The 72089-nt window shown below is 38.9% G+C and overlaps 4 protein-coding genes across 5 annotated transcripts in view; 2 read left to right on the top strand and 2 right to left on the bottom strand.

Annotated features, from left to right (window-relative positions):
- The first annotated feature begins 27020 nt into the window (after nt 1-27020).
- On the top strand, nt 27021-32337 carry grifin (galectin-related inter-fiber protein). Its single transcript, XM_017454091.3, has 4 exons — nt 27021-27073; nt 28679-28758; nt 30486-30648; nt 30762-32337. The coding sequence occupies exons 1-4, from the start codon at nt 27062-27064 to the stop codon at nt 30924-30926; spliced, it is 420 nt and encodes a 139-aa protein (XP_017309580.1). The 5' UTR covers nt 27021-27061; the 3' UTR covers nt 30927-32337.
- A 1470-nt stretch (nt 32338-33807) lies between these two features.
- Nucleotides 33808-37081, top strand: LOC108256865 (neuropeptide FF receptor 2). The gene is made up of 2 exons (XM_017454088.3): nt 33808-34160; nt 34479-37081. Exon 2 carries the CDS (start codon nt 34678-34680, stop codon nt 35983-35985), a length of 1308 nt encoding a protein of 435 aa, XP_017309577.1. The 5' UTR covers nt 33808-34160; nt 34479-34677; the 3' UTR covers nt 35986-37081.
- A 22100-nt stretch (nt 37082-59181) lies between these two features.
- Nucleotides 59182-68879, bottom strand: chst12a (carbohydrate (chondroitin 4) sulfotransferase 12a). 2 transcript variants are annotated; one of them, XM_017455104.3, is made up of 2 exons: nt 65706-68879; nt 59182-63866 (listed from the first exon to the last, which is right to left on the bottom strand). In XM_017455104.3, exon 2 carries the CDS (start codon nt 63832-63834, stop codon nt 62524-62526), a length of 1311 nt encoding a protein of 436 aa, XP_017310593.1. In that variant the 5' UTR covers nt 63835-63866; nt 65706-68879; the 3' UTR covers nt 59182-62523. The 2 variants fall into 2 exon arrangements, with proteins under 2 accessions (XP_017310593.1, XP_017310592.1); XM_017455103.3 differs by having other exon boundaries at nt 68619-68878.
- A 3148-nt stretch (nt 68880-72027) lies between these two features.
- Nucleotides 72028-72089, bottom strand: part of eif3ba (eukaryotic translation initiation factor 3, subunit Ba) — a 13010-nt gene continuing 12948 nt past the window's right edge. Inside the window, exon 19 of the mRNA XM_017454812.3 lies at nt 72028-72089. This exon is cut by the window's right edge and continues 370 nt beyond it. The gene's annotated coding sequence lies outside the window, so the exon portion shown is untranslated.

Raw genomic sequence — 72089 nt, 5'->3', positions numbered from 1 at the left:
AGGGATCTTATCTATATTATTGTCAAGCCACTGTGCTTAGGGAAGGCTTTTCCATCCAGCCAATAACTCTCTGTTTAGCAGAGCAAGGATGTCCAGTACACTCATCCTGTCCATTCAGAGACATGCAGCAAAACAATACCTCCAGGTCATGTCATCCACAGGAAGCTCCTCCGGGTGTGTTTGTTATCAACCTGTCTAAATACTTCTCCTCTGACCTGCTAGCCTCCGGAAGACTCTTGATTACAGCAATACCCAGTGGTCAAATTCAGCTCCACCTTTTTCATTTCCTCAGACCAAACCTGGGACATGGATGCGCCACGATCATGGCTGTACACAATATCAACTGATACGACAAAAGCGCTCAGTAAAGCTCTAAGCGGTTTAGAAGCTTTTCCTTATTTGTTTGGATTCAGTCATCTGTTTCCCACCATTGTCTGTGGATTCATGGTTTCTAGACAGGATTACGAGTGTTATTTTTTTATATCACTGCTGCTTCTTGGCCTACAACATGGAACTGTTGAACACATCCATTTGGAAAAGAAACCCTGTTTGGCACAAACGTACAAAAAGCGTCCTTGAGGAGCCATTTTACGGCTGTGTAGTAATCATTATATGACTGAATCGTCCAGCTTTCTAAATTTGCCTAAGGGCACTGGACTGCAAGTTCTAGTCGGGATTCTCCAGTGCTTTTAAAGCACTACAACAACAAATGACAACAGTACTGCAAGATCATTATATGCATTATACAGCCTGGATTTACCAAGCAACTACCTCCAGGGTTGGGGATTCAAATCCTGCCTCCACCCTGTGTGCATGGAGTTTGCATGTTCTCCCTGTGGGTTTCCCCTGGGTATGCCAGTTTCCTCCCCCGGTCCAAAAACATACGTTGTAGGCTGATTGGCATTTCCAAAATTGTCCGTAGTGTGTGAATGTGAGATTGTGCCCTGTGATGGGTTGGCACCAGAGTTGGATGTAACCATTACTGTAATCTAATGACTTTTTCTGATAATGCAGTAATGTAACGCAACATATTTTAAACACACACACACACACAAACACACACACACACACAAACACACACACACACAGACACCTATGATAAATTTTGAATAGTCACTCCCAAGTAGACAAAAAGGCATATTTTTGGGAGGTGAGAAGAAACCAGAGAACCAAGGGGAAACCCCTAATGGACAAGGAAAGAACATGCAAAACTGTATAGTGTATACATACAGTAACCTGAGCTGAGAAAGAAAGTTTCTTCTCAGGAAAAAACTGAAGACTCTGAAGCTGTGAGTCAGAAACTCTACCCACTCCATCACTGCACTACCTACTGTTTGTACCATCATGCCACCCATGTCTTAAGTACATATAATATAAAATGTAGTAAATATGGACTCATGTTTCACTCCTTACCTGTTCACTTACTTAAAAAATGATCTTTGCTAGATGGTGGCCAGAACTGAGCCCTCACTGCTTTGTTATTTTGATGTCTGACATACACAAAGACTGTTGTTCAGTGTTCTCTAACCAAGCAACATGGTGTGACAATTACAAAACTACCTTAGTACTAAAGCCAGTGCTAATTATCCCAATTTGTTGTAATGCATGACACTGCATCATGAATATTCATCCATCCATCCATTTTCCGTACCACTTATCCTACACCGTTCACAGGGAGCTTGGAGTCTATCCGAGGGAGCTCGGGGGACACCCTGTATGGGGTGCCAATCCATCACTGGGTACAATTGCACATTCACACACTACGGACAATTTGGAGATGCTAATTAGCCTACAACACACATCTTTGGACTGTGGGAGGAAACCAGCGTATCCAGAGGAAATCCCTTAAAGCTCCATGCACACAGGGCAAAGGGCAGGATTTGAACGCCAACCTAAAAAAAATACATATATGTAGCATTGTCTCCCCACCACAGCATCAACAGTCGTTTCTCTGCAGGGGACAATCCCATTTGAAATCAAATAAAACACAGTCCTCAGAAGTCCAAATCAGTCATTTACAGTATGTTTGTCTTTGATTGCTAAATCAAAGAATGAAAAATGGCTTACAGTGCTTTCTGGAGAGCTCTAACCTGAGGTTTTGTGGTGTATCTCTGACTGATGAGGGTGAAAGTGATGAGGGTCTGGAGATGTTGACCGCCCTCCTCCACACTTCCTCTTAGGGCCGCCTGGAATCACGCACACTATCTATCACACCACACATTAGCAATGTTCCCCAGTAATGCCAACAATAAACTACTTCCTCTGGGTAGAACCTGCATAAAGTCCTGGTCTGCAGATTCTATCAGTCGTATGTCTGCAGTTTTCAGCTGTTATTTCCGTGGGTTCTGTGCCATGGGAGATATAAATCTGCCTCTTAAGGCGGGAAATGAATAATAGCCCTTCACTTGCTTAAATGCACTGATTAATCAAATCAAAAACACCAGAAATGAGATTGCTTGGAGCTGTGTAAGTGTGCACATATTTTCTGCAGGGGAAAAATAGCTAGGTGAAAAACAACCAGAATGATGGGTTCTTCAATTAACAGTTTGCTGGGTATATTTTCATTTAACCCAGCATGCAGAGACTATGCGACCTCAGTTTTGGATCATATTCAGGTGACATGACCTACTGGAGGTTGAGGTTTTAGAACTCACACCTCGTTCTCTCTATGCTACAACGGCAGTGGTTTTGTTGCAGTGAATTGTTTCTTTCACTGTCCGTGATTAAACTCAATGCATACATTATTGACTACATTTAATGTTTACATTAACGGGATTTCATAAGAATTTCACATTTTATTTTCATTCTTAATATAACCCACTTTTGCTTGTTTTGTGGATTTGATTATCCTTTGCCTGATGCGCAAAAAAAAAAACTCGTTTAAATGCTAAATACTCTTTAATGTGGAATGTTTTGTAGCTGTAATCAATTGAAAGGCTTTTAAAATGCATTTTAATTAATGTTGCTTTAGAAATAATACAATATTGTTATTTAATAAACATATATAAACATATATATATATATATATATATATATATATATATATATATATATATATATATATATATATATATATATATATATATATATTTTAAGTCAGCTACTACTTTTTACAAGCATTATAGGTACCCATGACATTTCCCTTTAGCGTCTGTAGAATGAACTTCATATGTATCTTTATATGTTGAATTGGTCTTACAGTATATCCAGTATTGGTCTTACAGTATAGTACCCCAATAAATTCTAAGCTAATAACCTAAACTTTAAAAAAAAAAAAAAAAAAAAAACATTTAAAGAGACTGCAAAAAGTGCAAATCAATGAACCCAATGTCATTTCTTCTACTAAAAATGGAAGCTTACATGAATATTTTGCACATACATGCAGGAATGTTTCAAATACTTTCGCTGCTCCATGACAACCAGTTATTGTGCATCTAAGAACATCCATCCATCCTTCCATTTTCTGTACCGCTTATCCTACACAGGGTCGCAGGGAGCCTGGAGCTTATGGAGGACAATCACATACACACTACAGACAATTTGGAAATTCCAATCACCCTAAAGGTCATGTCTTTGGACTGGGGGAGGAAACCAGAATACCTGGAGAAAACCCCCGAAACACGGGGACAACACACAAACTCCACACATGCAGGGCAGAGGCAGGATTCCTGCCAATTTACCCAACCCCAGAGGTGCGAAGCAATGGTGCTAACAACTAAGCCACTGTGCTTCCCATATCAAATAACATTAACATAAAATATATGAATATATTTTGTAAAACATAGTAATATTCACAAGATGATTACACATTATACTCACACATTAACATGATTTCTGTAGGAATTTTCGAACATATACAGAATTTTTGTTTTTTTTTTAAATCTTCACTGCTAAGGATAGTCAGGTAGCTAACATGAGTTAACATGAGGATTTTAGGATCCAAGCATGTACAGTATAATGCAGTTATCTAAGCTAATGCTAAATAAGCAAACACGTTATAAAGTAGCTGGTAGTGATGAAGGAGGGGTAGACATCATTCACTCCACTGTCATTGAGACACAGCAGCACTGTGCAAATAACCTAATAAAGTGACCAAATAGGCACAATTCATTGTTTAGGTAGAAAGAATAACCCAGTCTGTGTGCCTATTTGATACACAAATATTTGTCTTCACCAGTTGCTAGTGTATAGTGCTTAATATGGCTATGATGAGACAGTTCACCGTAGTTTATCTCCTTGGAGTTTTACTGCATATTTAACCATCAAACCACCTTTGCTGTTCTTAGTACTTCAGCCATTAACTCTTTAACTGATAGTCTGAATAAAGTAGAAGCAGACACTCATCTGCTGATCCGGCACACAGGAAGTGTGTCCATCAATGCATAGAGGGGAAGTTTGCGCCGTGCTGTTGAACTGAGTGATGTTTATGCTGGGCTTAGCTGAGGGCCAAGGCCAACAGTGGCAGCGGGTTGTGACTTGCCGAGTCACACCATGAGTCACTTTTTCCACTCGATAGCCGCAAAGCAAACAGATCAACACTGCTGGACTCTGGGACGGCCACATTGCACCGGATGTGCTGCTGTGGAACATCTAGTTGATGTTTTTGTTGTTTTTCCATTGGTATGCCTCATGAATCTCCCACAGCTTTCGTGTCTAATCATGCTGATACCAGGCCCTGAATTAAAAGATCATTGAGGTTTGTTTAATCTTCTTTCAAAGAGTTTTTGAGACCAGATCAAGGCCAAAAAAAACAAAATATTTTCTGCTTTCTTTAGGATTTGTTTTGAGCAACTATACGGTAGTTGATTGATTTAGACTGTTATTGCGTATTTTCAGTCCAAACCATATATCCTAATCACTCATTTGAATAAAGTACTCCAGTAGGCCACTATAGGACACTGATTGGAATGTATTTATTTTTATTCCAGAGAATATTCCGGAACAACCCCAATTATTCGTCTTAGTTCTGGTCACAGATGAATGTTGACGAAAAGTCCTCAGGTCATACTGGTCAGGTCATACCTCTGAACAAACAAAGGGGTGTAAATCTTGACTAACGGCTGCCGAGGCATGACCACAAACACATGACCACTAGCTGTACTTCACAAGATACCAGCATGCGTCTGATTCCTCCCTCAGACTCCCGCTGGTGGACTGGGTGCAGGCGCCTGGCCAGGCTCTGATAAGAGTCGGGAGGCTTAGGGATCAGGCTAACTTCCTGCCTGAAAATACCAGCTTGTCAGTTTTACAGCAGATGGCGAATTACAGATTTCCTTCTCTTGTTTATTTCTTTTTTTCCCAGTGTTTTCTAGTGGCACTGAGACTTCCACAAGAAGCCATACAGGCAGCAATCTTGTTGATTATCCTAAAGATATCTTTCTTTCTTTTTTTTCCCCCAGATATCCTTTTTTTTGCCTGTAAGATTATCCTGAGTGGATGCTGTATGTCTTTTGGGTTTAGCTCTGAAATCTTCGATGATGCATGAAAGTAATAACAGCTTTTCCACTTCCCCAGAGATACCATGTCAACATCTAGAGATATGAGAACTACTTCATCCTTCTGTGTGACTGTGATCTCAGAGATTTTTTATCTTCAAAGTAATGCCTGTTTGTTATGACACCGGGAAAGAATGGAGTGCTTCTTATCTCTCTGTAGTCACAATGATAAGCATGTTTATCTTTTTCTTTCGTGGCGGTAATACATGGAGACGAGGGGGTGACATGAACTGCTGGCGGTAGAGGTTTACACCTCACACCTTGTTCTCACTGTGCTGCCGCTGGTTCGATAGAGACGCAGATGATTCCAGACATTCCTGAGCTCCTTTTACACTGTTTACACACAGATCATATCAGAAACCATCAATAGCAATCCATACCAAAATTATAAAGGGTTCAAATCATGCAACACATTTGTGATATCTACAACGGATTTCTTTCCCTTTCCGTAGTGAAACTCAATACATATTGACTACATTCAATGTTTACATGAAAGGGATTTTATTAGAATTTCCTATTTATTTTCATTCTTAATATAACCCACTCTTGCATGTTTGTGGCTTTATTTATCCTTTGCCTGAAAATACTCTTTAATGTGAAATGTTTTATAGCCGTAATCACTTGAAAGGCTTTTAAGAGTCTCTTGAAAACAATACATTAACAAAACATTTTTTGAGACCCTTATTATTACCACTGTTAGTTAATATAAGACTGAAGCTGACATTCTGATTTCCTAATATAAACACTTATTAAACCACACTTTTCATTTGCAATTAAAGTGTTATTTGTTGTTGAAGTAAAGTATGCCGGTTTAATTATAGTGTATAGTGTATACTTATAAATTAATTATCATTTTTGTGAGCACAAACAGCTCTAAAGACTCCAAAGAGAGACAGGCCAGATGAACTGCCTAAGAAACGTTATGGGGACACAAATTTGAGGAAGCGATTTTTATAGATGATACAAAATGCAAAATTATTTATCTTTCTTTGGTCTGGGGAAAATGTGGATAAGCAAAGCTGGAGAGAACGTTTGGGACTCGGGACAGGGCTATCTAAGGTGGTGGTTCTTTAAGCTTTTTTAACACAACAATTTGTTTTGTTTGGGGTTTTTTTTTTTTTTTTTTTTTGCTTTATATTTATGCAATTATATATATTTTAGACCAAATCAATTCAAATTAATGCATGTCTAGAAAAAAAAACAATCTGTAGTGAATAGGTAAATATCCCAGTTATGATCAAAATAGTACTATTGAATTTGATAAAGACTTTTGTGTTACCTTTCAGCAGTGTAGAAGAGCAGGTTAGGAGGTCTCTTTATTATCTCTTTACCCCGCTTTCTTTCTATTCTTTTGTTCTCAGGAATGGGATCGTGGCCTAAGCTATTTCCAGGAGTGCCTGGGTGTGCTTCAACCATTTGATCCTCTGACACAATGTCCTCTTTTGTTTGGCAAACACAGATTGTGGATTAAAGAGCACAAACACAATGTGTAAAAGAATCTGGCATCAGCAAAGGAGATCTGCAGATGCATTCAGGTCCTTTGTAAGTGCGACCCCAATTGAAACTCTTGGTCAAATTCACACAATCCACTGCAGAACAGATAGGGATTGAGCATAAGGCTAATTACTTGTCATGCTAACTTAATTAAGTAAGAAAGGGTCTCGTGGTACTTTCTAACCCATACATTTTGATTTTTCGAGTTATCTTTGCAGGCGTATGTGTGAAACATTAACTTGAACTGTAGCATCTGACCCGACCCTCATTGGGGCACATTTCAGGCAACAGGCAAGGGTCAGCTGCATTCCACATGAGGATTAAAGTGTGTGGGTTGAGCAGAGGGATTTAGGACAGTGTGCATGTTGGGAACGATAAGGGAAGCAAGGGATCAGGCTAGCCAAGGTATGCAACATCTCTCTGTCGTATGTGTATGATCGGATCTGACTTGCAGTCTGGATGCGCCGTCTGAAATAATTGGAGTAATACAAGTGAAGGAGAATTTCCGTATTGAACACGTGAATTCAAGAGTCATTCCAATGAAAAGAAGAGTCATCTAGCTGTATCAGAGTTGCCTCTGTCTTTCGGACAAGACGTAAAGCCGAGGTCCTGACTCGCTGTGGTCATTAAAAATTCCAGGACATTTATCATAAAAGAGTAGGGGTATAACCCCGGTGTCCTGGTCGAAATTCCCCCATTGGCCCTTCTCTACCATGGCCCCTGAATTGGCTACATCATTCACTACTCTTCACTAATAGCTGGTCTGTGGTGGGCATTCTGGCACAGTATGGCTGCCGTTGGATCATCCACGAGGATGCTTTACACTAGTGGAGCTTCAGGAGTCCGTACCCCCCCCCCCCCCCCCCCATACTATGTAAAGCACTTTGAGTATCTAGAAAAGCACTATATAAATGTAACTGTATCCTCTGATCTCGACTCTTTATTGGCCATTTCTAAAGCTTATGACTTATTCACAAATACCCAAAGCAGATCACAATGTTCCGTATTGTTTGGAATAGGGTGTGATTGAGAGATTGAGAGCACTGATTGCTGAGCCTTTCCCAGGGCCTGACTCTCAAGGGAGCAGACTGCATCGCTCTGTGGGTCCCCATACTGTCATTACAGCCAATGAAACATACAATAGGTTAGGGAGATGAGATAACATTTTCTGGAAGTAAACCACAGGTGGGAAGCTCAACAGGGCATTATTAGATCTCTCGATCCCAGGGTATAACATTGCTCCTAACCCCCCAGGGGCTCTGCTTTACCATCTGCTCGTACACTCTCAGCCCTTTTTCCTTCTCTTTCTCTTTCTAGCCATGCTGTTCAGTGCACACCCATTCACCTGCTCCGCCCAGAGATACACAGAATTTTCTGAAAAAACAAAGGCATAGATGAGAGCTGTAATCTAACTGGATGCGGCGTACTCTGAGCGGTCAGTCACAGCATCTTGGATGGACTCTGTATAGTAACTGGTGGTAACTGGTACTGCGGACACACTTTGGAAAGTGTAGTCCATTAAAAAAACATTTTTGTGTAATAGCTTATGGCAGAAACTGATCCAAATGGTTAATTTAGACAGTTTTGGTTTCTCAGGGGTGTCGCTATAATAAATGAGCACAACCATATCAAGTTTATACTGTATGCCGTTCATTTATTTAGAGAAAACCACCTTATGATGGAAGCTTTTCTACCGGATGTAGCTGTCATTGCAATCAATCATCTCATCAGTCTGACTTGTTTTCGTTTCTTCTTTTTTTCTGATTGAGAGTAATATAAGCAATAGCAACTACATTTTAAAAGACATGCATCATTATGTGATTACTGGAAAGTTTAAATTAAAAAAAAAAAGCTGCTGTGGATGTAAATTCAAGGTAAGTGTATTCAATGAGACGAGTAAAAATGCATTCTGTGTGAAAGTCTGGCATCTAATATCTCAAGAATGTTTTAAAAAAATGTATTTTCAAATTTAACAGACACATACAATAACATTGATGAACAAACAGACAAATAAACCCATAGCGTTGAAATGTATGAATATTACATTCAATTTTATATATATATATATATATATATATATATATATATATATATATATATATATATATATATATATATATATAACCCCAATTCCGAAAAAGTTGGGGCGCTGTGTAAAGTGTAAATAAATGTCAATAAAATCACAATGCAGTGATTTGCAAATCTCATCAACCCATATGTTATTCACAATAGAACATAGAAAACATATCACATGTCTTAGCTAAGGAAATGTACCATTTTAAGAAAAAAAAAAGGTTGGTTTTTTTTTTAAGGTAAAAAAACACGTCTCAAAACAGTTGAGACGGGGGCAACAAAAGGCTGGGAAAGTAAGTGTTACTAAAAAAAAAAACAGCTGGAGGTTAATTGGGAACAGGTCAGTAACATGATTTGTATAAAAAGAGGTATAAAAAGAGAATCTTAGAGAGGCAGAGTCTTTCAGAAGTAAAGATGGGCAGAGATTCACCAATCTGAGAAAATCTGCGTCTACAATTTGTGGAACAATTTCAGAATATTGTTCCTCAACGTAAAATTGCAAAGACTCTGAATATCTCTATGAATGTATTTATTTACATTTTACACATCATCCCAACTTTTTTTGGAATTGGGGTTGCACATCTCTTCCTGCATAAATTGTTCAGATACATGATAGAAAAGTGTTCTTGAGACACGCAAAGCAAAGTTAGGCCCATGGAACATTGTCTGTAAATATGCATAATGCACTAGAAATAAAAAGTGAAACAAAAAAAAAAGCATTTAAATGATAGAGATGTTCATAAAGCACATTATTATAGCTTGACCTGTTTTGTGTAGCTCTTTCTTAATAAGAAGCTCACACCTGACTTAAGCTAGATATTATTACAAAAGGATCAACTGAAGCAAAAAAGCCTCTCAATGTGAAAAAAAAAGATCTATAATCTAACAGCAATTTCAGACCGAGCTTTCTGACAGCTAATTATCTCCACTCACCGTCAAACAGAGAATTGTTTAGCTGCAAATGCTCTTCAAACATTACCTACATATATTACCTGCTCCATTTCAAAGCTCCTCACTGTGGTAGAACAATGATCTCGTTCAAAAGTAATTAGTTGGGAAGGTGACAGAGAGGCACATTACACTCCAGCACAAAGGAGACCATTATAGAAAGAAAACAAGAGAGTGTGAAAACTGGAGCGAGAATCCTGCGAAAATTAACACCAGAATGGACAACAGCAATTAGAGTCAGTGAGTACAGAGACCACCTTGGAGCATCCGGGGCGCTCGGTGTCAGCATAAAGACCTCTATATTGCCACGTTAGGTTCAGTCGGCTACCTAATGCAGGGCTTTTGATGAAGGTTGAGGCATAGTTTTGGTATATGGAGTACGTTATCATGCTTTTCACCCAGCGTGATTTACACACCGAGCTGCACTAACCTTTGCTTTGAGAGGTCGCTCCCAAAGCAATATACATATACAGGTATGTGAGACTGATCAGGTTTGACGCTGCCCCTGAATGGATCTGTACACACTGTGCTCAGACTTCTAACCTGGATACATGTTTGATCGGGCAGCAAGGTGTTAAATTGGCGTCTTATGCACACGTGCGGGCCATTGCTCCAGGGTGACACAAAGAGAAATCACAATTTAATCACAAATTAAGGATTGCTGCCATGTGTGGGAATTTCAGAGGAGTCTTCCATCTTCATATTGGCAAGCAGAATGAAACACTTCTAGAGTAATTTTGAGAAAAGCATGAGGCATGTAGTTGGGTAGATTCATAAGAAAATCACGTCAATTTACACCAGGTTGAAGAATTATGGCTTTTGGGTGATGGTGGCTTTTGTATTGATTGTTAGCGATTGTTAAAACTTGGATTATCTGCTTATATAAATGGAGAAAAAACAAACAAACAATACAATACACTATAATGTGTTCTATTTTAAAGCATAAACAGAGGAAATGTCCTCAAACATTTGCTTGCTATTGTACAATATGAAATATTACATTACTTTACAGGTATCTTTTTCTCAAACTCAACCTGCAACCTTTCAAGTTTTAACCTTCGGGAACGTTTTGTTGTGAAGCTTAACAAAAGGCAGCGGGCATCTGCAAAAACGCTCAAAATCATTTAAGAAGTTCACCTCATGCGTGCACATGTGGTGCATTTGTCAGTAACAGAGACCCTAGGCCACAGTGTCTGACCTGTGCCCCCTGCCTAATATGCTCACAGACGCTAATTCCAAACACATAACCCAATCGAACCGTATCACCGTATATCCCATGCCTGTCCTGAGCATCCATCTGTAGCCTCATATATTAACACTCAGAGCAGAGAGTGAAAACTCCTCGGCTGAATATTTATCTTCGGGAGTAATACTGTACTGTTTTGATAAAGGGGGGAGAACAGGGTGCAGATAGGCCTGATTTGCAGCAGGAATGGTAGATGAGCTGGAGCACGTTGCTGGTGTAATGGCTTGAGCAGATGTGTGGGACGACCCGACTCTGACCCACAGCATGGCCACAGAGCCCCTAAAGACCTCTAGCAGGGAGATTTACGCTCACTTTGTAAACAAGAAAGCATGGTGCTCAACATGGTTGAAAGTCATTTATGGCACATTTATCCCAGACAAGACATTTGTTAAAACCTTACTGTATTTTATGGATCAGGAATAGCATTCTAAACTCATACCAGCTGGAACATTCTTTCTGTGAGAACATAGATTTAATTTACTGATATTTATTCATTACTATACCACAGCGCTGTTGAATTCTCGTTTCTGATCGGTCAGAAGATATCGATTACTTTTCTATTAGTAACAGCAGCTTTGACAGCAGTTCCGTCTGCAAGGCAAATTGTATGTCACTGAGTTTATTGTAATACGTTATTATTTCTATAGGAACAACTTACGCAGCAACGCTGCACAAAACTCAACTGACTTAACCTAAGAGCTGTTTCTTTAAGTAAAGTTTCCCTGACACAGGAACGTCTTCAGGATGGACTATTATGTTTCTTTGTAAAACAAGCTGCATGAATTTTTAGTCTTTTTAACGTCAAGAGAGGTAAAAAAAAATTAGAGAGGGATTGAGGGAACAACTGTTTAATGCTGCTATAATGTACGCGATCATGGACAACTTAATTATTAAATGTTACAATAAATAGAAAAAAAATTATATAATACGATGTTTAATAAATAAGAAGTTGTTAGTGATGGGGAATTGCTGTGGCATAAAGGGAATAAAACATTTCAGGATGTGCTGTTAGTGGAGAATAATCAATTGTTGGAGATAGCATAGCCATTATGAGCGGCTGTGGCTCAGGTGCAGATTGTCCATTCATCATAAGGTTGGCGGTTCGAATCCCGGCCCACATGACTCCACATGCCGAAGTGTCTTTGGACACAAGACACTGAACCCTATATTGCTCTCAATGGCAAGCTAGTGCATCGCCTTTGTGTGTGAATGTTTGAATGAGAACCAGTGTAAAGCGCTTTGTCGAACCGCTAAGGTTAAAAAGTGCAGACCATTTACCATTACACCAACTGATTATGCCTTATCGTGTTTTATTCTTTACTTAGCAAAATGTCTTTAAAATGTTACCAGTGGCATGTGTACATAGAAAACGTATATAAAAATAATTGATGTTCTGCATGATCAGCAAAAAATATAACTAATTGTTATATGTGGCTTAGTGGTTAGCATGTTTGCCTCGTACCTCCAGGGTTGGGGGTTCGGATCTCGCCTCCACGCTATGTGTGCGGAACCTGCATCTTCTCTGTGTGCTTCGGAGGTTTCCTCAGGGTACTCCGGTTTCCTTCCCAAGTCTAACGACATGCGTTGTAGGCTGATTGGTATTTCCAAAATTGTCCATAGAGTATGAATGTGTGTGTGAGTGTGCTCTGTGATGGGTTGGAACCCTGTCCACGGTGTCCCCTGCCTTGTGCCCCAAGTCCCCTGGGATAGACTCCAGGCTCCCCGCAGCCATGTGTAGGATGGGCGGTATGGAAGATGGATGGATGGATAATTTACGGTGATTATGAGGGTGAGTGATACAGCAGTAGGGTAGACAGCAGTTGACAGACGCACTGTGTTTTCTGACGTTGTACATTTTAGCCTGTCGGATTAGAGGGTTGTAATCTTATCAGAGGTATAAAAATAGATGACAGAGCAGCATTTGGGTTGCCCCTGGAAGTGTTAACTATCACACATGCAGCATTAGATGCCACCCAGTAAACAAGGGATTTCAGAGCTCTACTCTTGAATTACTCTACAACCCAAGTTCCACTGCCCACTTGTTCAGTTATATTGAAAACACGTACGGTATTTCGTACATTAGTTAGACTACTGGTCATAATCTGTCAAAAATGTCATTCGATTAAAGTAGTAGTTATAATCTATTCTAATCTCATCTAATGTGGAAATAAGGTTTACGTTACAGTCGCTGTCTAGCATTGAGTCTTTGGTTTATGGAAGCACTGTACATACCATTGGTAGATCCAACACTGCCTGAGCCAGGGGGGGTGAAAAAAAACAGTCTGCACAGATCTCCCAACAAACAGAGGAAGAGGGAGGGAGCTCACTCCTGACTTCACTCCATGATGGAACCCCGCTGAGCACCATAAGGACACTGTTTTGCTTGCTGCTATTACCCTCTTGGTGATGGCCATTTAAAAGCTGAGCAAACAGGCCGGATACTTCTCTGAACTAACAACTCAGCCATCTAACACACATGCCATGAACGAGCCAAAAGTATGAGCACACACTGTATGGACACTGTGTAAATTGATCAGCGGAACACTAAGTCAGCAAACGATTGTGAATGTTGTGGAAACTCCAACCCACAGACATGAGCCAAGAGGTACTGTAATGGCTGAAATAGTTTGTGTTGGGAGTGGTGGTAACAGCTCTGGGTTTGGGTCAGGACAGTCATGTGTCTAGACGCTAGCACCATGTACCCAGACGCTAGCATCATGTACCCAGACACAGTTGAGCCATGTCATCTCCTCCAGCCTGTGTCAGCAGTCCAAATTAAACTGCATGAGACAAAGCCAATCCACATTAAGATCTTTTTGACGGATCGGTTTTCCTTGGACACAGTAATACACTCCTGGACCCTTTGGGAACTGCTGCACATGTTTTCTTTTCTTTTTTTTAAGAACGCAAAGATGGACATTCTCCCCTGACACCATGAAAACTCTCTCAGAGCGCCCTTCCCTGCTCCTCTTCACTCTTTTCCCCAGCAAAAGCAGGATGTTTCCTGACAAAAGCGTCTGTAAAGTCTCAGCAGAGCATGACAGAGTTCGTTCAGTTGAGATTTAGAACTCAACAAATGAATCTGCTGCACAGCTTTGCCTTGGCTCATGTCTCTGTTCTCATTGTCTTTCAAACAAAACGGGTACAGATATGAACAATTATTCGAGATCTTTTATCTATAATATTGTGTAAGAGCCTGTAAGCTCACTATTGGCTTTTGCTCTAGATTTCATGCTTTTCCTATGTTGTGAACTTTCACTTTCCCATATATAGAGGGGTTATAAATTATACCATCTGTCTTCAGTCCATTGGTTTCCATTAAAAATGTAACAGATTTGTTACCAAGTGTTGTTTTGTTTTATATGGTTCACTAGTTTTATATAAATCATTTTTCTGGCTAAAATAGGCAGATGCCCGTGCAGTATCGTAATAACAATAGTATGTTAAGACCCCATCATCCTATACTCTACACAAAAAGCTTTCATCTCCTTTCATGTTTTCTAACCAGCCAGTGCCAGTCCTTTATCAGTAGAGACATTGCTGTGTTTACGAGTCCTCATAAAACTCAGCGGATTACTTTGAATGCATGTTAAAGCTTACACCATTTCCCACTGATTTGCCGTTGCTTGATTTTACAAACTTCTCACGCCCACAAACGAGACAATGATTATAGATGTATAAAAGAGTGTATTAAAAGAGCAAGTGGGTCATTCACTCTCAAGTAGTCCAAAGTTGGAATTGGAACAAAAACTGATCTCTAGAGCACATTACAAGGTACGTGTACATATATAAACATTTTGCACATCCGTTTCTTAAAAAAAAAAAAAAAAAATTTAAGCATTTCCACACTTAAACTGAAATTATTAGAAGACATAATGGCATATGGGTCAAAAGATCTGCACTGAAACATTAGTTATGAGGCATTACATTTATTGCATTGAGCATGTAACAAGGACACGAAAATAACAATGAATTTATGAATAAAAATTTGATTAAAAATAGGAAAGCATTTGACAAATCAATAAATAACATCAGCAGATGTTTGAAAATACTCAACAATTCAGACCAATTTCAGGATCTGTTAGCTTGAAAATTTCAAAGAAGGATTCAGAACACTGAAGTCGAGATTTTCTTGGGTACAGAGTGCATCACTAGGAAGTTAAGGTAAGACCATATAATTTTTATGATAATGTAGGTCCATATGTATAAGTATATGTATATATATATGTATATATATATCTTTTAATTGATTGACTTCACTATACCCTGCAAGAAATGTTGTGAGTGTAACATGGTGTAACTTACCTGGACACGAACATCACAGGTCAAAACGCTTGTGATCAGCCATGTCGAATGATTATCGAAGGAGATCCGTAAGTGCTCACAGGTGATACACATCATGCCTGAATGTGGGGTCTGGTGTGACATTTGAAGTGTAAGATACCCAAAACAGGACACTATAGAACTCTAAACCTTAAAATGTTGATTAATTGTAAGTTCTGGTAATTTTCCTTTTTTTTTATTTTTAAATACCATCCATTGTGCTTGACTGACTGACAGAGGAACACTGTTGTTATTAATAGAAACCTTAGTTTTTATTAAGGCAGTTTGAACATAACCCATGCAGACTCCGACAGTTACATTCACAACCACTTTTAAAAGACCTCGCTCACAAAACGTTCTGAACAACCATTCCCATGGATAACTATTAGGTAGACTCTGTACTAAAATACAAAGACTTTTGTTACAGGAAAGGGTGGGAATTAAAGCAAAAAGGAATGACTTTATTAGATAAGGTGAGAACCGTCACTATTCCCGACACTAATCAGTGGGGAGAGTTTAGAGGACATTGTGTTTTTAGAGCAGTTAGGAACATTGAAATGATCTTATGTAAATCTCAAGGTGTAATATCTTACATTAATCATGCTAACAATATTCAGAATCATTTTACGTCAGAGTCAATTCAGAATCATTTTACGTCATAGTCATTCAGAATCACTTTATGTCAGAGTCAATTCAGAATCATTTTATATCAGATTCAATTCAGAATCAATTTATGTCAGAATCAATTTGGAATCATTTTCCTTTAGAGTCAATTCAGAAACATTTTACGTCAGAGTCAATTCAGAATCATTTTACGTCATAGTCATTCAGAATCACTTTATGTCAGAGTCAATTCAGAATCATTTTACGTTAGATTCAATTCAGAATCATTTTACCTCAGAGTCAACTCAGAATCAATTTATGTCAGAGTCAATTTGGAATCATTTTACGTCAGAGTCAATTCAGAATCATTTTATGTCATAGTCAATTCAGAATCATTTTACGTCAGAGTCAATTCACAATCTTTTTACTTTATAGTCAATTCAGAATCATATTACGTCAGAGACAGTTCAGAATCATTTTACGTCAGAGTCAATTCAGAATCATATCACCTCAGAGTCAATTCAGAATCATTTTATCTCAGAGTCAATTCAGAATCATTCTGCTTCACAGTCACAGAAGCAAAATCATTCGTCAACAGAGTCACAGATTCACTGTCATTGTACATCACAGTCATAAAACTAAAACTCATTCTACATTACAGAGTCACAGAATCAGAACTACACCACATCACATCGGTTTCTTTCTACATATCAAACAAATGGGCCCGCTTTAGTGTTTAATCATTTCAGTTCCAATCATTTCAGTTTAGCTTCCAATCATTTCAGTTTAGCATCCATTCATTTCAGTTTAACATCCATTCATTTCCATTTCCATTTTTCAATTAATTTCATTTAATTTCCATTTAATTTCCATTCCATTCATTTCAGTTTAGCATCCCATCATTTCAGATTAGCATCCATTCCTTTTAGTTTAGCATCCCTTCATTTCAGTTTAGCATCCCATCATTTCAGTTTAGTATCCATTCCTTTTAGTTTAACATTCATTCATTTTCATTTCCATTTTTCATTTCATTTCATTTCCATTCCATTCATTTTAGTTTAGCATCCATTCATTTCAATTTAGAGTCCAATCATTTCAGTTTAGCATTCAATAGATTCAGTTTAGCATCCAATCAGTTTGGACACTATAGCTATCCATGTATCTGTAGATGGATAAGCCACAAGACTGCAGTGTTGAACTTGAGGATGAGCGCTCCTGGCCCTACCTCAGTAAAACGTTTCAGTATTCTGGATTAAGCAAAGACTGATATAATGAGGCATCTCCTTTATCTCCTTAGAAGGCATGGACTCAACAATTTGAAAAAGTGCTGAGGTATTGTAAGTTTGCCTAATTTGCATTAACATTAACAATATATACATCAATCATCTTGTTCAAAAGTTTACACTCCCTTGGCTTTTAATGTATCGTGTTGCCTTCTTGAGCATCAGTGAATGTTTGCACCTTTTGTAATAGTCGTGTACGAGTCCCTCAGTCGTCCTCAGTGTGAAAAGATGGATCTCAACATCGTATAGCCGCTGTTGGAAAGGGGTCAAATATGCCGAAGATGCTGGAAAAGCGAAGATTGTGCAGGATCTGGAGGATTTTTCTGAAGAAAAGTGGGCAGATTAACTGCTCAGGACAAACAAGGGACTGATGAACATGGACTCCTGGACGTCGTTGATCATCCAGGTAATGACAATGGAAATTCAGTAATTATTGTGTCTTGTGGGCGATATGTAAATATCTGCTATGTGAAATAGCAAGGAGTATATAAACTTACGGCCTCGATTGAATACCTGTAATTAAATGATGCACTCACAGAGAATGTGCTTGAGCCTTTAATAAGCATGAAAAAAAATCTTCTCGAATATCCTCGAATTCCCCGCAGCTAAGTGCTTCACATCAAAAAAGACTTTGTTGCTTTTCATTTGACCTGCGATCACAGATTTTTCGCATTAGTCTTTTATGGATGAATAATTAAAGAATGTTCTTGCGGAGGTTATGTTTCATACGCCACATTCTATAAAGCTGAACAGATATACACAGAGCTCATTCCTGCTCGGGTTAGTGACCCAATAAGGATCAGGGTTCTTCGTTTATGAAGAGGAACAGAGGGGCATGCAGTTTAATGTACTGTGGCTGATTCTGTCTGAAGAGAGATGAGATTGGAATGGTAATAATGGTGAAAATGATCATCCTGAGCAGATTTACAAGGGATTATCATGATCCTCGGTTGTGGAACTGAGAAAATAATCAAAGAAATACATTAGCAGAAACATCTTAATATCAACAGTGTACATTGTGCCATTTATTATGGAAGTAGTAATATGGGTTCACCCAGTGTTCCTGGGATACGCTCCAGATCCACCACAACCTCAACTAAAGATGAATGAATGAGAAAACCAGAGTGATTTTTTTGTTGTTGTTGGTTGAAACAGTCTACCTGAACTATTTGTAACTTATCTTGCCCATATGCGCTTATGTTATTAATGAAAGGCATGCGTATGTGGTCGTCATGGCGCTGATTATGTGGTAGGCTGTCAGCATGAGGCAGCTGATGGGAAAGCGCATAGTCATGATCAGACAGAGCAGCTGGGGCTAGTGACTGCCATCTGGACACACTTACTCTATCATTGTGCACGTTCGCGTGCGATTGTGTATATGTGTATCTGCAAGCATGTTTATGCTGTCGGCGTTTACAACAAAGACAGCACGTTGCCTAGAATAAGTGCATCTAATTGCATTTGAAATAAGACTTTGATGCTTTATGTTCCTTTGAATACAAACATACAGTATGATTGATACATAAGGCTGCGCTTAATCTTACGATCACATACGATTCTAATGTCTCCGGACTACCACATTTTCTCTACTCGTGCCATCTCTGTCATCGTAACTGAGAGCCAACTGAGAGAAAACCATTTATTCCAGGGTCTTTTTATATTTGCACATGATAGCTCGCTGTAATTACACAGACTTTAATTGATTCTGATACAGATGACACTGTGGCCTCTGTCAGGGTCATCGTGGGAAAATTCAGCCAGAGCACCAGCAGGCCAGCTTTTCTGCTCCGCACCATATGGCCATGCTTTCAGCAGGCACTGGGAAAGCTGCATCTCACAGCTTTATTATGCAAATTAAGACACTGAGCGCATGGTGTCCAGCCATGACTTCATTACTATGTGCTTTATTAGGTTTTATAACACACAGTACACTACAGTTTGGAGGAACACATTACAATAACAGAACATGAATAATCATGCACTGATACCTGGATTAATACTTATGTAAATATGAAATAATGATGAACTAAGGCATGTACGAATCACAAACTAATGAAGAGTTAACCTTAACTACGACGTGAGTCTTATGAATTCATGCGTCAATAACGACCACCTTAACTACACGTTACTACATGTATGTTAGTTAATGTATCAATTAACACGTAGGGGTAAACTAAATCAAACATGCTCTATAAGAAAGGATATGAATTAAACCTGTATCATTATTTCATTATTTATAAAATTTGCCATGTGCAGCTGCGTACACAGTCTTCATTGGATGGTGCTGGGTTACATTCATTCCACAAACAGTTACACAAAACTGACTTTGCGCTCGGGTCTCCATCAGTTCATGACTTCAGCATAATAGACTTCATGTTGAGACCGTGGTGAATTTCCTGATTACACATGTAGCACACAGTTATAGAAGATAATTATTTATAATTACACCCTCTGGTGTCACCTAGATGAGGATGGGTTCCATTTTGAGTCTGGTTCCTCCTTCTCAGATCATCTCCGGGAGTTTTTCCTTGCCACCGTCGCCTTGTCAATTAAAAATTTCGATCTGAAATTGCTATATTTCTGTAAAGCTGCTTTGTGACAATGTCCGTATAAATAAAACTAAATTGATTGTACAAGTGTGTGTTTGATAATGCCACTTGCCTGACACCCAAGCTGTAGAACCTGCATACAAAATAAACTAATCTTAGGTTGATGGAAGAAGATTTAACCTTGCACTGATAACATTGAGCACGTATTGTCATGCATTCTCTCCCCTAATGAAGTCTTGTACGGTTTTGACATATATTACACTTTGAGTAGTTAGGAAAGTAGTACTTTCTTAACGTTCTTATTCTCTGAGTGACATAAACATTTGAAAGCATTTTAAATTGTGCTCAAAATCTGTTCGTGGAATGAGAAAGTGTAAGATTAATACTAAGTTTCTCACTCATCTGTCAACATCTAAGGTTTATTTGTAGAATATAATGTTGCAGCCACCGCTGTTTCACAGAGGCTTGTTTTGTTTGCGCTTGGCACTGTGGGAGTATCAGCGGCCTGGTTCCCCAGCCCTCATCCACACTCTCCCCTGTTTCCCCATTTCTGCAGGTCATGGGTGAGTTCATATTAAACCCAAGCTTGTTTGAACAAGAGACGAACCAGCCTGGCGGATGTGGATGTATACTGCCTAAATAAATAATATTAAATCTGTAGTTTGTGTGTCTGAGAGTCTGGCATGTAAAGAATGCATGAGTTGTAATGGTGTCATCTCAGGGTTAATGCAGATGGAGATGCAGCTAAGGAGCGACATGATGTGGAAATCAGCTATCTCAATTCTCTGGACTTCTGGTGTTAGCATAATTCTACATGTGGGAAATTTTCACGGGGAGACAGCGGGTGTTGTCGGAGATGTACTTCTACATGCAGATTATGAAAGCCAGCAAGTGCTATGTAAGCCTAATGCAGCTTTGACTGGTAATTGCACGCCATGAAGTCTCTTGCATAGATCATTTAACAATTCCGGGATGAGTTTTCAAAGGAAAAATGAGTCTCTCACTTAAGAACTCTTAGAGATTTGAATGTAGGGCCTGTATGAGAGAGAACATTTCCTTCTTGATTTCTGTCATTAGTAAACATTATGCATAAACGTGAATGTAGGTCGCCCTCTGCTGGTGATGTATAAAACCCATTAATGAGGCAGATTAGATCAGCTGGGCTTCACACTGACACACCAGTGTTCTACTATCATCAGAATATTATTAAAACCAAATCTTTGATGGCATCTCTTATTCCGTAATCAGATCTTCTAGACATCTAGACATCCAAAACTTGCACAAGAATCCACATCCATGACACATTTATTGATCTTTATTATGTGCTTTGTACAATGCCTTAACAGAAATGGTCCTATTTGGTTTCTTTCAGTGGGTATTGTAATTCCCTTAGCCTTATCAGCAAGAAGTAATACATGAAGATTTATCAGCAAGGTCCCGTAAGGAAACACGCTCTTTAGCAATGCTTCAAAAATACGAAGACATGAAGAATTTGAGCTACCTGTGGAAGGACATTTCGTGCTACGTCCTCCTCTTGCTCCGAGGCTGTTAGAGGCAATGCGCATTCAATAAGAACTCAGGGCTTCGTCTCAAACTGCATCTAAGCACTAGATAGGATGCCTAAAATGTATAGACAATATTAGTGTACTGACATATTACTAACAGTAATACGGAAGGGTGTGGTTTGGCACACAAGTCAAACCCAATGCAATGTGTAGTGGCCTGCGATAACCCTTCAAATGGTCAAATTTAGAAATTTGGTTCATTTTCTCAGCCTGGAGCATGTATCTCAGCCTGTACTTACATTTTAAAGACCTCCAAAGGTGAACATCTCATGCAAGAGATACTCGCATTTAAAATTTCCTTCCAATTCCACTTATCCATTTATCTCTACTTGAATAATCTAATATACACATCAGGGGGGAAAACAGCGTTGCTGGCAAAATCTTTTTTTTATATACAAGTTTTATATTAGGAATTATCACTTTAATTATCAGGATAATCTCCTGAGGTAAAAGTCACTCGCAGCATAAAACAAGCATTTAAATGATAAAAATCTCTTTCCCCGTCTGATCTCTGTTCACGCTGAGACTTTTGAGGAAATAATGGCTGATTCATTTACTCAGTCCTGTTCTGTTGGCTAAAGTGCTTGTGATTGATGCCTTTTATTAAGTCGTTTAGTCATCTGCACAGAGTGTGTTATTATTCTTCAGGATATTCTTATTATTCAGGAGCATCATGGACATTTTGATAGCTGGTACAATAAAAAAAAAAATGATCCTTGGTTCAAAGTTTGAAAAGATTGCGTCAACTTGTAAGTAAGGTGTTACGTGTTTCTCAACTGTGGGAAAAAAAACAAGTTGCAAAGAGTTGGTGCTAATTCTCTACTTTGATTGGTAGATACAGTACATACAGATGGGTGGATGGCTGGCTGGATGTATGGATGTATGGCAGGCTGGATGGAGGGATGGATGGATGGATGTATGGCTGGTGGATGGATGGATGAACGGATGGATGGCTGGCTGGTTGGATGGATGGAGGGATGGATGGCTGGATGGAGGGATGGGTGGGTGGATGGATGGATGGATTCATGGATGGATGTATGTGCATGCCTTCTCAGAGGAGAATATTGGAGCGCTACAGCAGCAGAAGACATCGATGCAACAGAAAGACACTGGGCTTCATTTTATCAAGCTGAATATCAATGAGTTTATTGTAAATGGTTCATACGAGCATCTAAACATGACATTTGGTATTCTTGAAAATCCCATCAATTCAAAAAATGTCCTTATAAGATATATTATAATAAGTATAATATTATATTGCCACACAAATGAGTCAAAATCATTTCTAATTCTATTTTTTTCGGTCTTTGCCCTGATCGTTCATTTCATGCCTCCAGCTTTCTCTGCACTTGTCCTTTTTTTTTGGAGTATTGTGGGCGTCACTACATGCAAACCATCTGTGTCAGGACCACGTTTCGCACCTAATGGGTGATCAGCATTTCTGTTGGTAAAAAATTGACTTCAGTTTGACTTACGCATACATTTTCACACAACTTTACTAACAGGTTAAAAACGAGGCCCGTTGTATGTAAATAATAAATAGTCAGAGTTTGGCATGCGACAACATAATGACAAATCCAACACAGTGCAAAAGATATGACAAGGTGTAGAAAGCAAACTCACACAGATATCCACAACATCCAAGTGGTGGTTTGGTGAATATGGGATACTATGTATAAAGTATTAATAAAATCTTTCCCATTATTCATTCATTCTGGGAAGCTGGTGGTAAATCATATCGTGAGGAGGCATTGTGGAGACTGACGGCACTAAACACTCTTAATAGTGCTTCCTAGTGGAAGCACCACAGTGGAATAAGCCAAGAGCTCGTTCATTATTTAGAAAGACGCTTTAATGATTTACAGCATGACACACCTGTAGGGTTTCATTCAAAGTTTCATTGTTTTCAGAGTATCTGATTACAAACTGAACGAATTCAGATCATAAGAAAAGCACACTTGGCAAGGTCTTAGACATATTTAGGCTCCTTTTCTGACCTGATCTTTCCAGGCAGTTTTGCTAGCTGAAATGTCAAAAATAATAATAATGACCCACTACTCAAAATGTCTCTTTGCCCTGATAGAACCCTATAATTTTAAGGTCATGATTTATGTCTCTTTTATTAAGAGACACAAAGAATAAACCCCATCAGACTTCAAAATCTTACCTTAAGGTTTGAAGACTTGCCTCATACCAAATCTCTTGCAGCCACGTAGAAGGTTTGTCCATGTAGCTTAGCATTTTATTTTCAATATATTTCACTTACAGGGGTCATGCTGCAAATTACTGAACCGTCTTTTTTGTGTGTGCATAAACCCCAATTGGACTGGATGTATCAATAGTTTTTTCAGTAAATATATTACGAATGAGGTTATTCACATGAAATTTTCACCAGACATCAGTTTTAACTCAAGAAATCTGCAAATATAACATTAAAATCCATGAATAAAGCTATATGTAATAAAGTGGAATGACACGGGAAGAAGGTATTGAACACGCTAAGAAAAAGCAGTTCTCCAAGACAAGGTAAGACAAGGAACCAGCTGAAATCAGTAAGTAATTATACCCTCTATCTGTGCAAATTAATATCAGCTGAGGTTAGTAAATTGATGGTGTATAAAATGGCTTTTCATTACCAAAGTGTCACACAAGAAACGTCTCATGATGGGTAAAAGCAGAGAGCTCTCCCAAGATCTTCACAACCTTATTGTTTCAGAACATACTGATGGAAGCGGATACAGACGTATTTCAAATCTTCTGAATCTTCCAGTAAGCACCATTGGGGCCATTATCCACAAGTGGAAGCAACATCACTCCGTCATCAACCGGCCATGCACAGGAGCTCCTCACAAGATTTCTGACCAGGGAGTCAGAAGAATAGTCAGAGAGTAGCCCAAGAGCCAAGGACCACTCGGAAAGAGCTCCAGAAACACTTGGAGGCAGCAGGTACCATCGTCACAGAGAAAACAATAGGCAATGCACTCAACTGCTCACGCTCACCGGCAAGACTCCATTACTAAAGAAAAGACATGTCGAAGCTCGTTTAAAGTTTGCTACAACTCATTTGGACAAGCCTATGAAATACAGGAAGAGTGTAGTCTGGTCAGACGAGAGCAAAACTGAACTTTTTGGCTATTGTACTACACGCCATGTTTGGAGAAGAAATGGTACTGCACATCACCCTAAAAACACTATAACAGTGAAGTTTGGAGGTGGAAGCATCATGGTGTGAGGTTGTTTTTCATCACATGGTACTGGCAGACTTCATATAATTGAAGGAACGATGAATGGAGCCCTTTACCGGGAGATTCTTGAGAAGAATCTGCTGCCATCCACCAGGATGATGAAGATGAGACGTGGGTGGACTTCCAGCAGGACAACGATCCACAGCATACAGCAAAGGAAACTCCAAATTGGTTTCAGAGAAAAATAAATCAAGGTGTTAGAATGGCCCAGTCAATCACCTGACTCGAATCCAATTGAACAAGATTTAAAAACAATATGTTTAGAAGAATGAGCCAAAATCACACCTGAATACTGCGGCCCATTAATTTCTTCATACAGGAAGTGTCTTGAAGCTGTTGTTAAAACAAAGGTTTCTCCACTAAGTATTAAAGACATTTCAGTTAGAGTGTTCAATACTTTTTTCCCGTGTCATTACTATTTATTGTACATAACTTTATTTATGGACTTTAATGTTTGGATTTCGATACATATGCAGATTTCTTGAGTTAATACTGTCTTAAATTTCATGTGAATAGCCTCATTGGAAATATATTTAGTGAAAAAAATGTTGATGCAATTCAGTACTTATTTCCCCCACTCTTTATATTTATATGTATACATACATATAGTATGTACATACTATATATATATATATATATATATATAAACATTTTTTTCAGTAAATATATTTCCAGTGAGGCTATTCACATGAAATTTTCACCAGACATCAGTATTAACTCAGGAAATCCACACATATAACTCATTTCAGTTTTTAGTGGATGAAATACAATCCCCTGTGGCACTCTGTATCACCACATTCCCAATCCATAGCTATGGACATATTTTATTTTTTATTTCAGCTTTTTTGTAAGTATCAGTATTCGCTACCTGGGCTTGATGTGCCAGCCATGTTCCTTTGGCGTAGTTAGTATTGAAGCCTAGCAGCATCTCTGTACTGTGATGAGATAAAATCAAGCTTCTTGTATGCAGGAACAGATTTTGGCTGTGTGTGGATTCACTAGATACGTCTCCGACCGTACAACTGATAAGAGACAGAAAAGCAAAATAGACCCCCCCACCCCCCAACCACACACACACACACACACACACACACACACACACACACACGCACACACAGAGAAAGAGACCTTATTGAAATCTCCTGTTGAGACGGGAATGTACATTTTGTACCCACAGCACATGTCCACAGATAAAGGTTCCTGCTTTTCATTTATTTATATGCTGTTATAGTCTCACACCAGGGTTCTGAGTGTTGATGATTCACCTTATTTAATGTGTGCTTGGCATCTTCATAGACTTATAAAAAAAAATTTAAAAAAAAAAAAAAAAAAGAGCAGTGTTTCCTAGTCAACATAATATCTGTCATTACATTCAGCACCTGGTGGATGTGCTGTTGTAATGGTGGAGAAATGTCAAGCATTTTGTCCCATAAGCAGAAGCAGCTCTGATGAGTTTAGCCTAGCCATTGTGTTCAGACACGGGCAGGAAATTCGAAAGGGCTGGCAAATCTGATGAGCCATGAAAGCAAAACGGACACTCGAGCGTATCAACTAATCCTCAGGATTAGCATCTGATATTTCACTCATATAAATAGCATGGCATTCAACTCATCAGCTCTATTGTTGACGCTCATTTTTGTGTCTATAAGCAGTTTCACGTCACTAAAGCGGACAGGTGTTGACCAAAACTGCATTGTCCAGCGTAAAATAACAGCGCATGCCATGCGTCACCTGAACAAACATGGAGTACAGGGCTGCTGCGTGAACGTTGCAGTGATTGTTCATCATTGTTTTAAAGAGTGCTCATGGCTTATTAGCTCCTAGCTACTACTCCATTTCCTGGGCCCTGATGTATGCAGGAATATAATCTAATACCTAGCTGATAAGGAGGAAATGAATGTAATAAAATGATTATAATGGAAGAGATTACCTTTAAAGTTGCTTATGAGCACAACTGATATTTATTCAAAGCAGACGCACGAATACATCTAAGCCCTGTGGTACAATATGTTCTCTGAACTGTGAAGAGTCTAGAGCACACAGAGATTTAGTTGTAACTGTGTGTGTGTATGTGTACATACAGTTGTTTTTATAAAGCTCAACTCAGACAAAGGCCCACATCACCGCGAACCTAATGGCTCACGTGGTGCCGCTGCTCTCTTTAAATTGCGTCCCGACTTTCCTGCTTCTGCTGGAAAGCTGATCGATACGCAGAGCCACAAGACACCACGGATGAGATGGCATTACGGGTAAGAAACACAGATAGACTGCAGACACAATCAAAGCAAATTAGCTCATTCTGTTGTTCCAAGCCTCGCTGGTCGTTCGTAGTTCGATTACCTGCTCGGTGAAGGTCCGTCATTAGGCGTGTCCGTGAATCGCATAGCATGCCTGGACTTTATGCAGATAATAATCAATGCACTGGGGACATGTTTATGAAATACATATTCATTACAAAAATGACGCTTCTCCACATGATGGACCGTGATGGGACTCTTAGGGGAGCTTAAGTGCTGTGGTTATGTCCTGCACATTACTTCTCTCAGTGCTGAATGTGTTCCAGGCAGCATCAGTGAGAACAGTGAGAAAGCTGCAATGATATGCAATGAGTTTATCTACAGCCCATCATTACTGACTGTTTACCTGTGATCACTGCGATTTTCAGCTTGAAGAGGGAAGTAGGAGGGGCACATTGAATGCATTTTCCACCTTAAGGATAAGTGTCATTTGCAGCTCGTTGCTCTACTTTGAAAGGGAATAGCATTCGAAAGCTTTACAGTATAGAGCTCAGTACTCAGCAGCTCATTCATAAAAGCTCTTGACTTTGCCTGCTGAGCCTCTGTAAGGACCTGAATTTAGAGTTAGAAAGCATGCATAAACCCGGCTGGTTTATAAACCTCCCTCTTATCCCAAGCCATTTTGTTTGTCAGGTATTAGAGACGTAAAAATCACTCTTCCACAGCCGCCTCACCTCTCCTGGATTTCATCGACGCCCACAAATCCTCATACTAACCTCATATTCACCTCTGTATACCGGCGGCAATATGACTAATATGTTAATGTTCCTGAGTTTGTTCACATGCTCTGATGTTTCTCCTCTGCTGTGCAAATATAATTAAAAAAAAACAAAAAAAAAAACAGCATTTGATCTTGATCTGAAAGAGCAGTGTAAATGATCTGAAATGATTAAAGCTTATCAGTGACTAAACATGAATCGATGTTGTTGAATAGTAGTGGGTTTAAAAGCACAAAGCGTCCATTGATGTGTAGAAAGCACGGACGTAGACGATGGTAAATAACGAACCAAAGGAATGAGCCAAAGGAACATGCTCGATTAGTGTTCAGAATAAAAGGATATGCTTTTTCATTGAACTGCATTGATGTAATGACAGTAATGCTTAGACTAGTCACATGACATTGATTAGATTACAAAACAAAACAAAAAAAAGGCCTTAATTGCATTTTCACATATTATCGTAGTATATTGAAAACCATTATGGCAATCTTTAAAAACTGTGACGCATCTCCCGTAATTGTTGAAAAGCATGTTAACTCCAACACCTCTACAGTGACTCAGACCTTTTAATTAAATGATACGCCGTGAGTACTAAAGACATGCGCTCTACAGCAGTCTGCCTCTGTTCAAACTTCTGCATATTGGGGCAGCGGTGGCTTGGTGGTTAAGTCTCTGGGTTATTGAGTGGAAGGTTGGGGGTTCAAGCCCCAGCACTTCCGCACTGCCACTGTTGGGCCCTTGAGTAAGGCCCTTAACCCTATTTCATCGTGCTGTAATGTATATGTGACCAACCAATATGTGTTATCATTGTTGTGTCTATGTCACTGGATTATTCCAGTTTGAAGCTTCCTGTCCTGATGGCCTATGTCCAGGATGGAGCATCATCGTAAGAGGACAGCCTAGCTCAGAAGCCAATAAGTAAGTCCAGCATTATCCTGACCATAAGACAATAGAAAAATGTGGGTTATTCTATCTCAATGGTCCAATGCTTGACTGTTTTTAATTTTAAAAAAATTTATTTGTGTGATTAAATTGAGTGATTAAAATCACAGACTTACAGACTTAAAATTGCAGACTTATTTCTGTAAAATTTCAGGTTTGTATCTGGTCTCCCACCAACGATATTCAACCCTAAAATGAGGGAATTTTTTTAATGGCAATTTTCTCACCCTCATAAAAAAATAAGGGAAGTCTCAAACCTGAAATGTTCTGCAATCAAACTATACTTACATATGTAGCCCTTAAAAAAATTAAGACAGAGACTCGAACCCTTCAGATTATAAATTGACCCTAAAAGTGGAACTGTGAGCAATCTTGAGTATTACATTCGGACTAAAGTTCTAAGTCTAAGGAACATGAATGTGTAAAATGTTTAGATATGTTCATGTACCTAACAGATCAGTTTTTGTTCCAAGGAGCTAGGCCTATGCATTGAGCCGAGATATTGAGGTTTCCGTAAACAGCTGCAAAACCAAAATTTGTTGTGTGCCATGACACAAAGATGGCCGTCGTATTTAAACCAACTAAATATAAATAAATAAATAAATAAATAAATAAATAAATAAATAGAAACTTTCAATGCCAATCCATAGAGGCAATCACTCAAAAAAATAAATTTGAAAAATTAATAATGGTCAAGCAACCAACTTGAGATGGAATGACCCATTTCTAAACACATGGCTTCTTTTCTGCGAGCCTGTGGAGAAATCTTGAAAGGGAAAGGGTAGGATATTATTTATAAAGCCCAGTCTACGGGTGGTGGATATTACTTTTCCAGGGTTATGATGCTGAATGTATTTTTCTTTGCCCTGTATGGATGACTAGATGAAAGTGACTGCCAACATCATGATATGTGGTGTGCCCACAAGAGTGCAAATCATTTCTTTTCCAGACACTTTTAAGGATATTTGATCAAATCTTTATTCGGTAGTAGGAAATTTGTCAATACCACTGAGAATATAAAAGGACTGGATCCTGCGCGAAGAAGCAGAATAAACAAAAACATCAGTCGTGTATAAAACCATTTCCTGTGTCTAAATCCGAGTGAACTCAAAGCAGACAGGCAACGACATTTCAGAGAGACAGCTCTTAATCCTGCCGAAAGTTATGCACTAAAATTCCTACTCTCTTCCAGAATAGGAATATGTTTAAGAACATGAGACGTTAATAACTCTGAGGAGTTCGTAATTCATCACGCCTGGTGAGAGAGACGCTATTTATCACACTAGATGTAGAAAACCCTAAAGACAATTACACAAACAAGCATCACTACAAAGCTGCGTTTGGGACATTTATGGGTCAGGAATACATGTGTCAATGCATTTAGTGTCAGAAGAATGGCTTTCCTCTGAGAATGGTCCTTATGCTGGACATTTTTTATATACAGATCTTCATAGAGTAATAGAAAGCACAGGGCAAGCTGGAATTTGAGATTGTGTCGCCTGTAATCTCTTCCATGATAAATTGTCAGTGAGCATACAGAAAATGTGGGACCAGTGAAGCACAGCTAGTGGTTTGTTATTGGTGGTATATCTAAACTGACACAGTTGACCAGGTCCCATCAGCCAGATTGCTCCCAATCCAATTGCCTCTGACTCCTAAATGATCCCTACACCATCACTAATATGTCTTTCTGACTCACCAAGGTTTGAGATCAATTTCCTCTGTGATCAGGACGACAGAATAGCCTTTCATTTCAACCCCCGCTTCACTGAATCAGACATAGTCTGTAACTCCTTCCTTGCAAACCAATGGGGGCAGGAAGAGAGATGCACCAACTTCCCGTTTGGCACCGACGAGCATTTTCAGGTGAAGGAAAACGTCACGATCACCATATACCATGTCCTGTATATACACACGTATAAGGTCCTCATAGAAACCGAGTGGCATTTTTTTCTCTCTCTCTGTTTTCCTCCCATCAGATCGAAATTGACTCAGACGATGACAACTTCCATGTTTACATCGATGACACAAAGATCATGCAGTATAAGCATCGCGTCAAGGACCTGAAGACCATCACTAAAGTCCAGGTGGTGAATGACATCAACATCTCCTCTGTGGAGATCACCAGGAAACATTTTTGCTAAAATGGTGGAGGAATGGAGGCTTACATCTTCCCTCTGGGACGCAAAATTGAAATGAGCCTTTGCTTGTTTTCAGTGGATTATTGTCTGTCTTGTGTTTGGTGTTGCTAATTTTAGGAATTAAATAATGAATAATGCGATTATCTCTTTGGATCCAAATCTTCCTGTTGGTCTCTTGGCAGTGTGAATAATAATTGCCTCAAACATAACCAGACATGTCCAGTGCATTAACACATTATAATGAGTGCTAAACGGCTGCTTTAAAATATTCACAAGCAGTATGGGAATATCATAGTAATTCACATCGCATTAAGATATCGACGTGCCAAAGGAAACACATCACTATGTATGATAACATTAATTCACTAACGCCTTCCCTAAAATCTGTAAGCACTAGGTGTCAAGGTGTTAATGAAAGACGTAGGTATAAATGTGACAATCAATACAATCCATTCTTAAATATTTTACTTAAATAAAAACTTGCACCTAATATGAAATTGACATCTACGCTATATGGACAAAAGTACAATACAGTATGTGAACACCCGAGCATTATACTTAGATGTGAACTTTCCTGAATCCATTGCCACAAAGTTGGAAGCATACAATTCTTTAGATTGATTTTTTATGCTGTAGCATTAAGATTTCTCTTCACTGGAACTAAGAGGCATGAAACCCAGGCCCAGATTGGTCATCGGGAGAATTCCCAGAGGCCTGACGACTGAGTTAGCCCTGATGTTTGTTTGTTCGTTTGTTTGTTTAATCAGTCAGTCGTTATTATGTTATATTAATGCGTGTCCGATGTACTCAAGCGATCCTTTCCGAATTCGGCATTCGATAATAAATCATGAATCTGTTAGTCTTGACTTGCACAGCTACCAATCGCCTCACCTCCACCGAACGGTTTCGAACAGAGTCATCAATGCGCAGAGTGAGGATGGAGACGAAGTTGTCAGGTGGAGCAGAGAGGGAAAGGGCACGCAAAAGGAAAACCCTCCAAGAAGAAGCAGCGAAGTTTAGCAAAATTACTGATCTGTTCAGGGCTTCAAGTGCAGGTCAGTGTCATCTGTAAATACTGTGGCTAGCTTTGTGTTATCTAATTTAGCTAATTAAGTATTAACTTGATTATTAACAGTAAGTATTAACACTAGCAAACGTTAGCACTATTACTGTCGTCACTCAAAATTTGCTAACGGACAGAATTATCTACTGTATAGTTGTAATACTAAGTAATTTAGTGCATTTAGGGAGCCTTCTATTTTGTTGAAATTAGAAATACAGCTAGGGCAAACAACCACAGCAACAACAACAAAAAACTCTTTTTTTCAAGCTGTGAGTTATAACATGCAACATCATGTTCCATATTAGGATTCTTCTAAAAATATATTGGCATGATGTAGTTATAATTGTACTAATACATATTTAGGCAATTTAGAAAATTATGTCTGCCCATATGTGAGGTTAAAAAAAAAATGTTTCTCCTATTGTTCACAATAAGGTGGAGAGAATCAACCTGGCACTAGCTTTGGTGCAGTGATCACACTTCACGGTAACCCTCAAAATAAGATCAATTAAATATGCTTTCCTGAAGAAGGAATAAGTGGTGGAAAATGGATGGATGGATGGAAATATGCTTTGGTATATTTGTATGAAATATAGCATGGTTAAATCTCTGGTAATTTACGTATTTTTACGTATTAAAAAAAAAAAAAAAAAAACCCACATGGCCCTAACATGGCCCTAATGCGATATTTTAATTTGAACTAGAAGAAACCTGACAAATTACAGTGAGGTTAAAAACTTATCATTTTCCAACAATGTGGAGACCGTTCTGTTTATAGCAGACGACCTGGTAAAGAAGTGACAGATATATAAAAATAGCATCCAAAAAAACAGTATCTTTTGTTTGCCTCTCTTCTGCATTTAATGTATATTTTGTGACTGAGAAATAGAGAGTTACTGGTAGCTTTGCAATTCTGGTGTTGTTAAATATTTGGCATAATGTTGTGTGCAGCTGATAAATTAGGCCTGCTTCACTACCTCTAGTTTGTTGTTTATGTTTTTATGGGATGGCCATACTGTGTGTAATAAATTGAATTTAGGAAAGAAAAAATAGGGTTGTCAGTGGTTTAAAACATTTGTTGTGGGAAAATGAAATTATGCCCCAGTCTTGCCCTGCTGAAACCATTCCAGCATGACGATGCCCCTGTGCACAAAGGGAACTCCATGAGGACATGGTTTGAGAAGTTTGGAGTGGAAGAGTGTCCTCCACAGAGTCCTAACCTCAACCCCATTGAACACCTTTGGGACGAACTGAAACTGGAGCCTCCTCACTAGTTCAACATCAGTACCTGGCCTCATTAAAGCTCTTGTAGCTGAATGAACACAAATCCCCACATCCAAGCTCCAAATGCTAGTGGAAAACCTTCCCAGAAGAGTGGAGCTTATTAAAACAGCAAATGGGGGACTAACTCTGGAATGGGATGTTCAACAAGTACATCTGGGTGTGATGGTTAGGTGTCCAAATACCTTTGGTTATGTATCTTCAACACCATAAGAGTTAATAAATTTTTTTTAAAAACTAGAGATTTTGTTGTAACTGATAACAGGTGACCATTTCATATTAGATAAGTGCGTGATTTGATTTAGTGTAGTCTGCTCCTTGTGTCTTTTTTTTTTTTTTTAACCTGTGGCATTTGTTAAATCTTTGGCATTTGATGTGGAAATAATTCTTAATGTGGAATTATTATAATAGACGAATGAATAACATTTTCTTAAAAGAATGAATAAAAAGTCAATAAAATCCAAAAAAAGAATATAAACATGACTCACAGAGCTTCGTCTCAGTGAGTCGCACAGGCGCATTAGCAGCTTGAGACACACACACACACAGAGAGAGAGAGCGAGAGAGTGAGTGAGTGAGTGAGAGAGAGAGAGAGTGAGTGAGTGAGTGAGTGAGTGTGAGAGAGAGAGAGAGAGAGAGAGAGAGAGAGAGAGAGAGAGAGAGAGAGAGAGAGAGAGAGAGAAAGAGAGAGAGAGAGAGAGACGTGCGCACGGATAGTCAGATGCATCACTTTCAGTAGCAGTGTGTGTTCTCTAGAAGAAAAGCGTGCAAAATTCAACCATGCCATACGGGGGTCGCACGTAGAAACAATCCTTTCTCAGGAGACTGCAACATGGAGAAAAACGGGACCAGCCATGCACCTCTTACTGGAAACATTTCCCGCAGTCATCATGGTACGTGCTTCACTTTACTAACAAACACCTTAATTAAAAGTGGTTGTGTGTCATTTTAATTACTATGATGCAAATCCTTTGGGGGAAAGCATTGTAAAAGTTGCTTTTCAAAAGTAGACTTCTTTCTATCTCCCATATATCTGGGAAGAACACTGTTGCTTTATACGCAACTGATTTGAAGCAACATGAGTGGTCACTGAGAAAAGCATCCCTGTGCTACTCCACAGACAGCATACCAGCCACTATTGCAAGCATCTGCACACATTTTCAGTAAAGTGGTATTAAAAGTGTAACATCTAACATCTTGGTTTATTGTAGGGCAGCTGGATAAATTGTGGAATGGTTCCTTTCAGTACACTTGTTGGGAGATGAAATGATGGAAGGCAACAGCGACGTGTACTGAGGCTGGTGGTAATTCAAAATCCGAAGCTGCAGTTGTACCTTCTCAGGCTGCCACAAGCTCGAGCACTCGGGCATGCGTGGAGATTTTTTTTTTCTGCTTGATTAAAACTTAAAGATGAATTGCAGTGAATTCAATTTCCATAGTCCGATGTTGTCAGTAAATGGCTCGGTCATCAGCGGGGAGAGCAGTGATTGGTTCCCTCATCAGAACAGTGAACTGGAAAGAACGTTATTATTGACCATCCAGGAGCCAACCACTATCTCCCTGACTGTAATGTACTCACTGTCGTTTTTGGTTGGCTTCATGGGGAACCTCACAGCCATTCGGATGCTCACCAGCCAGAGAAACAGGAAGGTTCAGAGCGTCAGCGCTACGAAGAGTTTATTGATCAACCTGGCTATCTGTGACCTGATGGTAGTCTGCATCTGCATGCCCATAACCCTGGGCCATACTATCTACACAGCCTGGGTGTATGGGGATCTGCTCTGCAGGGCGGTGCCCTTCATCCAGGCAGTCTCTGTGTCAGCCAGTGTACTCAGCCTAACGGTCATCAGCGTGAACAGGTATTACAGTGTCCACAGCCCACTGAATGCCCGCTCCTACTTCACCCAGAGAAAGATTTACATTACCATCAGTGTTGTGTGGATTCTGAGCTCCAGCATCTGTTCTCCTCTTCTTTTCATGATCAGGTTGGATGAGATCTGTTTGATAAACATTGCAGTTCCTATCTGCAGAGAGCTGTGGCCACAGATGAGGCTCAAGCAGGTTTATAACGTGCTCCTCTTCATCACGCTCTACTGTATACCTGTGGCTTTTAACCTGACCATCAGTTTCCTTACCGGGCGGAAGCTCTGGAGGGCATCACGGCATTTCAGTGACTTTGACCCTCACAGTCAGGTGATGTATGCTTCGTGTTTGAAGATGCGGAAGAAGATTGCAAAGGTAGTGGTCACCCTGGTCCTACTCTTTGCCGTCTCCTGGCTGCCCCTGTACGTCACTGATATTTTAATTGACCACGAGACGCATCCCCCACACTGGATCCTACAGACCCGGCCATTTGCCCAGTGGCTGGGTCTCACCAATTCTAGCCTCAACCCCATCTGCTACTGTTTCCTAGGGGATCTTCACCGCTCTGCCAAGGTAATCAAGTCCAAGTACAACCAACGGATGCTGTCTCTCCTCAGCACTTCAAGCTCCACCAAGCTACCAAGACTGCTCCTTTTTAAGCGACAGACATCCAGCCAGAGGCAGGGGACTGGGGCTCAGGTGTCTGAGGAAACACTCTCAGATTGGTGCTCACACACAAGTGTTGGGGAATTCAACCAGATGCTGTCTCTTCAAAGCCTGTCTGAGAGGATAGAGTCTAGGAGCACACCTGACTTCAACAGCCTGTCGATAGAGAACATATCACCAGTGGTATAACATGGCTGAAGTTTAATCTTCAGCATTCAATAATATGGCCATGGAAATGGATGTGTGGGAAGCTTTTGATGTGAGCATGATTAACTAAGAGCATTACCTATAATTACTTTACTCCCCTCTCACACTTTAGCTGTTAAAAAATGGAAAACTGTCAGTGTGCGTTGGACATGAATTATGATTTAGCGACATGTAATTTAAACTGATCATCTTGCAGCGCCACCACAGACACAGGTGTTCATAAATAACTAATCATTTTAGTCAAAATAGAGCAAGCGACTACAATATTTAATCCATGGTGAAAACACATTAAAAGCTACAATATGGTTACACCGTTCACTATGGGTATGTTAATTTCTGCACATCATATAAAATATGTAAATGTCAGTGTTTGTTGATCCATTTTTGCAGTTTTACCAGCTGTGGTTGTACAGTATGCAGGATATTAGCAGCAGAATCAGAAAAATATAAACTATACTTTGCATTGTTTACAATAGTCTTGTTTGTGTAAATGAATTGTCCTTGAATGTGGTTACATATTTTACATATTAAATGACAAATGTCATACAATTCAATCTGGTGTAGCATGCTTATTCCAATTCAACCTTGCAGCTGTAACAAGGAGACTAAGCACTGTATAATTTCATTTGTATCTAATTGTTGATTAAAAAAAATCAATAGTAAGTCTCATAAGAAATACTGTATAAGTCCAGTCTTTGTAAGGACTCTCGCAATGTTTTCTGTATAACAAAGCCTTTTTTTTGTTACATTAGGACATAAATTTCAGCCTTGTGGAAAACCCAGTCTTGTGGAGGAACCTGTTTCTTTTCTTCTTCTTTTTTTCAGAAATATGGGCAAAAGATATAAAAAGCTCAAGTACCAAAAGGCAACAAAATAGAATTCTGTGTGCGCTGTGATTATACACTGATGTGTTTCAACCCCTTTAAGGGCTCATTTAAACATTTAGCGCAGGCATTTTGTGGGGGGGAAAACAGGAAATGGTTTTTGTCTCTCAGGAACATTTCACTCTCTTCAGCTGAAGATTTTTCCCCCTCTAGTGCAGCAATTAAACCTCATATTCATGCTAATAAATTCATTAAATTTTGCCCGTCAGTGCGTCTCAGCACGTCTGAAGAATGGGATTTGATTGGCTTATAATCAATGCTAATTACATTTGTCTTTGCAAAGCATAGGCAGAGAATTAGGTGTCTTTATTAACGAGAATCTTCTTAAATTGTATGGCTAATTTTAAATTTAGCCCCCTGTTTACATATTAGATACAGAACGTAAGAGTGCGTTTTTCACAAGTACAAAGTGTTATAAAACTAGCTTACATGAGCGAGAGAAATTCCTGCTAATGGAAACCATAATTCCAGGATATGTCCTCATTCAGGCAAAAACTGCATAAACTATTGATGTGATAAATGACAGAAGGAATAGACCCTGGCAGAGCAAGAATTTTGCTTTTCCATATTCAGAAAGTATTACTAAATTATATTTAAATCCTTTCAGTTACGCACTTTGCTTATTCCATGTATGTAATCTTGGCAAAGATTTATTCAAGCATTTCAATCTCCAATATATTGCATTTCAATATATAAGGGGCACACGGTGGCTTAGTGATCAGCACGTTCCCCTCACAACTCCAGGGTCGGGGGTTCTTTTCTCACCTCGGTCCTGTGTGTGCGGAGTTCGCATGTTCTCCCTGTGCTGCGGGGGTTTCATCCGAGTACTCCGGTTTCCTCCCCCAGTCCAAAGACATGCATGGTAGGCTTATTGGAATGTCCAAAGTGTCCGTAGTGTGTGAATAGGTATGTGAATGTGTATGTGAGTGTTCCCTGTAATGGATTGGCACCCCGTCCAGGGTGTACCCCACCTCGTGCCCTATGCTCCCTGGGATAGAGAGAGAGAGAGAGAGAGAGAGAGAGAGAGAGAGATACATTTAGAAAAACAAAACACTCATTTATTGCTCTGAAATTCCAGCTTTCATTGCAGAAAAATGGACACAAAAAATAACAACAAGAAAACTTCAGTTGAACAATTAAATCTGTGAATCAGGGCATCAATCATGTCATCTTTGGGGTTAAAGGTCAGCAGATCTAGGGTGGTTATGTGTCCTGCTGATTTGCTGAAACAGTTTCTGCATCAGAATCAGAATCACTTTATTTTAGTAAGCACATTCGCATGTACTGTACAAGAAATTTGTCATATAGCATTCAACAATATATATGCAAGCACATGACAACAACATGTGGCACACAGTGAAGTGTTATAAATCAGGCCATCTGCATATTGTTGGGCTTCTACTCAGCTTATTGTGACATTTGAGACATTATTCCTTGCACCACTGTGACCTTTTCTCTCATTGACCTAACATTTAAATTATGATGGGTTTTTTAAACAGGAAACAAGAACTACAGTGTCACGCCAAATAATAATAAAAGGCCACCTGAGAGATTTGTTTGGCCACACTGCTGAAATTGTGTTATTGCCATTATATCATAATCAGTTGTTTTTCCAGAAGAGCAGAATAATGAATCAAAATGAATGCTTTTTGGCTTTAACAGCATTTATCATTGAAATTTATTTTCACTATAAATGCCCTACAGCTTTGGCTGATTTACACGGTAACCATAACTGAGCTGTATTTGTGCTTCACAGAAGCCTGCAGATGTCAATCCATACAGTCATGTGGAAAAATAAGTGCACCCCTTGGAAATTGTTGAGTGTTTATTTATTTATTTATTTATTTATTTTTTACATATTTGGACAAGCAAACATTTGATGCTCTATGCCTATTAATAAAGGTGATAAACTATCAAATGACACATACAATTGACATTTTGTAGTAATTTTCACATTTTAAATGAACAAAAAAACAGATCAGTCACATGGAAAAAGTAAGTACACCCCCTACATTTATCACACCTTCAAATACATAAAATTAGAATCAGGTGTTGAAGATTGGATGCCAGTGATTAGAACCTGCTTAGGGAGTGCAGGTGGAACTGGACGTATTTATACTCCTCTCATATCTAGTGTCTGGTGTTCCCTTTAATTTTAAGTGTGTTTTGTCATCATGCCAAGATCTAGAGAGTCCTGTAAGGCCTTCAGAAAAAAGGTTGTGGATGCCTATCTGTCAGCTAAGGGATTTAAAAAGACCTCCAAATTATTTGAAATACATCATTCCACTGTAAGGAAAATCATCTACAAGTGGCACAGATTTCAAATGACTGCCAATTTGTCCAGGAACGGCTGTCTGACCAAATTGAGCCCAAGAGCAGACCGTTTGATGAAAAAAGAAGTCTCCAAGAACCCCAAAATTTCTGGATCACAGGATCTGCTAGTAAGTCTGGCAACAGTTGGTGTTAAAGTGCATGCTTCTACAATCAGAAAGAGATTACACAAATTTTGGAATAATGTGCTCTGGACAGACGAATCAAAGAGAGAGTTGTTTGTCCACAATAACAGCAGACATGTTTAGCGCAGACCAAAGACAGCTTTTCAGGAGAAGCACCTCATACCAATTATGAAGCACAGTGGTGGAAATGTTACAGTTTGGGGTTGCTTCACTGCCTCAGGGACTAGACAGCTTGCATTCATTGAATCAACTATGAATTCTGCATCATATCAAAGAGTGCTTGAAGATAATGTGAGGCCATCTGTCCGAAAGTTGAAGTTGAACCAAAAGTGGACTATTCAACAGGTTAGTGATCTAATGAATGGCCTAGTCAAAGCCCAGATTTGAATGCCATTGAAATGTTGTGGGGGGGGGTTTGAAATGGGTGGTGCAAGAAAACATTCAAACATATTGCAGCTGGAAGAATATTGTATGGAAGCATGGTCAAAAATTCCAGCAAGCCTGGTGGATAATTATACAAAACGCCTACAAGAAGTCATTTCTGCTAAAGGGGGCAATACTAGCTTCTGAGCCAAGGGTGTACTTACTTTTTCCAAAGAAGAATATCACATTTATTGATATTTCTGTTGAATAAATGACTGAAAAAGTTCGTTTTTTAAAGTATATCAACTTCATGAATAGGTAATGGTTCAAAAATGATCAAATGTTTGCTTGTCCAAATATGTCAAAAAAGCAAACAATTTCCATGGGGTGTACTTATTTTTTCACATGACTGTATATTTCTAGCCAACCTTTGTTCTGTCATGCTGTTGAGAATTCAAAAATAATTCATAACCTCTTTCTCATGGTCAGGGTCACAGTAGATCTGGAGCCTATCCCAGGGGGATACTCCCTGGACAGACAGGATGCTAGTCTATCACAGGGCATCACACACACACAAGACACACACACACACACACACACACACACACACACACACACACACACACACACACACAGTACATATACACATTTTCACGCTCATAAACCATGTGGGGCCATTTAGATTAGCCAATTAACCTACAGGCTTGTTTTTAGGAGGTGAGAAGAAACCATGGGGAGAACGTTCATACAGACTCGAGATCAAAGCTAGCAGTAACGCTATTCCCAGGTGTCACCCCAATCAAAACTTGCAAATTTGAATTCATTAAATTTTGTTCCTCTAATCATCTTATCATGATTTATAGTTTTAATGCACTGCGATATATTTCACTTTGCCAACGAACAGCAAAGCAAACGATCATTTCTCATAGGACTTCTTCTCGCAGTGAAATCACTGACTTCGGTGCCAAATAACTCTGCCAGATTGTGAAAAAGTACCTGACTGAATTTCTTCTGTCCCTGTGGGAGATTATTAATCAGTTGCAGACAGTTTTTTGGCTCTTCCTCTGCATTTTCTGTGTTCAGATTGCCCCATCTCCATAAGAGTCACCCTCAACTAGAAATAGCTTTTTCATTCATCCATTTGCAGTAAGTGCTTAATCCTGGTCAGGGTCACAGGGGATCTGGAGCATCTCCCGAGAACTCTGGGTGTGAGGTGGGAATATACAGGGCATCCATCACAGGGCACCACACACACACACACACACACACACACACACACACACAAACATTGATTTAGTGCAGTCAGTGCATTTACATGCATGTTTTGGGGAGGTGGGTGGAAACCAGAGAACCCGGAGGAAACCCACACAGACACAGCAAAAATTCAAGCAGACATGAGGTCAGAACTGAACCAGGAGTCTCATCTCCATATTCATGTCCATCTCACCTGCTTATTTAGGACTAAGTGGTCCAAAATCCTTATGTTCATATCATTAATATTCTTATTTGCCATTATTTGAATGTTAGAGTATTTCACAGACTCCTGGGCAAAAAAAAAAAAAAAAAGGGCTAAGACAAAATGGCAAAATATTAAGCTTTTAACCGCCTTAACAACAAATAATTGGGCAGAAAATGAGCCAGAATTGAACAAATGCATTGCTTATACCTCCTGTGCCACCATTTGCTCATTTACATTTGCTGCAGTGAACTGTTTGGGGGGAAAGCTAGAAGCAGGAAAATTCATTTATGTAGTCTTCTCGTACACAAAGGTAAAATCATGATAATGATTAATCTTTGTGGTAAAATTCAAACTAACACATGTCTGGGTGTACAAAATGAAAATTAAATGCAAATAAATGAGGAAGAAATCTTGAGAGAAACCAGACTCAAAAGGGAACCCATCCTCTTCCACAACTCTATGCTATAAGGTCATGTACAATATTCAGTGTGTTAAAAGATCCTTCATTGTGAATTTTTAGCTTTAAATCTATAGTATCCAAGTGAAGTTATCGCCGAACAATGAGTGAGTCAAAAGCTCACTGTGACAAAGCTCTTTTTTTTTTTTTTTTTTTTACACTTTATGAATGAATCCCAAATTTGGTTTTATTGTTGCAGAAGACATTTTGGCTCTGAATGTTTTTCCATGCATTATAGTCTTTAACACAGTGTAATCTCTTCTGATTTGTCTTTCTTCACATTTTTAAGAGATACTTTTTCCACACAGTTGTCCCACTGACCTTGGTGCCAGATGATGCTGCCAGATGTTGAACAAGAATTTGAATTGATTTCTTCCTGTCCCTTAAGGAAAATTACATTTACGATGTCAAAAGATATCTATGTCTTACACCACATTTTTTGCCTTCCAGTTGCTCAGGTATTGATTCCAAGATCCGTGTTGGAACAAAACCTTGACAGCTTATCTGGTCAATTGTTAGCTTAAGGCACCCTGATATTTCTCATTTCTATTCATTGTACTCATTGTTTTTGTTGCTGTTGTTGTTGTAAATTTCCTTATACTGGTCGTGGAATTTTATGTAATACGTGCAAGAACTGAGGAGAAGTACAGGTTGAAGAACTCTAATTGACTGAACATATGGGGAATCGCGCCCAATTTAAATTGCCTTAGCGTTTGTGCGTTAAAGGCTTTATAACCATTATACTAACAGAATCTTGACTTTTCTTTTATAGTCAGAAATAATAGTCCCTTTTTTTCTCTCTAATAGCAATCTGCTACCCAGAGAAACTTCACGTCTTTCATATTCAGACCATTTATTAGATGTTCTTTTCTATTTTAGGCGAACAAAATCATTTCACATCTTGGGGAAAAAAAAAAAGAGAAATCACCCCACAGTGCATGTATCCAGCAAGTGAAAATGTCGTCTTGACCCAGTAAATTGTGAAGCACAAGAGTCACTAACCTTACTGCACGCTCAATCCTTCAGAATGATTAAAAATCTACGGTTTCTATGATTTTAGTTCATTCAGATACATTTAGCATATCATGCATTTGTATTGAGTCTTACTGCTCAACAAATGATTGAAAACCCCTCTCTAGGATTTCTGAAATACATAGCAGATCCCTAATTTATTGACCAAAGATTAATTAACTAGCTGAGTAATAATGGATGTGTGAAGCATTAATGGTTGGACATCTGGCTGTAAATTTTAGGTTTTGAGGGCAGTGTAACACAGATATAGACCCATTTTCTATTTCTCCATCTGCACACTTATATCCCAGAGCAAAGTAATCGTGATTTCACTATTATGCTATCTAACCGGCCAGAATATGTAAACTCCTATAAAGCTGCTTATAAACAAACAATTTAAAGAAAATCATTACTGCCCGACAACACAAGTGAGTGAGGCCATGTGGGCAATTTCAACCGTCCACAAGCGATAAAACAGTCATTAGTGAGTAATGACTGTGGCATCTCCGGGAATGGCAAGAGTAACAGCCATTTCACAGTGAGACTATACATGTGATTACTCCTCAAAATACACTATATGACCAAAAGTATGTGGACACCTGACCAATCACACCCATCGGATGTATTCCCTCTTTGCTAATAATAATAATAATAATAATAATAATAATAATAATAATAATAATCTATTCTAATAATTCCACATTAATCATTATTTCCAATTCTAATGCCAAAGATTTAACAAATGCCACAATTAAAAAAAAAAAAAAAAAAAGGCACAAGGAGTAGACTACACTACATCAAATCCCACAAGCTTCTCATATGAAATGCCCATCCGTTATGTTACAACAAAATTTTGTGTTTAATTTACACTTATGGTGCTGAAGATATGACCAAAATTATGTGGACACCTGACCGTCACACCCAGATGTACATGTTGAACATCCCATTTCAGATTTATTTCCAATTCAATTCAATTCAATTCAATTCAATTCAATTCAATTTATTTGTATAGCGCTTTTTACAATAGACATTGTCTCAAAGCAGCTTTACAGAAATATCGACACGGTATACAGATATTAAAGGTGCGAATTTATCCCAACTGAGCAAGGCACTGAGTGGCGACGGTGGCGAGGAAAAACTCCCTAAGATGTTTTAAGAGGAAGAAACCTTGAGAGGAACCCGACTCAGAAGGGAACCCGTCCTCATCTGGGTAACAACAGTTAGTGTGAAAAAGTTCATTATGAATTTATATGAAGTCTGTATGGCGTTAAGAGCAGCCGTAGTCCCAGCAGTCTGGAATTAAAGAAGATTTGAGCTCCATCCAGAGGCAGAAAGGATCTGGATCTCTAGTATCTCCATAAATTCGTGTGGGGCTTGGCGAAAGGAGAGAGGGAGAAAAAAGATAATTATGACTGCGAAGTAGTAGAACAGAATCTAGTCAGGGTAGGCTTGAGTAAACAAATAGGTTTTAAGCCTAGACTTAAACACTGAGACTGTGTCTGAGTCCCGAACACTAATAGGAATGCTGTTCCATAACTGTGGGGCTCTATAAGAGAAAGCTCTTCCCCCTGCTGTAGCCTTCACTATTCGAGGTACCGTCAAATAGCCTGCATCTTTTGATCTAAGTAGGCGTGGCGGATCATATAAAACCAAAAGGTCGCTTAGATATTGTGGCGCGAGACCATTTAGTGCTTTATAGGTTAATAAAAGTATTTTATAGTTAATGCGAGATTTTACTGGGAAAATTTCCCACTTCGTCATTATAATAAGCTCCATTCTTCTGGGAAGGCTTTCCACTAGATTTTGGAGTGTGGCGGTGGGGATTTGTGTTCATTCAGCTACAATGAGATCAGGTACTGATGGGTTGGGTGAGGAGGTGACCTGCATCTGGGATGCAGTCAGTGTTCCAGTTCATCCCAAAGGTGCTCAGGACTCTGTGCAGGACACTCGAGATCTTCCAGTTCAACCTTCTCAAACCATGTCTTCATGGAGCTCGCTTCGTGTACAGGAGCATCGTGATGGTGGAACAGGTTTGGACCTCTTAGTACAAAGTAAAGAGAAATTGTAATGCTACAGAAGACGACGACATTCTAGACAATTGTGTGAATTAAATACAATGAATAATGGTTAATGGTATGAATAGATGGGTTTTAGTAGGTGGTGAGTAATTAAATATTTCAAGAATAAAGTGGTAATATTTTAAGAGAAAAAGTCATAATATTATAAGAAAAATGTCCTAATATCTGTTATTGTGAGAATAAAGTCCTAATACTATAGCAAAATGGCACATATCAGAGAAACATCTGTGTTTTAAAATGAGGGACACTGAGTACTTGGTGAAGTTATACTTTAGTTTTGATTTAAATCCCCTGGCACATCAGCACCAGATTATTATTAGTAGTAGAACATTGAAATGACTATTCAAGAAGTTGTGTTTATTTCAAAGAAAGGACCATGTGAACTTTAAGGAAATTGTCTCTACCGTTGAAAAAGTAATCACGCTCAGTGGTCACCTTCAAGGCTATGACTTGTTTTGTTTTGGGGTTTTTTAACAGAAGCCCTCAAATGCTGTCATAATACTAATGGGAGATTCACAAATAATATATTAGAATTTACAGTGGGGGAAATAAGTATTGGACGCGTCATATTTTTTTCAGTAAATATATTTCCAATGAAATATATTCGCATTAAATTTTCACCAGATATCAGTATTAACTCAAGAAATATGTAAATATAAAGAATTCACAACATTAAAGTCCATGAATAAAGCTACATGTAATAAAGTGGAATGACACGGGAAAAAAGTATTGAACACGCTAAGAAAAAGCAGTTCTTCAAGGCAAGGTAAGGCAAGGAACCAGCTGAAATCAGTAAGTAATTACACCGCCTATCTGTGCAAATTAATATCAGCTGGGTTAGTAAATTGATGGTGTATAAAAAGGCTTTTCGTTACCAAGGTGTCACACAAGAAACGTCTCATGATGGGTAAAAGCAAAGAGCTCTCCCAAGATCTTCACAGACTTATTGTTTCAGAACATATTGATGGAATCGGATACAGACGTATTTCAAAACTTCTGAATCTTCCAGTAAGCACCATTGGGGCCATTATCCACAAGTGAAAGCAACATCACTCCGTCATCAACCGGCCACGCACAGGAGCTCCTCACAAGATTTCTGACCAGGGAGTCAGAAGAATAGTCAGAAGAGTAGCCCAAGAGCCAAGGACCACTCGGAAAGAGCTGCAGAAACACTTGGAGGCAGCAGCTGCCATCGTCACAGAGAAAACAATAGGCAATGCACTCAACTGCTCATGCTCACCCCGCAAGACTCCATTACTAAAGAAAAGGCATGTCGAAGCTCGTTTAAAGTTTGCTACAACTCATTTGGACAAGCCTATGAAACACAGGGAGAGTGTAGTCTGGTCAGACGAGAGCAAAACTGAACTTTTTGGCTGTTATACTACACACCATGTTTGGAGAACAAATGGCACTGCACATCACCCTAAAAACACTATAACAGTGAAGACTGGAGGTGGAAGCATCATGGTGTGGGTCTGTTTTTCATCACATGGTACTGGCAGACTTCATATAATTGAAGGAATGATGAATGGAGCCCTTTACCGGGAGATTCTTGAGAAGAATCTGCTGCCATCCACCAGGATGATGAAGATGAGACGTGGGTGAACTTCCAGCAGGACAACGATCCACAGCATACAGCAAAGAAAACTCTCAATTGGATTCAGAGAAAAATAAATCAATTCATAGAATGGCCCAGTCAATCACCTGAAGTGGATCCAATTGAACAAGATTTAAAAACAATATGTTTAGAAGAATGAGCCAAAATCACACCTGAATACTGCGGCCCGTTAATTTCTTCATACAGGAAGTGTCTTGAAGCCGTCATTACAAACAAAGGCTTCTCCACTAAGTATTAAATACATTTCAGTTAGAGTGTTCAATACTTTTTTCCCGTGTCATTACTATTTATTACACATAACTTTATTTATGGACTTTAATGGTGTGAATTCTTTCTTGAGTTAATACTGATGTCTGGTGAAAATTTCATGCGAATAGCCTCATTGGAAATATATTTACTGAAAAAAATGTTGCTGCGTCCAATACTTATTTCCCCCACTGTAAATTTTTTGTTTAAATTTATATTATATATGAAAGTGAATGTGTTGAATTGAAGGAATCAAATCATTATTTTTAAGCACTTTCTGTTTTCTCTACAAGTTATGTATGTAATATACAGCATATGTTTTTACGGTATTTATTTGACACCCCGTACCTTTATGCCCTTTCCATAATAACCATACAGACATACACGATATCTTATTTATTTGGTAGATGTCAAGTACATGTGCTTAGTTGTCATGATACTTCTTAAGAACTGGTTTGACATGAATTCTTATGTTCTGATGGGTCAAAGTGATCAGATTACATTTTCTTTTCTGTAACTACTGCTATTTACAGTCCAGAAGTCTGAGACCACATAAAAGAAATTCCATTTAAAACAGAAAATAAACAGAAGGTTTTAGAATTTTGAAATATATAAAACCAAGAAAGTAAATGTTCAATATGTTTAATATGTAATATACAAGATTCTGCACTATTTCTACGTCCCTGTTTAAATCTAAGCAAATGTGTGATATAGATCACGTTAACTGCTTTGTACAAATGTTCAAGATTTTCCTCATGCCTAATCTCTTCTGTTGAAGAACGTGTTCAGACAAAACTCCAATTGATTTGATCTAAAATGGATCATAAGGATTTGCATAAACCTGTGGAGTCCATGCCAGCTTGAGTGCACACTGTCATTAAGCAAAACATGGACGTACCAAATACCAAGAAACTCTGAAATTCATGTAAACATTTCAAAGATTCTACTTTTCACTCAAATTGTTATCAGTAATATCATTTGTAATGAAAATGGTTGTATTAAATTAGAAAAGAACACAAAATAGAAGCATTTTCACTGTATGTGTACGTACACCGATCAGCCATAACATTAAAATCACCTGCCTAATATTGTGTAGGTCCCCCTTGTCTTGTGGCACCAAAACAGCTCTGACCCGTTGAGGCATGGACTCCACAAGACCTCAGAAGGTGTTCTGTGGTATCTGGCACAAAGACGTTAGCAGCAGATCCTTTAAATCCTGTAAGTTGCGAGGTGGGGCCTCCATGGATCGGACTTGTTTGTCCAGAACATCCCACAGATACTCGATCAGATTGAGATCTGGGGAATTTGGAGGCAAAGTCAACACCTTGAACCCTTTGTAAAGTTCCTCAAACCCTTCCTGAATAATCAGACCAGACGGGCTAGACACATGCATCAATGTGCTTTGGGCGCTCATGACTTTGTCACTGGTTCAACGGTTGTCCTTATTTGGACCACTTTTGGTAGGCAGTAACCACCGTATACCAAGAACACCCAAGAAAATACAATCACAAATTCACTTGTCAAAGTCACACAAGTCCTTACTCTTGCCCATTTTTCCTGCTTCCAACACATGAATTATGATGGGCTACAACAACAGGAGACCACATCAGGTTCTACTTCTGTCAGCCAAGAACAGAAAGCTGAGGCATGAGGACAGGAAGTGGGCACAGGCTCACTAAAACTGGAAAACCAAAGCAAAAGTCACACATGTCCCAAAGCAAAAGTCATCTCAAAAATGTCAAGTGGTTTCATGAACATGACAATGATTTCAGTGTTCTTCAGTGGCCTTCCCAGTCACCAGATCAGAATCCAATCCCTTTGCACTCAAAACAGCCTCAATTCTTCATGGCATGGATGCCACAAGATACTGGAAACATTCCTTTGAAATTCTGGTTGATGTCGACATGACTGCATCGCTCAATTCCTGCAGATTTTTTCAGGTGCACTTTCATCCTGTGAACCTCCTGTTCTACCACATCCCAAAGGTGTTCTATTGGGTTCAGATCCGGTGGCATCACCAAACTGTTGCATTCTCCTTTTGTGATGCTTTTCCAGGCTTGTACTGCGGCTTCTTTCAGTTGTTGTTTGTGGAGGGGTTTTTTTAATTTTTTTTTTTTTGTCCTTTGTTGTGTTGGCAGTGTGTTTTGGCTCATTGTCTTGCTGCATGATGAAGTTCCTCCTAATTAGATTAGATGCATTTCTCTGTAAATTGGTAGACAGAATGTTTCTGTAGACTTCTGATTTCATTCTGCTGCTACCATCATGAGTTACATCAATAAAGATTAGTGAGCCTGTTATGGAAGCAGACATGCAAGCTCAAGCCATGACACTACCTTTCTTCCTTTCTTTCTCCACACTTTGGTCTTTCATTCACTTTGGTAGAGGTTAATCTTGGTTCCAATCCTTTTTTTTTTCTTTGCAAATTCCAATCTGGTCTTATGATTTTTATTTACTTATTTAGTTTAAACTCACTCACTTTCACTCACTCAATTTTTTAAAATTATGGAAGCTTCTGTCATGGCCCCCGGGGGTGGTTTCATTCCGAACCACTAGAGGGCACCCTCATTCCCCAGGTAGAACTTCTTCTTCTGTTGTCTCCCTCATTTGCTGTGTAACCATATCCATGTGTTTGTTATTTTCCCTGCTTGATTAGTGCGCTTCTTAAGTTCCCCCTCAGTTGCTGGAGTATTACATCAAGTCAGGTTATGTTTGTGGTTTTTGTTTTATTATGTTTGGTTTATGCACTGGTTGTTTATGTTTAGTATTTTCTAGTTTTTCGGGGGGGGTTCGTTTTTCAGAGTTCTGGTTCCCTAGTGTTTCCTGTTCTTTGAGCCTGTTTCCCAGTGTTCTATCGGCAAAAAAGAAGTTCTGCGTGTGAATCCGTGTCCCTGGACTCTACCCTGGTGACAGCTTCATGTTCTGAATGAAGCAAACTTTAGACTGAACATCCACTGATCTGCTCAGTGTAACTGAAGATATCAATTTTGTGTTGTTTATTTACAACTCAGGCTTTCCCCCATGTGGAACTACAGTCTTTACAGCATTATCATCTGCACTGGGCCATTAACTCCAATCTCCCTTTAAGCAACAAAAGACTTCAATGTGCATCATTTTTGTTCTTTTAACCTTAATCCTATCCTTTCCAATCCTATCCATTAACCTTAAATTTATTATTGCAAAGTGTAATAAATCAGGGCATTAGAGCACAGATGATGTTGTCTAACCCTACAAGCATTAGGAGCACAAAGTGAATATAATGATCTAATGACTGTAATGGCTTTTTTTGTTTGTTTGTTTTTTAAAAACAATGTTACTCTTTTATATTTAAGTAAGATGTTTGCTTTAAAACAAGTTACTCCAGGTTATGCAGGCTCATCAACAATCTCCTGTGGGTGAATCGTGTGTGGGAAACACAACGATAAAGGTCCACATGGAAGCTCAATATGGGTCCTTCATTTTAATTCATTGCCCCACACCAACCACTTCATAAATCTTCCTAAAAGGCGACATCATTACTTGGGAGAAAGAGCTGTGTCGAGAGGCAGGATGAGTTGACTTGTTAGTTCTTAATCAACTTGAATGTATTCCAATGACAGATGTGCTGTAGATCATTATAATGAGTAGCAAGAAAAAAATTTCTCTTCCAGAAAAGGTTTTCTCTTCTACCTTGCCATAAATTAACGTTCACCAACATATGAGACAGTAGTCGTCACCTTTTAATTGACAATGTAATTGACCATTATATATAAATATTCTTTGATGCAGTATGCAGTTATATATAATCACAGATTAACCTAGAATTTTACCTATTTCTTCAAAAGGACAGACTATATTTGATGTAGTCATAGCAACAAGCCCAAATATGCCACTGGTTGATTTTACCATTAGCTTAATATGATAAATGTTATATCAGAAGTCCCTTTCCACAATTAACACACTAATCACGTTCGCTCACAGCCGACAAAGATGCTGGTTTATTTATGATTAATAAAACACTGTAAACGGCTTCATTAATAAAGCGGTCTAAACTAATATTGGCACCCTTGGTAAATATGAGTAAAGAAGGCTGTGAAAAATTTATTGTCTTTATTGTTTAAACTTTTGATCTTTTGTTCACAAAATTCACAAAAATACTCTGCACTCATGGATATCAAACAATTGCAAACAAAACACAGGTTTATTATATATATATATATATATATATATATATATATATATATATATATATATATATATATATATATATATATATGTCTTTGTTAAATATAGGTGTGCAACAATTATTGGCACCCTTTTAGTCAATACTTTGTTTTGGAGACTTTCTGACCCCAAGGCATAATTAACTTCTGCAGTTGCCCAGCTGTGATCCTGGCAAATTTTTTAGAGGGGGTAAAGAGAACCATCTCTATCAAAGATGGGGAGAAGTAAACTTCTCACTTTTTCATAGCATTCCTTAAATGTGTTGATAATACTACTAACATCCAATTTGCTGCCAAATGTGTCTTGTATCTTCATTTGTGAAATTACCTCTTATTGCTGACTTGGCCGAGTATTTTCTTGGTTTGTTGCCCAGTTCATTCACTGTCTTACAAGATGAAATTTCCATTCCGCTTTCTAGACACATTGGACGGGATGCCAGTCCATTACAGATACATTCACACCGATTTTGTGTAACCATTCCACCTACTGGCATGTTTTTTGGGAGATTGGAGGAAACCAGAGAGCCCAGAGGAAACCCATGAACATCCAGAGAAACCCAGTAACAGGATCAGACTAGGGACCATAAACAGTATTTGTGGATTATTGTGGATTACCAACATACAAATCTTTATTGGGTATTTCCACACAAACTTCCGAAATACTGGTGTGTAGTCAGATATTACACCATATATTGCGTATTTTACGTGCAGTCAGATATTATATCACAATAACATTGTGTGTATGATTAGTAAAAAAAAAAATAAAAAAACACATGAACACCTGAAGAAAAAGAATATTTCTGATATATAATTCTTCACGTATATCTTTTTTTTTTTTTTTTTTAATCTCTCTCTCGCTTAATCTTTAGTGCCTGCAGTTGGAAAGGCATGCTTTTCAATTAATAATAAAGTAACACTAGATACTAGGTTCTGGCTGGCAGCACCTGACCTTCAATTTATAGTGATACACTTCATTAGGAAATTGTGCATCAAGCAGTAGGCTACATAACTAGATCAGACTTCGATTATTCCATGGTTTGGATGTCTACTGTGTACGTGTCTTCAGCAATAAAGTGCACTAAATGCAATTGCTTTGGCAGTATATTATCTAGTTCTGTAGCTAGAATTTTGATTCAGCGTTAGGTTGTGTTTCAATCAGCCATGTATTTTATCATGTGTATCACACTGTCTGTCATTATGCAAGATATTAAATATTTATTGATTATTCTGTAGTGCAAAAGACACCTCAAAAAGAGGGAAGACAAAAACAAAAACAACTGCTGATCCTGTTCTCTGACAGAAATTGATCTTGAAATAATTCTAATAATATCATTTGAATATTATCATCTTTGAGCACCTGCCCCTCTAAATATCTCTACATAGCTCTGATGCTTAATGTGTGATTCAACTGTTAGTGGATGTCACATATTGATAGTCTGAAAAGAGGCAGTGGAAAGGATTCTGATGAATGATCTCGATGTCTGTATCTTTAGTTGAATTAGTGCCAGGATTAACCCTGGCTCAGCTGTTATTTACTGTTAGGCCACATCTGGATCCAGAAGTCTGGACCATTTCCTAGAGACAGGAAGTGGCAGCTGGCTGTTTTCTAATGCCACAGGCACACGGGTCAAGGGCACTCTCAAAGAACTACACTCACTGCATCATAAGGATCAAGGGGACAAGGGAAGAGCTTCATGAAATGCTTCCATTTTCGAGATCAGTGAAAGATGTACCTGTAATCACTAATGGATTTCCAAAAGGACACTGGAAGATGAAGGCATTGCTCCTAATCTAAGGTCATGAAATTTATTTGAATAAATAAAGGACCAAGTAAGTTGCCCCTTTTAATATGACAGATCCTCTGAAATATATTCGCATGTTTCCCCTTGTTTAACCTTGTCTTTACCATTAAAATATCTCCTTAGGTTAAAAGCGAAGTTGTAGTGACACTGACATCTGTTGGACTCCGTACAGCCTTAAGCATTGGCTCTAATTCAATAACAGAACGTTGTGTGATCACACTGACACACTGAGCTCACACTCTGGCCAGAATTAGCTGAGATCGCTTGATGCCAAATGTTGACCACCTCCCTCTATAGTAAACCTTGTGTAGACCTGAGCCACTTTGCAGGACTCCAGTTTAAATACTAATAGTACATACAATATATAACTGTGTGGGTTTTTTTTAACAGTCAGAGCTCAAGTCAAATGTAATAGTTAGATCTGTAAGCCTCAGGCTTCCACACCGTATGATACGATATTAATTCTTCAGGCAAAGAGTTCATATTTGACGATACCACTTAGTCTGCTGTGATACTATACAATACGATATGGTGTGATATAATAGCCTCTGATCAATATGTGACCAGCTTTGTTCAGAATCGGCGGCCCACCGTTAATTCACCAATGTTGATGATGTAGAGAAGAGAAAGATTATTAAGCAGCAGAGTTACAGGCAAATCTGAATTCTTTTTTTTTTTCCACAACAACTGTCTGTCCTTTTTTTAATGATAATTGATTTGTCATTATCATCAATTAGTAGCAATTTCTAATAAATTATAATTGTCATGAATCTGAGAAGGAACTCTGACTACAGTACCCAGCAGCCACTGCATCAGTGTCACATGACCACCTGCACCTGATTCATGTTTCTGTTAAAGAGCACTCATGTATATAGCCACTTAGCCAGGTTGCACTGCATTTCTTGTCTCACGGTGTTTTACTTTACCTTTGTCCTACTGATTGTGGTTTGTTTATTAGTTTATGTGTAATCTTTGCCACAGTGTTTTGCCTCTTAGTCATAGTGTTCTTGTACGTTTATTTGTGTTTGTCATTAAAACAACTGCATTTATGTTGTTGTTTAAACGTGGTCTGTTCACTTTGGTTAATTACATTACCCACAATGCCTTTTGACTAGCTGCTCATAGTGGCACCAGTGGGACTTAGTCCTTGCTTAATTTCATCTTTACCTGAAGAGAGCGATGCAGCAGCACTTTAGCAGTAATTTATTCTGTCCAAGTGGCTCGCCTCCTCATCTGTGCACGCTGCTTAAACGGATCAGGTTCCAAACCTTCAACTTTCAGAGATCGTTGATTGCAAACTAGCCAAGCCAGGTTTCTGCAGCAACTCAACGCAACTGCATCTTAAAGCTACATTTTTATTCTGGAACATTGAATCTTCCTCTTTTGTTTTTAGGAGCTAACAGTAAAGCCTGACTGTTATCCCTTAGTTGTGAGATCTGTTCATTTTTTTTTTTCTCCTATTAAACACCATTGTAACTGCGCTAGCAATGCCCCCTTGTGACATTAGAGCAGCACACAACTGCTAACTGCTTCTCACAGGAATGACAAAATCACAGCATCAGTCAACAGCTTAGCATCAGAATCACTAAGCACATCACAAATATTTCAATACAAACACATGAATGTGTTTAAGGGTGGACGGGTCAAAGTGACCATACTGACCCCTGTCCACCTCCAAAAGCACCTACAATAGGCATGAGCATCAGAACTGGACCATGGAGCAGTGGAAAAAGGTGACCTGGTCTGCTGAATCGCATTTTCTTTTACATCATGTGGATGACCGGGTGTATGTGTATTGCTTACCTGGGGAAGCGATGGCACCAGGATGCACTATGGGAAGAACATAAGCTGGCAGAGGAAGTGTGATGCTCTGGGAAATGTTCTGCTGGAAACCTTGGGTCCTGGCATTCATGAGGATGTTACTTTGAAACGCACTGTACCACCTACTTAAACATTGTTACAGACCAAGTACACACCTTCATGGCAACGGTACTCCCTAATGGCAGTGACCTCTTTCAGCAGGTTAATGCTCCCTGCCATACTGCAAAAATTGTTCAGGAACGGTTTGAGGCACATGATAAAGAGTTGACGGTGTTGACTCGGCCTCCAAATTCCCCAGATCTCAATCTGTGCAATGTGCTGGACAAATAAATTCAATCCATGAAGGCCCCACCTCACAACTTACAGAACTTAAAGGATCTGCTGCTAATGTCTTTGTGCCAGATACCACAGAACACCTTCAGAGGTCTTGTGGAGGCCATGCCTTGACGGGTCAGAGCTGTTTTGGTGGCAGAAAAGGGGACCTGCACAATATTAGGCAGGTGGTTGTAATGTTATGGCTGATTGATGTATGTATGTATGTACAGTATATAAATATTCTTGACAGTTTTCTCTTGCTTTCCTTTAGATTGTCCGTTTAAAAGACAGTTACATGCTAGCTAGCTAAGTCATCCTCTCAGGCTCTAGGTAGCTCATGCTCAGTGTCTTTATTTCCCTAGCAACAGTATTCTCATGCCTTTAATTCCTTGAAGGACAAGTGGATCATGTATTTGCCTCCTCGAAGGCATGCATTTTCCCAACTTTCCTTTCGAATGCACATAAGCTGTACTTCTCAATGGTTAGGACAGCAAAATAGAGTCTGAAATTTCCAGTTGTTCACAAAGAGATACATGGATTTCTCACTGACACTTGGGGGGGGGTACTTTTTATTTATTATTTCCATTTATCAAGACCTTGTCTAAACACACCGGACGTCACACTCAAAATTGCATACACATCTAGCTCTAATATGCACATCTAAATATAACACAAACATCTAGCTATAAAACACAAACCTATCTAAAACATCAGTTATATCAGTTGTGTGTTACTGCCTATATGATTATATAAAAAGTTTAGCTTATGTCTATGGAAGAAAAGTCTTGTGTGGTGAATTCAAGCTGAATCTCCGAGAGCTGAGTTAGGGGATGGGGAAAGTAAAGACGAGTATACAATGGCATGTTTATCATCTACAAAACATGAGATTATGGAAATGTTGGAGAAAACCTTTTGTTTGTGCTTGCAATGTGATTAAAACAGAGAGACAGAAAGAACACACAAATAAGCCCGCAATAAAAGCTGGTGAAGCAGACTACTTTAGGTATAAGCACGCGCTTTGTTGAGGTATTATTGGCACTGAAACTCATACAACACAGATGTGATATACAATACATAAGCAATATACATCATAAACACGCAGGAAATGGCATAATAAGTACATAGATAGCAATAAGTAGGCACCAATTCTTGTTCTGAGGGAAGGTCATCTCCTTGATGCTATACAAAACGTTATACAGAGGAGAATTTATTATTGTTATGACCCTGATGGGTAAATAAAAAAATCTTTCGTTGAATAAATAAGGAAAGCACATGGTCACAGGGTGGTAACGCTGCTTTAATAATTCTTTTCAGTGTCTGAAATGAAACAGCATGGAAGGAGCTATAGGCAATGATCATTCAAGCGTTTTCATACGTGACAAGTATCACGTCCACCATGGACAATTCCCCCCCGACCATCAGTGGGCACCCTCACTCACATTTCTGAAATTCTTCTTTTAAGGTCTGCCCATGTCCTTGCTTGATTGTGCACACCTGTTTTGTGTTCCTCTAATTAGTTACCTCATTTAAGTTCTGTGTTTTCCAACCTTAGTTGTGAAGTATTGTGTGTATTGTTTGTGTTGTTGCCGTTATGGTATTTTTGTGCTGCTTTGATTTTCATGGTGAGTTTTTTTCTGTTCCTCGCCTTGCCCCACCTCGCCTCGCCTCAGTCTAGTCCTTTGTTTTAGTTTTTCTAGTTTTTGGTTGCTTTAGCTATGGGGTTTATATATAAAATAAATTTGTGTAATTGCATTCTACTCCCTGGGAATTCTTAACAAGTTGAATATGATAAATGTTCTTTAAAACTCCAAATGATCAAAGACCTCCATTAAGCCAAACTGATTTTGTGAGGAGTAATGAAGCCACCTGAACCCCAAAGCAATGCGTCAGAATTTAAAAATGAGAAAACATGCTTTTGTAATAATTGCTTTAATGGCCCTTAGATGTATAACCATACCAGAAATATCATTTAAATGCTACTGTATTGCAAATAATAATGGTTTTTCTGTCATTTAAACAAGCTTGCTTTGCGTCTTCTAGCGGTCAGTGTATGATAAAGACCCATGGTGATCCTTCAGTGTGGAGAGAATGCATTTGTGCAGCTTGATGCAAAACGAATAAAATGCACGTCTCCAAGCTTAAATTATGTACAACTGAGTGGTCTTTAATCGACATAGTCCTGGCCAAAAAAGCTCTCCTCCTCCCCATCATACAGTACTTGTCTGCATTCTGGACTGACACAAGCACTAAATCAGCATTTTTACATGCTCCCAGTCCTGACTGTTTGAAACTGTTTGCTTGGGGGGGGGTCAACTTCAGGACTATTTATGCTTTCTCTGTCCTTGGTATTCCCTATGGTTTCCTATTATGAAGAATATGTGATCCATGACCCCTGACTTGGATGCAGAATCGGGTTTGCGTTTAATCTCTTTAGCTTCTTGTCGGGGGGTGGATGGAACAGTTTGGTCCGAGTGTCAGGATTTTGCTCTTTATGCTTGTCAAAAGAAAACTTGGATGAAATCCTAAGACAATCTGTAAGTCTTTGTGCTCTGCCTGTGGCATTTAAAGGAAACATGGGAAGAGTATGAGTTAAAAAACTGGAAGTGAAAGTGCTGACAGTGTTTGGTTTGAGTCTACCGTCTCCACCAGACGGCCTCTTAACATGGTGCTCCATCCCCTGACCTTTTAGACAGCCAAAAGAACTCAGCCTCAGGTTGTCTTGTGGAGCAAACCTCTGTGTGTGTGTGTGTGTGTGTGTGTGTGTGTGTGTGTGTGTGTGTGTGTGACCATCAGAAAACCTGGGAGCACCGAAGAAAACAACCTGCTGCTTTCTCAGACAGATTAAGAAATTTCATAAACAAGATTTTCAGCCTAGAACGCTCAGGAATGAACTGAATCCGACTATTAATCCTAAAACCAGCCCCATATTTAAAAACACTCATAAGGTAAACACCATGACAGTTTACTTATCCCGGAATAATGTTTCTAAACTAATCCTGAGCATCTTTATCTTGTGTCACTCTATGATTTTATGATGCCTAATGGTCCTATTAACTCTCCGAATGTTTAAGTGAATCACACATATCATATGTGGCTTGCAAATGCTCCGGGGGAGACTTAATGTCTGATTTAATATGAGTCATTAGATCTTATTTATGTCAGTGCTGCTGCAGATTCAGAAGCAGGCTCGGGGAAGGTTATGTTGAATGAATAAAGCGCTTCACTGCCACCTAGTGAAGCAGTCATAAAATACAGATGAGCGCAGTCACTGGTTAAAAAGTCAAAGCTGGATTGCAAGACATTTGACTGCTTAAGCCTTTCATGCAGTGTCCACATTTAATCATAATTTGATTGAGTAAAATCCATATACGTGTGGGTTTGGTTTTATTATTATTATTTTTTTTAACTGTAATTCCTTTCTAGAAGATATAACTTTTACCTGATTACTAGGTGGCAAAAATAAAACTCTGCAATTTATAGTCAGGAAAATGCAGTAATTGAAATTGTAATCTCATACGTTGTTATTTTTGACTGTATGATATGTTCCACCATTGCTCATTGTTTCCATCCGGCAACAATTTACCAACTACCCCTCTTCATTGCGTTGTTTATTTTTTATTTATTTATTTATTTATTTTTTAAATTATATACATATTTATTTTAACTAATTCAAGTAATACAAATCCATCCAAAAGAAACAAACATATATTTTTTTATGTAAATGTAATAATTCATGCAGTAGAGGGTTCATTATATGGTGAAAATGTACGTTTGGGAATCAAAAAAGGTTTTGTAGTGACTCGATAATGTAGAAGTCATAAAATAAAATATAACATCTATAACAAAGTTTTGCTGAAAAGAATAGGGTGCTTAAGTCTTTTACTAGTACTGTATACATTATATATTTATATATTACAATCCATCAATCCATCCATCCGTCTTCTATACCGCTTATCCTCTTCAGGGTCACGGGGAACCTGGAGTCTATCCCAGGGAGCATCGGGCACAAGGCGGGGTACACCCTGGACAGGGTGCCAATCCATCGCAGGGCACAATCACATACACACTCACACACCCATTCATACACTACGGACACTTTGGACACGCAAATCAGCCTACCATGCCTTTGGACTGGGGGAGGAAACCGGAGTACCCGGAGGAAACCTCCACAGCACGGGGAGAACATGCAAACTCCACACACACACAGGGCCACGGTGGGAATCGAACCCCCGACCCTGGAGGTGTGAGGCGAACGTGCTAACCACTAAGCGCCTATTACAATCCATTTACTTTTTAATATGTGATATTTAGATTGAATTAAAATACATTCATATCAATTTTACAATAGCCATTTTAAGTACATAAACAACAGGAAGTCTAAGAAATAATTTATAATTAAAAATAATTTATGCATGAGAAGGCTAAACAGAAATTTTGATGCATTTTGTGGCAATAAATATTTGACACAGTCAGAGTTTTACACCATGCATTAAGCTTTATTTTTTCTTTCAACATTGCATGACAAAAAGTCCTTAAAGTGAAATAAATCGTTTTTAAAAAATAATAATAAAAAAAAAAACCACCAGCCAAATACAAAACTGTATTCCAGATCAGTGCACTGGAGAATGTTTTCATTTATTTATTTATTTATTTCTTCAGTTGATGCAACATTAAGAAATACACATCACCTTTTTTTAATCACGAGCACAGCGATTTCCCTTCAAATGATTTTCATGACATATTCCATGCAAACACAAAACCTCACATCATCCAGCGCATTTATCTGGCAACGTTTCCATGAATATGTGGTACAAGAACATCAGGAAATACTGTGCGGATGTTTAACTGCGTTGTTGTTGTTTGAAAACTATGGGAATCAAGTGACGAAGATAACAGTGAAAATAATAGAAAAATTACTAAACAAATCTCACTAATACCAGAATAAAAAAAAAAAAAAAACACTTAAATTATTTCCCATTGTTTAACTAGGAAATGACAACAACAACAACAAAAAAAAAGAAAAACCCCAAATCTGACCCATTTACAAAAATACCTGTACATTATACATATTTATTTTTTGTGTAAACTTTTTCCTTCTTATCTTAAGAAAGGCACTGCTAGCACCCGGTGCAGTGCCTCCTCCAGTACAGCTGTTGATGTTGGTTTAAGCTTAGACAAGAGCGCGCACGCACGCACACACGCACACACACACACACACACTACAACGTTCATCCTCTGACCTACTAGAGACAGACTGTGCTTCATAACTCTACTGCTCTCTCTACGGCATCTCACCAAAGCTGGAACACGTTCCTGTTTCTCAGAAACAGCATTCTCATCCAATAGCAGAACTACTCCATGTGCAAAACACAACACGCGAACATCCGAAACTTCCCACATAAAATTCCTCCCAAAGTCCCTATACAAGCTTACTTTACTCTAGAGCAAATCAGTCGCCTAAAGTTAATTGTTTACCGTTTAAGGGTCTTGTATAAAGATTTGTGCTTGAAGATGTGCTGCATGTCTGCTCAGCCTGCATTTAGACGAGACAATACTCCAACCAGGAATCGTCTGCTAAATGCTAAGTCTACCAGAACAAGCTAAACTTGTCCACAATCTTTGAACAGCTCTTGAGAGATGTATGTTTAAAATAAAATAAAAAATGTAAAAAAGCAAACGGCACACATGCTAGCATCTGTGGCACACTGAGGCTGCGTCCCAATTAGCACCTGACCGATTTGATCGTTTTGCCGATTAATCAGCATCGTTAACCAGCAGTTTTCGGCAAATATTCACACCGATAGTTTTTCCTGGTTGCATCGGGAGCGGCTGAGAAGGGTCGGTTGTCATTATACAGTACGAGAGCGGCCTCTGAAGGTGAAATTATAAACTATCACTCTCAAATTTTGTTGTGTTATTTGAAGTGTTTTTTTGTTTGTTTTTAAATCATTTTGGATGTGTCTATTTTTTTGTTATTTGGAGTGAAAAAGAAAATCAAGGGAATGGTAAATTAAATGATCTAGTATAAATGATTTAATGAATAATGAATGAAGAAAAGCTGAAATGCGACGAGGAGTTTGTTCACGGTGACGGTGCGTGTAACTAGGCAACGACGCTCTCTTCCGTTACATGACGTGTTAGTATGTCCCAGTTACATGCTCTTTTGCCACGCACTCAAAACCATGTACTTTTCCTTCCCAAAAAGAGTCCATACTTTTAGTGCATAGTATAAGTAGGCGAATTGGGACGCAGCATGACGTTAAGAGAGAAACGAATACAAATCACGAAAGGAAAGATGCCACAATGACCAACACAAGCTCCACCCTGCCAACCCCATCGCCTTGATTTTAAAAAATGTCCTTTTGGCTCCTGTTAAACGTTAAAACATTCGTAAAAACAGATGTTGTAACACACGTAACACTTTCATTAAACAGCAATAACAGAAATAATTTATGTGGAGTGCATATTAGAGCCAATACTACTCAGGCGTTTCTTTTCTTTTTTAAGTAAACATCTGCAAATCCATTTGCACTCAATACATTTTAAATGAGGTCTGAAAAAGTGTTCGCATCCTGAGGTGGGTGATAAAAATGCAAATACTATGCAAAAAAAATAATAATAATTTTTTTTAATGAGGTGATGTCTACACACAAGCCATGCGTAATGAGTGCCAACAAAATGTTTTGTTGCTACAGGAGTGCAGTGAATCCTTTCCTTTATAAAGCTAAAAGTACGTTCTTCCAAAATAACTGCTTCTCTTGGCGCAAAAATATAAAAATATCCTATATATTCTATGTGCACTGCCCTAATGTGCAGAACATAGCAGTTGCATGTTCAAGCTGCATACTTCTTTAAAAAAATTCAAATAAAATAAAAGAGGGGGGGGGGGGGACGTATGACAGCTGATTGAGGGCACTAAGAAGAATACTTTACAAAACAACTATCATAATTCTCGTGTTTTATCGAAAATAATTACAACCTAGATCTTCGCCTGACTTGACAGTACGGCACTGCATTCCAGACAGATGTGTTTTCAGAAGAAGATAAAGAGTATCAATCTAAAACTTTGAACGTAACATCTGTTAACATCTGTTTTCACTCTAATGAACTTTTTCTAATGCCTGTGAGATAAACAAACCGGAGCATTCCCACAGAGATAAGGGATGCAAATCAGACCAAAAAAAAAAAAAATCTATTCATTAACCAAATGAATTACTAATGGAAGGCCGTTTCCGTCACAGAGAAAAATAAATAAATAAAAAAGGTCATTGCGATTTTTAGTTCTCAGAATTTCGAGTTTAAATCTCACAATTCTGACTTTATTTCCCACTATTGTGAGTTAACGTCTCAATTCTGACAGTTTTCGCACGATTTTGACTTTACTACTCGCAATTACGAGTTTAGGTCTCACAATCCTGGCTTTTTCCCCCCGCAGTGTAGACGTCCACTTGACTCTGTACCTGAAATGTGACTAATTTCAGGTAACGGGTGCGCGCCAGTGTCTGGTTTTCCTTGTCTTGACTAGATGTTGAGTGTTACTCTTTTATAGCCTATTTAGAGAGAATGATTGAAGCTTTGTCAGTGCATTCTTTGACATTTAAATTGTGAGGGGGAAAAAATGTGCAATTCTGAGAAAAAGGCTGAATTGTGAGATATTAACTCTAAAAGGCAGAATTGTGAACTGAAAATTGTCTGAAAAAAGTCCTGAGATTTAAACTCTCAATCACCTGTTTTATTTTATTTCTCCATGGCGGAAATGGACAGTTGAATAACCCACAGCAAGAAAATACTTCGCTGTCTAGAAACAAATTTCACTCGTGTAAAAGCTTCTCGGGTTTAGGATACCCAAACAGTCTGAAGTCAGCCTCGTAGAGCTTGTACAACTGTCTCCGTGATTCGTAAGGTATGTTGGCGAACCAGTCCTGCTCCCAACTGCTGACAGTCCTGTTGTGATGACTCGGTGGGAACTGGACAACGTTGTCCACGCGCAGGATCCGCAACAGATGCTCAGCGTCCTCGTCCAAGGTCTCCAGTTTTCCCACAAAGTCGTAATTTATCTGGCAAGGGTGGCACAAGCGGTGCATCTGCCTCCAGTGCTCGTTAAATGGCATTTCCTTCTCTGTGTTCGGATCTAACAGATACTGAATAAAGTTTGAAAAGGTGGGTCGGATTCCAGCAGCGAAAGCGTCCACCACGGACGCCGGCGGGTCGACGTAGTTGCTGTATCTTTTCAGCATTATCACAGCAAATCGTTTGTAGAAGTCCTCGTTCTCCAGCTCAAACTTGTTGCGGTAGGCCGAGATGAGACGCACGAAAGGATCTCGGACGAACAGGAACTTGGTGTACTTCTTGAGTTTGATTTTCATCAAATGACGAGAGAACTTGCCGTAGCGCTTCCAGAACTTGTTGAAGGTGAAGTGCATGCTGCTGTTGTGGATGAGCTCGACGGGGATTTCCAGAGGATCCTGGTAGGGTGAGCCGTTCACCATCAGGCTCTCGCTCAGCACGATCATGATGCGCTTCCAGTTGGTGCACGCCACCTTGGGGACGTAGCAGTAGATGATCCCGTGTCGATCGTCCACGATCAAGTGGTCCAGCTCCTTGTTGGGGATGTCATCAAATGTCCTGTTCTTGCCCGGGAAGTCAAAGCTGCTGTTGCTGCTGCAAAGATCGTGCATCAACTGCTTCCTACTGTCCTGCCTTTGCTTCTTCTCGATGGCGATCGGGGTCAGGTGGATCTTCCACTCGCGCCTGGGGACGAATCGTTCTTCTGGTTTTTCTGAGGACTGGTTGTGAGTCTCACCGGGCGGCGTTTCAGCTCTCACTTGCTCCGTTGGGTCGGCGGTGCCTTCCAGGAACTGGTTGACAAAAGCGTCAATGTCGGCCAGGAACGAGCCGTCCTTGTCGTCCTCGGCTTTGTTTTTGGCAGCTGCGTTACTCTCAGGTGAGAGGCGGGATGGATGAGGTCCGGATATGGTTGTGTGCTGGTAAAAATGGGTGGCTCCAACATCATCCCAGTAGATGATGATTAGCAGGATCATGAAGACAGAGCCCAGGATGAGAAAGATGCGAAACAGCCTTGTCTTTCCCATTTTGTCAGGTTTGGACAGAGAGAGTTCCATTCTCACCGAAGCTCCATATCACCATCAGTCATCTGGATAGGAAGCAGTTTATCAAAGGAGAAGAGGGGGAAATAAATCAATATGGATTCAACATCCTTAATTTAATTAATTTAATGTAATTTTCATACGTATATAGCGGGCACACACAGAACCTCTCTGTCTTTATATATGTACTTCACTTGCAACATTCATAAGCAGAGAAGAAAAATTTCTAATCAAATAACTAAAGTCACAAGCAGTCGAGAGTAAACCTGATTTGAACGCTATGGCTGTAGGTGCCTACACAGCTCTGTTATAGTATGCTGGTGTTACTTGAACAAGGTCTAACCCTGAAATGATATTTCTTCAGAGAGCAGCGAGATTGTGAGACTTCTTACGTCCTTATTTTATTAATTTTTTTAAACATGCGAGTCTATGTCATCAGAGGAAACGAAGTGACTTCATGGTGACTGTTCGATTAACTGTACAGTAGTACTCAAACGTGTCTGAACAGTAATGATGGGCAAACTGCTTTGACTGTGTATCCCACCATTGATTGTACAAAACATTTCGATTTTTAATTGCTTCTCAAACCACATGTTCATAGATTGCAGTCTATCTTATAGGCGATAAGATTTACTGCTAACAGAAAAGCACTGTAGCACTTACTTAATGGCTAAAATCCCAGGCGTATGATTGTGGAGTTAGTGGAGAAGCCAAATAAAATAGGACACATAAACTACTGTATCCAGAGCTACCCTGTGTGTCCTCAACAATATAATTCACATAATCAGTTTACAAGTATCGTGCTTCATATTCACATTCAATATCATTATATAACACATACACATTCAGCACAAAGGTATTTAGTGGGAATAAAACCCCAGGAGAATAAACAAGCTAGCTAACTGACTAAATATAGACGAGTTACTCTGACACGAATCGTTATTAATTAGGTAATTACAGTGGGGGAAATAAATATTGGAAGCGTCAACATTTTTTTTCAGTAAACATATTTCCAATGAGACTATTCACATTAAATTTTCAACAGATTTTGGTATTAACTCAAGAAATCCACACATATAAAGAAATCCAAACATTAAAGTCCATAAATAAAGTTGTGTGTAATAAATAGTAATGACACAGGGAAAAAGTATTGAACACGCTAACTGAAATGTATTTAATACTTCGTGGAGAAGCCTTTGTTTGTAATGACGGCTTCAAGACACTTCCTGTATGAAGAAATTAATTGGCCGCAGTATTCAGGTGTGATTTTGTCCCATTCTTCTAAACATATTGTCTTTAAATCTTGTTCAATTGGATTGAAGTCAGGTGATTGACTGGGTCATTCTAACACCTTGATTTTTATTCTCTGAAACTAATTCAGAGTTTCCTTTGCTGTATGCTTTGGATCGTTGTCCTTTTTTGTTATACCTTTTGTTCTACTGTCATTCCTCTTTCTAACACACAACTTTATTTATGGACTTTAATGTTGTGAATTCTTTCTTTGTGGATTTGTTGAGTTAATACTGATGTCTGGTGAAAATTTCATGTGAATAGCCTCATTGGAAATATACTTACTGGAAAAAAAATGTTGACACATCCAATACTTATTTCCCCCACTGTACATAACCTGATTAGCAAGCTACCTTGCAGACTGTAAAATTTATAATAATAATAATGCTACCTCCCAGGAAATCCAGTGATACTAGTTAGATACTAACATTAAGTAGTCGTAATATTTAAACATTTGGAATGCATCCTGGAAACACTCGGCCCGAGGTCGGAGAATTCACCCCAGACCAGACACCAATCCACTGCAGCGAAGCACACATGCACGCTCTTGTTTCTTATTCACACCTGGGGCAATTAAGAGTAACAATTCCACCTACCTGCATGTTTTTTGAAAAGTGGAAACCAAACCCCAGATCCTTTAGCTGTGAGATGGTAATGTGACCCACTGCAACCTGCCACATTAGTAAAGTTTTACACATGAAGTCATGTCAGTCAGTATAGACTTTGAATGAGCAGTTGAAGACAACCGCCACACCTTTGTCACAAGACTGGATGATGACGAAGCAGAAAAAAAAGCCTGTTTTGTCAGTATTTTATCTGTGGAATTTTTGGCAACATTTTTGTTCTTGATGCTTATCAGGCTGGAAAAGGTTACAAAACAATCTCTAAACAGTTTGGACTCCATCAATCCACAGTCAGATAGATTGTGTACAAATGGAGGAAATTCAAGACCATTGTCACCCTCCACATGAGTGGAGACCAACAAAGATCACTCCAAGAGCAAGACGTGTAATAGTCTGTGAGGTCACAAAGGCGTCCAGGGTCACGTCTAAGCAAATAAAGGCCTCTCTCACATTGTCTAATGTTAATGTTCATGAGTCCACCATCAGGAGAACACTGAACAACAATGATGTGCACAGGAGCCTAGAACAAAATAGAATTTTTGTTATAAATGAGAAGCGTTATGTTTGGAGAAAGTAAAACACTACATTCCAGCATAACAACCTTATCCCATCTGTGAAACATGGTGGTGTATGTGTTATGTGCATGTAGTATGATGGTTTTGTCCTGTTTTGCTGCATCTGGTCCAGGACGACTTGCCATCATTGATGGAACAATGACTTCTGAATTATACCAGTGAACTCTACAAGGCGGTCACACCAGATACTGAAAGCAAAAGTACACATACTTTTTCCACTCACAGATATATAGCATTGGATCATTTTCCTCAATCAATAAATGAATAAACGTATAATGTTTTTGACTCCTGTGTTTAATAGGGTTTTCTTTATCTACTTTTAGGACTTGTGTGAAAATCTGATGATGTTTTAGGTCATATTTATTCAGAAATGTAGACACGTGGTTTCTTCACTATGTCGAGGCCCTTTGTGGTCACTTTTACAGCCTAAATAGTGGGCAGCTCTTTAAAAAGTGACCTAAATTTAACAACAACAATAATAATAATAATAATAATAATAATAATAATACATGCACATGATGGACAATCAATTTTTAAATTAAATTTTTTTGCATAATAATTTTTAATAATCTACTAAAATGGCCAAACTAAGGTTGCAAGCACACATGACATGCGTATAGCAACCTAAAATAGCAAATGGTAACATTTCTCTTTCTTTCTTTGACAGTAACCACTTCTGTTTTTGCACTTTTTAATTTGCTAGTAAGTTTCCTGGTGGACAGGGGAAAAGGAGCGAGGCATGGATGGCCAGAGATGAAGGCGTATCATGCAGGAGTCACAGCATCTGCTTGTGCCACCATATGGTCTCATGACTGATCCAAATCCCACAGACATGCAGTACGCAGTTTATATAAAAGTTGTTCTAATATAAATCCAACCTCATGTCTGGGTTTTCCCTTGGCATACTAAAACCGTATTCGGACTGGATTTGTTTTTTTTTAACACGTCTCCTCAGTGATAAAACTCTCTCATCCGTACAGCAATAAAATGAGCACACGAGGAGCAAGTTTCTAAAAGGTTACATTTTCTATGAACCGGGATGTTCATATGATTATGTGGTCATATGATCACACACCATTCACAGCAGGGCATCTAAGCAGTCGAAGAAGCACTGGAGGAGAGAGAAGCCTGTACATTTCTCAGAGAAGGATGGAGAAAAACACTAACATGGCTGATCCGGAAGGAAATAAAGTCACAGAGGAGCTCCTGTAAAATACCAAATTACCCCAGAACCTGATTTCAAATTAATCCTGTTCGAATAGGGCTTACACTATTTGAAAAAAGTAAATGGACACAACCTCATCATCGCCTCGTTTCCTACGTCCCGATCTACTAATTAGCATACGAGACCCTGATTGGTTTAGGCTGGCAAGAATGTTTTGTGAAGTCACAAAATGTTATGTCCTCTTCTTCATCCTTCTTAAGCGGAAGTATCGATAGTACTGAACGGAAAATGTGAAACTAGCCCTGAAAAAAATACATGACCTACATACAAACCGTTATCGTCATCATCATCATAACCCTGCTGAAGGAAAGAAAACAAAACAAAACGATAGAAACCCTCAAACAATTTTTAACGGTTATAATGGGAACAGAAACTGGAAACTCTAATAGATCCTGTAGGTCTCTACTGGTCATCTGTAGCCTTCTAGCGGTGGCATGTTATGTCTAGTGGATACCATTAAGAACCAATAGAACACCATTGACATTTGGTAATGGTTTTAATGGTTAGCTGCTGGTTTGTAATGGTATTTGTAGTGGAAACCGTTAGAATTTCGGTAACGGTTTGTTTTTTCCACAGCAGGGAAGACATCCAAGAGGGGTTAGTAATTTATAAATCACACTCCTGACTACAATGTTTTGCACTGATGTTATATATCCTATATATCCTATCTAATGCTCTACTGCTTTAATTCTGCTGAATACAATGTAGCTCTTTGACACCATGTGTCTCTCTCTCTCTCTCAAACGAGCAAGAGAGAGAAACCTAAACCCATTTCCACTTATTACACAAACCATTACACATCTACACACAGTATCGTCTTCTTTATTCACTTAAAACAACTGTACTGAAATGATACACAGAGTCTGGGCGAACACGTTTCAGAGACACTTTTTTCTCCATTACAAGACTCTCTCTCTCTCTCTCTCTCTAACAAAAACAAGCCGCACACAAGCCTCTGTTTGTTCCTGTCTCGAAACACAAGTTGTATAAAATGCACTAGCTTCGTAAACACCGATACAGAGGAGTAAACAACGTGTGTAAACATGGCTGGGAGTACTGTATGTATGTATGTATGTATAAGCTCACCTCAAGACCCTCCACCCAGACGTCGTCGTCTCCTCCGGAATGATGTGCGGCCGCGTTTCGCAAGATCAGATGAGATCTCGGAAACCTCGCGAGATTTCAGCAACTGCCGTTATTATTACACGGCTTCATAAACCATGAAGTTTTAGGTACTTGTCCTAAATAGTAGTTATATTTGAAAACATAATCGGTAAAACAAAATAAATTAAAAAAACATTGTGAGGGGGGAAAAAAGGAGAAAAGGGAAGCCTCGGCGTGAGTGTAAAACACGGCCAACCTTCTTCCTCATCAGCACCGTAGAATAACGGTTTAATAACAAGGCCACGGCCACGTCATCGAACAGGCTCCGCCCCCTGCGCACTTTAATTAGAATTCACAGTTAACTACTGTAAAATATTAGAAACTCTTATGTAACAAATTTTGCCTTTCAAATCTAATCTAATGCATGTATGTTTACATTTTATATAACATGGTAATAAGACATTTCTCTTTTCTATTGCCATATCAAAAATACATACTATGCAGTACAAACACTATAATTATTTTTTTTATTATTTATTATTTTTTTTTAAAGAATGTGGACATCTGAGCATGATACCCATATATGCTTGCTGAACATCTTATTCCAAAGGCATGGCATTAATAGAACAATCCTTACCATTAGATTTTGGGTGGGGGGGTTCAGCCACAACAACATTAATTCAATTCAATGTTATTTGTATAGTACTTTTTACCATGGACATTGTCTCAAAGCAGCTTTACAGAAATATATAAACACAGGATATAGATTTTAAGTATGTGAATTTATCCCTATTGAGCATGCCAGTGGTGAGGGAAAAACTCCCTAAGATGATATGAGGAAGAAACCTTGAGAGGAACCAGACTCAGAAGGGAACCCGTCCTCATCTGTGTAACAACGGAAAGTGTGAAAATAAAAGAAAGTTCATTGTGGTTTTTATATGAAGTCTTTGTTGAACTAGTCCACTGTTCAACAAACGAGATCCGAGTGCAAAATTGTACATGGTAATTGCAGTCCCAATGCCATAGTAGCAACCGTAGTTCTAGCATCCACACCGAGAACGTCCAAGTGGAATTGAGGTCCAAAACTATTTCATGGTACTTCAAGGTAGGGCATCCGGATGGATCACGCAGGTCCGGAGTGAAGAAAGTGTCAGGATCACTGGCATTTCCATATAAAATCATGTGTGGCTCGACAGAAGGAGAGAGGGAGATGGAGTTAAAGAAAGGGAGAGATTTTTAGGTATTCTTACTATCCTGTGATTGATAAGACTGCGTACTTTGTACATTAGGCCTGCTGTTCCAGGACATACAACACAGAGGTGTTCAATCAGGTCGAGCTCAGGGGTCAGCACACATTGCTAGAGTTCTTCTACACCAGTGGTTGCCAACCCTGTTCCTGGAGATCTACCTTCCTGAAGACTTCAGCTCCAACCATAATCGGACCACCTAGTCATTGTTTTAAGAAGATCTTGATCAATTAAAACAGGTGTGTTAGATTTCGGTTGGAGATGAAACCATGGTTGCATCCGAAATCACGTACCTACTGTACCTAATGTCATGGCATTGTCATGTGACCTACAACTTTAAAAGGGCCAACGCACTGCCTTCCGCCATTTTTTATTTTAACAGCTCTTCTGCACCAGTCCCATTGCCTTTTGGGATAGCACAGTGTCCATGCAGCATCAATAGGTCATCTGGATATTTCTCACCTACTGTTTTATGAAGACTGAGAATTCGGTACTTCCACTACTACTACTGGTTTTCACTTACTGGATAGTAGCGATATTTGGACGCAGCCCATGCCTTCATGGAGCTTTGTGCACAGGAGCATTGTCATGTTGGAACATGTTTGCACCCCTTAGTTGGGGTGAAGGGAAATAGTAATGCTACAACATACAAAGACAATCTAGAGCAGGGCTGGGGAACTCATCTGGGGTAGGGGGCTACAATATCACCGAGAACAATCAGAAGAGTTAAAATTGAAAGTAACATTTATCTGATCACCCAAAATGGAATTCTGAGGTTAACTTTCGTATAACAGTCAGGATTAGGCTAACACACAACATGAAGGATAAAACTGATCATTTCACATCACAGTGAAATTGTAATTCGTTCTCAATTTTAATGAAATTTTCATTTCAAGGAAAAGAGGAAGACAACAGACTGTTGCTTTTTAAGCACTGCAACCAACTCATTTACCTTGTTTGTCCGTACTTGGCCAGTATATTGTATTGTAATGTCATCAATTGTTAAATTCTTTGAGGATCGCCATTTGCTGGGAGCAAATTAAACACATTTGTTTTTTTTCTTTCTTTCCCAGAAGAAATATTCTGTTGCCCATTTCTCTTGGAATATTCAGAAGCCAGCTTCTGTTTCTTTGAAAGAGACATTTTCACATTACCTTGGAAATGCCCAAAGATTACTGTTGCTAATGGTTACTTGTAGGCATGTATTGCCTAAGGACGCAGTCAAGAGGACCTCTAATGGATATATAAGTAACTGCCATCTGTGTGTGGATAATTCTTTACATTTCCATTACACTTCCATTACTTGGCCTACGAGCCTCATGGAATCATCAAGCAGACTGGCTTTCCACTAGGTTTTGGAGCATGGCTGTGGGGAATTGTGATCATTCAGCTACAAGAGTGTCAGTGAGATCAGGTACCGATGGTAGGTGGAGGTCTGGGATGCAGTTGGTGTTCCAGTTCATCCCAAAGGTGTTCAGTGGGGTTGAGGTCAGGGCTCTGTGTAGGTCACTCGAGTTCTTCCAGTCCAACCTTCTCAAACCATGTCTTTGTGGAGCTCGCTTTGTGCACAGGAGCATCATCATGCTGGAACAGGTTTGAGTTCAAGTGAAGGGAAATTATAATGCTACACTACACAAATACATTCTAGACAATTATGTGCTTCCTACTTTGTGGTAAAGTTTTGGAGAAGATGCATATGGGTGTGATGGTCAGGTGTACATAATCCTTTGCCCATATAGTGTAGAATTGTTGCAAGAACAAAGCAGACATCACAATTAGATTACAAATCATGCTGTACTGAAAAAACATGGGCTCTTTGCACATTAGATTAGACTGCTCATTAGGATTACAAGCCCCAAGGCAAAAAGCAGTACTGATCTGACTGGGAATTAGAGAGTCTTAAGCAATGCTGTGAAAGTATTTAATTTGCACCTGCATGTTTTATTGGCGCAAGACAGTTACACATATTATGATACCCAGAACTGAACCCTGAAGTAACCCTGAAAGGATCAGGCAACAGCTATAACACGTCAATGAAACACATCAAAGTAAAATGCACAATAATTAAAAAAAAAAAAAAAAAAAAAACTTTTCCCAATATTTCACTGTGGATTTAAAAAAAATAAAAAACTCCTGACAAAAGGTTATATTTTATTCATACTTTATTACCTTGTTGTGCATTTAATATCAGGTAATCTGAATGGAG

The sequence above is a fragment of the Ictalurus punctatus genome, chromosome 24 (assembly GCF_001660625.3).
Source record: "Ictalurus punctatus breed USDA103 chromosome 24, Coco_2.0, whole genome shotgun sequence".
Classification (NCBI taxonomy): domain Eukaryota; kingdom Metazoa; phylum Chordata; class Actinopteri; order Siluriformes; family Ictaluridae; genus Ictalurus; species Ictalurus punctatus.
The sequence above is the reverse complement of the archived record's forward strand: the minus strand, read 5'-3'. Positions and strand labels throughout refer to the sequence as shown.

Coding starts and splice junctions, on each gene's coding strand:
- grifin (XM_017454091.3), top strand. Junction 28,759..30,485: donor CCTAGCTCAGAAGCCAATAA/GTAAGTCCAGCA, acceptor TGACTCACCAAG/GTTTGAGATCAATTTCCTCT. Junction 30,649..30,761: donor GCACCGACGAGCATTTTCAG/GTGAAGGAAAAC, acceptor TCCTCCCATCAG/ATCGAAATTGACTCAGACGA.
- LOC108256865 (XM_017454088.3), top strand. CDS start 34,678: ATGAATTGCAGTGAATTCAATTTCCATAGTCCGATGTTGTCAGTAAAT.
- chst12a (XM_017455104.3), bottom strand. CDS start 63,834: ATGGAACTCTCTCTGTCCAAACCTGACAAAATGGGAAAGACAAGGCTG.